Genomic DNA, 72,089 nt, shown 5'->3' with positions numbered 1-72,089 from the left:
AATACCAGGCACTTTCACCCCCTTCCTGCCCAGGCCAAATTTCATCTTTCAGCGCTGTCGCACTTTAATTGACAATTGCAGGGTCATGCACACTGTACCCATATTATTTTTTTACATTTTTTTGGGACAGATAGAGCTTTCTTTTGGTGGTATTTAATCCCCCACTGGGTTTTTTTACTTTTTACCAAAACAAACAAAAATAGACAGAAAATTTAGAAAAAAAGTTTTTCTTAGCTTCTGTATAACATTTTGCAAATAAAATATAAAATATCAATATAAAATAGTTTTCCATTGGTACCAAACCCCAGAAACCCTAAGCAAAACCTACTCAACAACCATGGATACATGCATTGCAAGAATCACTTCAGCCCACTGCAACTTGTAGTACTGGCCACTAATTCAGCCATATTGGGAAAACAATTGGGAATTACATATGAAGACCAGGATCAGATTCTCCCAGCCCATCTCCACAATGCTCTAGAAAACTACAACAGGCTTTTGAAATTATACCTGACCACATGCCCTTAACATGGGGGTGCCCCCCACCCCAAAGCACCTTGTCCCATAGTGATGGAGACAAGGGCCTCTTCCCCAAAACCTTGGTCAATTATTTTGGTTGTCTACGGGCGGGGGGGCTTATCGGAATCTGGAAACCCCCTTTAACCACTTGACGACCGTCTCACGCCGATTTACGTCGGCAAGGTGGCACGGACAGGCAAAATCACGTACATATACGTGATTTGCCTTCCGCGGGTGGGGGTTCCGATCGGACCCCCCCCCCCGGTGCCCGAGGCGGTCGTCTTTTGTCCAGCGGCGATCAGAGGTGAGGGGGAGGCCATCCGTTCGTGGCCCCCCCCTCGCGATCGCCGCCGGCCAATCAGATCACTTCCTTTGCTGCTGTATGCTAAACAGCAGCAAAGGAAATGATGTCATCTCTCCTCGGCTCGGTATTCCGTTGCAGCGCCGAGGAGAGAAGACTTCACTGTGAGTGCACCAACACTACACAACACAGTAGAACATGCCAGGCACACAAAACACCCCGATCCCCCCCCGATCGCCCCCCGATCCCCCCCCAATCACCCCCCCTCCCTGTCACAAACTGACACCAGCAGTTTTTATTTATTTATTTTTTTTTACTGATTACTGCATTGGTGTCAGTTTGTGACAGTTACAGTGTTGGGACAGTGAATATTAGCCCCCTTTAGGTCTAGGATACCCCCCTAACCCCCCCTAATAAAGTTTTAACCCCTTGATCACCCCCCGTCACCAGTGTCGCTAAGCGATCATTTTTCTGATCGCTGTATTAGTGTCACTGGTGACGCTAGTTAGTGAGGTAAATATTTAGGTTCGCCGTCAGTGTTTTATAGCGACAGGGACCCCCATATACTATCTAATAAATGTTTTAACCCCTTGATGGCCCCCTAGTTAACCCTTTCACCACTGATCACCGTATAAGTGCATTTTCTTTATGTCCTCCCAAGTACCCCTACCCAACGAACCCCCAAAAAAGATGTCGTGTCAGCAGCAAGCGCGGATATGGGCGTGACACCTACTATTATTGTCCCTCCTGTCCTGACAATCCTGGTCTTTGCATTGGTGAATGTTTTGAACGCTACCATTCATTAGTTGAGTATTAGCGTAGGGTACAGCATTGCACAGACTAGGCACACTTTCACAGGGTCTCCCAAGATGCCATCGCATTTTGAGAGACCCGAACCTGGAACCGGTTACCGTTATAAAAGTTAGTTACAAAAAAAGTGTAAAAAAAAAAAAAATATATAAAATAAAAAAAAATAGTTGTCATTTTATTGTTCTCTCTCTCTCTATTCTCTCTCTCTTGTTCTGCTCTTTTTTACTGTATTCTATTCTGCAATGTTTTATTGTTATTATGTTTTATCATGTTTGCTTTTCAGGTATGCAATTTTTTATACTTTACCGTTTACTGTGCTTTATTGTTAACCATTTTTTTGTCTTCAGGTACGCCATTCACGACTTTGAATGGTTATACCAGAATGATGCCTGCAGGTTTAGGTATCATCTTGGTATCATTCTTTTCAGCCAGCGGTCGGCTTTCATGTAAAAGCAATCCTAGCGGCTAATTAGCCTCTAGACTGCTTTTACAAGCCGTGGGAGGAAATGCCCCCCCCCCACCGTCTTCCGTGTTTTTCTCTGGCTCTCCTGTCTCAACAGGGAACCTGAGAATGCAGCCGGTGATTCAGCCAGCTGACCATAGAGCTGATCAGAGACCAGAGTGGCTCCAAACATCTCTATGGCCTAAGAAACCGGAAGCTACGAGCATTTTATGACTTAGATTTCGCCAGATGTAAATAGCGCCATTGGGAAATTGGGGAAGCATTTTATCACACCGATCTTGGTGTCATCAGATGCTTTGAGGGCAGAGGAGAGATCTAGGGTCTAATAGACCCCAATTTTTTCAAAAAAAGAGTACCTGTCACTACCTATTGCTATCATAGGGGATATTTACATTCCCCGAGATAACAATAAAAATGATTAAAAAAAAAAAAAAAAAAATGAAAGGAACAGTTTAAAAATAAGATAAAAAAGCAAAAAAATAATAAAGAAAAAAAAAAAAAAAAAAAGCACCCCTGTCGCCCCCTGCTCTCGCGCTAAGGCGAACGCAAGCGGCGGTCTGTCGTCAAACGTAAACAGCAATTGCACCATGCATGTGAGGTATCGCCGCGAAGGTCAGATCGAGGGCAGTAATTTTTGCAGTAGACCTCCTCTGTAAATCTAAAGTGGTAACCTGTAAAGGCTTTTAAAGGCTTTTAAAAATGTATTTATTTTGTTGACACTGCACGTTTGTGCGCAATTTTAAAGCATGTCATGTTTGGTATCCATGTACTCGGTCTAAGATCATCTTTTTTATTTCATCAAACATTTGGGCAATATAGTGTGTTTTAGTGCATTAAAATTTAAAAAAGTGTGTTTTTTCCCCAAAAAATGCGTTTGAAAAATCGCTGCGCAAATACTGTGTGAAAAAAAAAAAATGAAACACCCACCATTTTAATCTGTAGGGCATTTGCTTTAAAAAAATATATAATGTTTGGGGGTTCAAAGTAATTTTTTTGCAAAAAAAAAAAACTTTTTCATGTAAACAAAAAGTGTCAGAAAGGGCTTTGTCTTCAAGTGGTTAGAAGAGTTGGTGATGTGTGACATAAGCTTCTAAATGTTGTGCATAAAATGCCAGGACAGTTCAAAACCCCCCCAAATGACCCCATTTTAGAAAGTAGACACCCCAAGCTATTTGCTGAGAGGCATGTCGAGTCCATGGAATATTTTATATTGCGACACAAGTTGCGGGAAAGAGACAATTTTTTTTTTTTTTTTTTTTTTTGCACAAAGTTGTCACTAAATGATATATTGCTCAAACAAGCCATGGGAATATGTGAAATTACACCCCAAAATACATTCTGCTGCTTCTCCTGAGTACGGGGATACCACATGTGTAAGACTTTTTGGGAGCCTAGCCGCGTACGGGACCCCGAAAACCAAGCACCGCCTTCAGGCTTTCTAAGGGCGTGAATTTTTGATTTCACTCTTCACTGCCTATCACAGTTTCGGAGGCCATGGAAAGCCCAGGTGGCACAAAACCCCCCCAAATTACCCCATTTTGGAAAGTAGACACCCAAAGCTATTTGCTGAGAGGCATAGTGAGTATTTTGCAGACCTATCTTTTTGTCACAAAGTTTTGAAAATTGAAAAAAGAAAAAAAAAAAGTTTTTTCTTGTCTTTCTTCATTTTCAAAAACAAATGAGAGCTGCAAAATACTCACCATGCCTCTCAGCAAATAGCTTGGGGTGTCTACTTTCCAAAATGGGGTCATTTGGGGGGGTTTTGTGCCACCTGGGCATTCCATGGCCTCCGAAACTGTGATAGGCAGTGAAGAGTGAAATCAAAAATTTTCACCCTTAGAAATCCTGAAGGCGGTGCTTGGTTTTCGGGGCCCCGTACGCGGCTAGGCTCCCAAAAAGTCCCACACATGTGGTATCCCCATACTCAGGAGAAGCAGCTAAATGTATTTTGGGGTGCAATTCCACATATGCCCATGGCCTGTGTGAGCAATATATCATTTAGTGACAACTTTGTGCAAAAAAAAAAAAAGTGTCACTTTCCCGCAACTTGTGTCAAAATATAAAATATTCTATGGACTCAATATGCCTCTCAGCAAATAGCTTGGGGTGTCTACTTTCCAAAATGGGGTCATTTGGGGGGGTTTTGTGCCACCTGGGCATTCCATGGCCTCCGAAACTGTGATAGGCAGTGAAGAGTGAAATCAAAAATTTACACCCTTAGAAATCCTGAAGGCGGTGCTTGGTTTTCGGGGCCCCGTACGCGGCTAAGCTCCCAAAAAGTCCCACACATGTGGTATCCCCGTACTCAGTAGAAGCAGCTGAATGTATTTTGGGGTGCAATTCCACATAGGCCCATGACCTGTGTGAGCAATATATCATTTAGTGACAACTTTTTGTAAATATTTTTTTTTTTTTGTCATTATTCAATCACTTGGGACAAAAAAAATAAATATTCAATGGGTTCAACATGCCTCTCAGCAATTTCCTTGGGGTGTCTACTTTCCAAAATGGGGTCATTTGGGGGGGGTTTGTACTGCCCTGCCATTTTAGCACCTCAAGAAATGACATAGGCAGTCATAAACTAAAAGCTGTGTAAATTACAGAAAATGTACCCTAGTTTGTAGACGCTATAACTTTTGCGCAAACCAATAAATATATGCTTATTGACATTTTTTTTACCAAAGACATGTGGCCGAATACATTTTGGCCTAAATGTATGACTAAAATTTAGTTTATTGGATTTTTTTTATAACAAAAATTAGAAAATATCATTTTTTTTCAAAATTTTCGGTCTTTTTCCGTTTATAGCGCAAAAAATAAAAACTGCAGAGGTGATCAAATACCATCAAAAGAAAGCTCTATTTGTGGGAAGAAAAGGACGCAAATTTTGTTTGGGTACAGCATTGCATGACCGCGCAATTAGCAGTTAAAGCGACGCAGTGCCAAATTGGAAAAAGACCTCTGGTCCTTAGGCAGCATAATGGTCCGGGGCTCAAGTGGTTAACAAGGGGGCTCCCAGATTCCGACCCCCCCCATGTGAATGAGTATGTGGTACCCTACCCAATCATCAAAAAAGTGTAAAAGGGATTAAAGACACTACACAAGTTTTTGACAATTCTTTTAATAAAAAATAAAAAACAATGTCCCTCAGTTTAGACCCTTTATCAATTGCGCCGAACGCCGCAACGCCAAATCCCCAAAAAAAAATCTCTGGCGTCGAAGGCTCCCCGCCAACTGCCTGCTTCTCCATCTGACATTTCTTCAATAGCTAAGGGGAGGAGTTACCCAATGACATCAGCGGGTGACCCCATCCCCTTTTAAAGTCATCGACCCAGCATGCCCTGGTTTGTGAGGGGTGGGGGCACAAAGGGGTGGGGTCTCGTGGTGATGTGAAATTCTATTTGTGTTTAGTAACTTGTACCCTATGTCCCCTAATGGCAGAAAGCAGAAAAGCAGAAAAGGAATAAAAAATGATCCAATCTCTCATATCTAAGCACACGTCTTCTAGTTGCTTAGCATGAAACATATACTACAAATAAAAAAAGCAAAAAAAAAAAAATTATTTTAAAGTTCTTATTTTATTTTCTTCTTATCCATTTCGGCTCTCACACCTGTTCACCCCTTATGGACCCGAGCAATTTTCACATTTCTGCTATGAGCCTGTTTATTTGGCAATGATTTTGTCATTACATAACAATGTATTACGTATATTATTTTTTTAAGGACAAACAAGGCTTTCTTTTTGTGAACATTTTCCTGCAACAATGATTTTTGATTTTTTCGCAATCCTTTTTTGAGCAGTGTTAGTTTTAAAATAAATAGTGTTACTGCACATAAAAAGAGTGCATTTTATGCTGTAATTTTTTCCCCGTTTAACCACTTTTAGCCGACCGTCTCACGCCGATATACATTGGCAAAGTGGCACGGGTGCGCAAAATCCTGTATGGATACGTCGGCCCTTTAAGACCTGCCAGAGGGGACACGATGCGTGTGGCCGACGGGTGCAATCGCTGCCGGCCACGCGAGATCACGTGCACGAGCGCCAGCATGGGTAGTTGTGTGTAAACACACAAATCCCTGTGCTGTCAGGGGAGAGGAGACATGTTGTTTGTTCCTAGTAAATAGAAACAACTATATGTCTCCTCTCTTACTCAGTCCTATCCCTATACAGTTAGAACACACTGGGGAAACACAAATTTATCTCCTTGATCGCCCCCTAGTGTTAACCCCTCCGCTACCAGTGACAATTACAGAGTAATCAGTGCATTTTTATAGCACTGATCACTGTATGAATCTCAATGATCCCAAAAATGTGTCAAAAGTGTCGGATCTGTCTGCCGCAATGTCGCAATCCCGATAAAAATTGTAGCTTGCTGCCATTGCTAGTAAAAAAAAAAAAAATAATAATAAAATGCCATGAATCTTTTCCATAGTTTGCAAATGCTATAACTTTTGTGCAAAACAATCAATATACGCTTGCAATTTTTTTTACCAAGAATATGTAGAAGAATATATATTGGCCTAAACTGATGAAGAAATTTGTTTTTTAAAAGCATTTTTGGGGATATTTATTATAGCAAAAAGTAAAAAATATTGTTGTTTTTTTTTTCAAAATTGTCGCTGTTTTTTGTTTATAGCGCAAAAAATAAAAAATGCAGAGGTAATCAAATACCACCAAAAGAAAGCTCAATTTGGGGGAAAAAAGGATGCAAATTTTGTTTGGGTACAGCATCGCATGACCGCGCAATTACCAGTTAAAGTGGCGCAGTGCCAAATTGTAAAAAGTGCACTGGTCAGGAAGAGGGTAAAATCTTCTGGGGCTGAAGTGGTGAAAAACAACACTAAAATTATGATTTTGGTGCAAGGCATTGCAAAGTTATTTACAAATGTGGGTTTTTTCAATTTTGCACTTTTTTTCAGTTTGATACGTATAAATATATTTAAAAGGTGTAAAATTATTAATAAACAAAGCAAACAAAAAACTGAAAAAAAGGAGAATAAGGAGTTAATTAGGGCTGATTAGAGTAAACAAAGGGTTAATAATGAGTTCAGAGGAGCATTTAATAAAAAAGACAAAACAAAACTTTTTATTACTTGTCATGTTTCTTTAACTGACTTCACCTGAAGATTGAAGTACATTCTTTTTATTTGTAGATGAATAAACAGAAAGATACAAAATGAAACAATGTTTCATTGTAGCTTCCTGTATATGCGGCTGAGCAATGTTGTTGATAAACATGCCCCTACTGCTTTTTTTTTTACAGCGCCATCTGCCGGGACCCCCTCTGTATACTCACAATGCAGCTATGATTAATCAGAGCTGAATTGCCGTGTACCGGGACAGGGGGATCCCAGCAGCAGGGCAGAAGGACTGGAGGACAGGCCACTAGGGATGAATAGCAAGTATAGGCGCAATACCTCAGGAATTCACAGGATCAAATCTACACAAAAGGAGTACCAAATCATAAAAAATGACAATCCAAATGACATACACAAAACAGTAGTCTATGTGTTACTATTGAATGGAATGGAGGGGTAAAAACGTCCAAAAGGAGCAAGCGGGGCTGCCATCATGATGAGAAAGAAACCATATTCTCGAGGCTGAAAGACAACAAGTAGAGAGGCACCTCTGGGTGCAGTCATTTTTGTGGGTAAAAATACTTTTAATATAACATAGGTAAACTCACATTTTAGTAGTTAAAAACAAGCATGGTATGTCAGAGATGGCGCTTCCGATCCTGTGCCTAGTAGATAGTCTCTGCCGTGGATGTAAGACAACTCTTCCGGGTATGGTATGCCAGCTGCATACACAGAGGAGCGGCCTCAGAACGAGGCTTGGACCGCACAAGACTGCTGGCTGCAGGGGGATGACGTCATCAGCAATGGACGCGTTTCTTGGGCATGCGCACTTGGATAGTCAGCAAGCCGCGCCCCTTTTTCAACAGACACATTAGCTAGCCATGCTAAGAGATTTAAGTAAGGGAAGGGGGAGGAGACTGGGCGGGGAAGAGGGCTGATGGATGGGAAGCCAGGGAAATGTAAACAGTCCAATACTGTGAGGAAAGTGGGCGGTGCGGAAAGCAGAGAAGAACGAAGGGAAACTGGAAATGTCATTAGTGAGGCTGTGTAACCACAGGAAAGATGACAGAGGGGAGGAAAAAAATAATGAGAAGAGAAAGAGTAAGGAGAAGAAAGGGGGAAGGAATGAAAAAGTGGGAAAGTGAAAAAATAAAAAATAAAAATAAAAATAAAAATGATGACAGAATAAAATAAAAAAACATAATAATAATGGTAAAAATAAAAATAAATATAAAAATAAAAAAATATAAAAATAAAAAAATATAAAAATAAAAAATAAAAATTAATAAATAAAAAATAATAAAAATAAATATAAAAATAAAAAATAAAAAATAAAAAAATCCCCAAAAAGAGGGAAGAAAAGGAAAGGAGGGGGGGGGAAGGGAGGGGGAAAAGAAGGGGGGAGAGAGAGGAAAAAATACATTTCTCAATCTTCTTCAGTTCCCACCCTTCCCCCTTCTCGTCCGCCCATTCAGACTGGCTCCCCACGACCTCTAATGAGTCTTTCTGTGGCTCCTCCCACTTGGTCTCACAATAGGAAGCCCATTAGAGGCCCGTCTTATCCCGATCCCTCTATTCCGGCTAAAAAACAGCCGAATATTAAGAATAAAAGAGACATTCACTTGAATAAAACATCAACTAATTCTAGTCTTATTTCTGCTCTTAATCAATTTTATAATAGATCACTCCCCACAGCACCCATTCCAACCAACCATGCTTCCATTTTGGCAGTTATGGAAATCCCTCCTGTAGGTACAGAGGCTATAGTTTCCTCTGTTTCTAATCCCCCTGGCCCCAGTGAACCCACGGATCCCTCCCTTCTTTCACTCACCTCATCCTCTCCTCCTTTTTTGGTGCTCAGTCCTCCTCTTGCAGCCTCCAGGAAAAGAAAGCTCATCGGAGAGGCTGCAGAGGGGGATGTAGCAAGAGGAAGTGCCAACGCACTGAAAATAGGGAAACTGTGAAGATTTTTAATTTATCTTCTTATGCCTTATCTAGAGCTGACACCTCACTGTTAAGTAGAGGTCTGAATTTTGCACCCCTCAATAAACCCAACCCCTTTCTGTTATTTAAAGACCTTCATAGATACGTTCGGAACCTTACTTTGAAACGCTACTACCATTCTAAAGAGAATAAGAATATACAGGTCAATTCTACTCCACCCATATTATTCTCCTCTCTCCCATTGGATACTTTTTCATTTGATGTAGATCCAGTGGAGGACATGGAAAACGCTTCACTTGATGATGAAATGGTTGATGACCAGTTGCTTTACCTTTTCACCCAACATACTGCCACCTCCCCTCCTATCATTCACACTACCTTCAAGCCAAAATCTATTTTTTACCCTTCACAAGCCAAGGGCCCATACATTGAGAGTTTTTACAGGGTTGTATTCTCAGACTTTTAGAAGCTCTCCCAATCCTCCAACACCACCAACACTCACAATTTGTCACCTGTAGAGATCAAGGCACTGAAATCATTAATGGAAGCAGAGGATCTGGTTATAAAATCGGCGGACAAGGGTGGTGGAATTGTCCTGCAAGACAAGATAGATTATGTCACAGAGGCCAGAAGGCTGCTCTCTGACACCTCCACTTACCTTAAAATCAATAAAGACCCAACCTCTGAGTAAGCCAAAGAGGTCAGCATTTTGGTCTCAGAGGTTTTTCAGAATGATATCATTAATAAATTTGAAAAGTCCTTTCTCCTTAAAGATTTTTACCAAATCCCTTATTTCTATCACCTCTCCAAAGTCCATAAGAGTCTAGATAACCCTCCCGGCAGACCCATAGTGGCAGCAATGGACAGCGTCACTACGGGTCTTAGCTTATATATTGACCATTTCCTTCAGCCCATTGTACAGAGATTACAGTCCTATATTCGAGATGGGACCCATTTGATGGAACTTCTTTCGGCATACAAGTGGGAGCCAACTTACTCTTGGCTCTCACTCGACGTAAACTCTCTGTATACATCGATCCCTCACGCATTTGGCCTAATGGCACTTGAGCATTTTTTAGCAGAAGACCCTCTCATTAATCCTCGTCAGGCGGCATTCATTTTGGAAGCCACTTCATATTGCCTAACACATAACTACTTCCAATTTGATGAAGAATTTTATGTTCAGATACAGGGAACAGCTATGGGGGCGAATTTGGCGCCCTCATATGCTAATTTGGCCATGGGCTATTGGGAGAATCTATATATTCTCCACAACAACCCATATGCACGCCATATAGTGTTTTTCGGTCGTTACATCGATGACATCGTCATCATCTGGGATGATGATGTCGGTGTGATCAACGATTTTGTTAAACATTGTAACGACAATCAATTTGGCCTTTCTTTTACCTTTGTTGCCAGTTCCGACATGCTGCCCTTCCTTGATTTGGATCTTAGTGCTGATGTAGCTACATCTACGATTGTCTCCAGAAACTATGTTAAACCAACTGCGGGGAACTCTTTTCTACACTATAAAAGTTGTCACCTTCCGCAGTGGATCAACAACATTCCAAAGGGACAGTTCTGCCGATAGAGACAGAACTGTACCAGGGAATGTGATTATGTTGCCCAGAGTACCCTGTTAAAAAACAAGTTCAATGACAAAGACTACCCTCCAGCCCTGACTGATCAGGCGTTTCAGCACTATTTAAAAGGCAAACCTCCGAAACCATTCCGGGACCCCGATCATCACACAGTACGGTTCACCACCACTTTCCATTACCAATTCAGAAAAATTTTTAAAATTCTAGTGGATCATTGGAATATCTTATTACAAGACCCACTGCTAAAACCTTACCTTCCAGAAAAACCTAAGGTTACATACCGTAGAGCCCCCAACCTCAAGATGAAAATAGCCCCCAGCAAAACTCGGTTTAGACACTGCTCTCCCAACGAACCTATACTTATCCCAATAATAGGGATGTATGTGCAGTGTCGTAAACCTTTGTGCAAAACCTGTAAGTTTGTCCACCATGGTCAGAAGTCGTTCACCACCAAAGGGGTCACTTACACTTTGAAAGATTTTTACAACTGCTCCTCCGACTTCGTAATCTATGGATTATCTTGCCCCTGTGGCCTACTGTATGTAGGCCGCACCATACGAGCACTTAGGACTAGGTTCGGTGAACATCGGCGATCTATTGAGGGTGGGATTGATCCCCTGAAGGTGGCACACAGTGTACCCAAACATTTTTTCCAAGCCCATCATAAATCCACTATAGGGCTTAAAGTTTGGGTTATTGAACAAATTTCCAACTCCTTACCAGCGGCAGAACGGTTCAAGAAACTATGTGCCCGTGAAACGTTCTGGATTTACCAGTTAGATGTTCTCTCACCCGAGGGGTATGAACGAAGGTATAGAAATTTCCACCATACTGTAACACCTGGCATTTTTTCTTCTCCCAGTCTCTTTTTTGTTGAGAATAAAGTATATGGATTTCCATTAATACAGGTTTCCATTATCTACAGGTTCCGTTATTTACGGTCCTTCTTTTTTCTCTTTAGGCATTCATACTATCTGATATTCACTTATTGATCATATATCGCTATGTTCACATCTCCCACATCATTGTTATGTATATATGTATTTTTTCATTTATTATAATGAATCCTCTAGAATAGTGTCATCCATTATCCACGGTTTCCGTGAATTACGGTCCTTCCTTTCCCAATCCCCACTTTCCTAATGCCTTTAAAGGCACCCACATCATCTGACATTTTTATATACCACCACTCTCATACTGCATTTTTTACACACATGTATTTCTTTTACTATGGTGTGCATCCATAGTTTTTATATAATGTCATGATAAGATGTTTTGATATATTTTTATCTATTTGTCTAAGTTGCACATCTCAATGTATTTTATATGGTGTCTTGTATGTTGCAAATACGCATATATATATATATATATATATATATATTTCTTAGGATTCCTAAGACCCTTCAGGATATATTTTATCAACATATCTTAGTTTTTTAGGTCTAGACATGTAGCATAGATGTTTGCTAGTTTTTACCCTCCTTTCTTCTTCCCCTCCCCCTTCTCCCTTCTCCCCCCTTTTTTCCTCTCTCTCCCCCCTTCTTTTCCCCCTCCCTCCCCCCCCTCCTTTCCTTTTCTTCCCTCTTTTTGGGGATTTTTTATTTTTTATTTTTTATTTTTATATTTATTTTTATTATTTTTTATTTATTATTTTTTATTTTTTATTTTTATTTTTATATTTTTTTATTTTTATATTTATTTTTATTTTTACCATTATTATTATGTTTTTTTATTTTATTCTGTCATCATTTTTATATTTATTTTTATTTTTTATTTTGTCACTTTCCCACTTTTTCATTCCTTCCCCCTTTCTTCTCCTTACTCTTTCTCTTCTCATTTTTTTTTCCTCTACTCTGTCATCTTTCCTGTGGTTACACAGCCTCACTAATGACATTTTCCAATTTCCCTTCGTTCTTCTCTGCTTTCCGCACCGCCCACTTTCCTCACAGTTTTGGGCTGTTTACATTTCCCTGGCTTCCCGTCCATCAGCCCTCTTCCCCGCCCAGTCTCCTCCCCCTTCCCTTACTTAAATCTCTTACCATGGCTAGCTAATGTGTCTGTTGAAAAAGGGGTGTGGCTTGCTGACCATCCAAGTGCGCATGCCCAAGAAAGGCGTCCATTGCTGATGACGTCTTCCCCCTGCAGCCAGCAGTCTTGTGCGGTCCAAGCCTCGTTCTGAGACCGCTCTTCTGTGTATGCAGCCGGCATACCATACCCGGAAGAGTTGTCTTACATCCACGGCAGAGACTATCTACTAGGCACAGGATCGGAAGCGCCATCTCTGACTAACCATGCTTGTTTTTAACTACTAAAATGTGAGTTTACCTATGTTATATTAAAAGTATTTTTACCCACAAAAACGACTGCACCCAGAGGCGCCTCTCTACTTGTTGTCAGGTACTAGGGATGCCCTGTGTACAATGATGACTTTTTTGGGCGTGTCTAGTACACCCAGAGTCTGCAACTGGTTATGAGTCGGATGACTTGCAGTTAAACAGAAGTATGTATTTGACATAGCTTATATCCTGTGAGGGGAGTCAAAAAATGTCTGGATCCTCTGAAAATGATTTGTTCCTTCTCACAGATTCTATTATACCAGCATGCATTTTTTACCTTTCTATATTTATTTTCAAGCTGTATTGCCTCCTAAAAGGAATGAAATATTCCTTTGATTCGGCTGAGCCAGTGCCATTCTTTAATGAATATGGAGAATTTGTTTATCACTACAGAATAACTAACTGGATACTGGGAAAAGATGGTAATGCCGCTTATAAGGAGGTGGGAAACTTTACACCCTGGTCTCCAGAAGGTCAGAAGCTTCATGTCAACCATAAAGCCATAACATGGAAATTAAACAATAAGGTGGGACTGTGTTATAAATTCGAGTATTAATAAAGATAAAGTCAATGGAAGTGGAAAGAATGCAAAAAAGGCAAAGCTGACCAGAGTATCCTTATGCCACGTACACGCAACCGTTTTTTCTAGTCAGAATAAACTTTGGCGGTCTTTCATACAGAGTTCCGCTGAAACGGACTTGCCTACTCATGATCACACCAAAGTCTGATAATTTAGAATGCGATGACGTACGACGGGACTAGAAAAGAGAAGTTCAATAGCCAGTAGCTGTCCTTGCGTCGTTTTTGGTCCATCGGAATAGCATACAGACGAACAGTTTTCCCAATAGGAATTGATTCCGTTGGAAAGATTTAAAACATGTTCTATTTCTAGGTCCGTCAGAATTTTTGAAAAAAAAAGTCTGATGAAGCCCACACACTATCGGAAAATCCAATGAAATTATTCCGTCTGACTTTTTCTGCCGAGAAATCCGACCGTGTGTACACGGCATTACTTTCTTAAGACTTTTCAGAGTTTATAACGTATATAAAAATCTATTTGCCAACAGACTGTAAACTGCAAAGCTTAAAGTGGTTGTAAAGGCAGAAGGTTTTTCATCTTAATGCATTCTATTCATTAGGATAAAAAGCCTTCTGTGTGCAGCAGCCCCCCTCAATACCCATCAGCCCGCCCCCCCCAATATTTTCCTGAGCCCCATCTCGATCCAGCAATATTGCACTAGAGACTATGCTGTCTGGGACTCTCCCTCCTCCCTGGCTGAGATAGCATTGAAGCACCATTGGCTCCCACTACTGTCAGTCAAAGTCATTGAACCAATGAGGAGAATGAGGAGGCGGGGCCGGGCTGCAGCTCCGTGTCTGAATGGACACAGGGAGCTTCGGCTCGGCTTGGGTGCCCCCATAGGAAGCTGCTTGCTGCGGGGGCACTCAACAGAAGGGAGGGACCAGGAGCACTGTCGAAGGACCTAATAAGAAGGAGGATCAGGTCTGCTCTGTGCTAAACCACTGCACAGAGCAGGTAAGTATAACATGTTTATGTTTATGACACCTCACATCTCACCCACTTGAGCCTAAAATATAACTTTTCTTATAAGAATAATTTAAAATTTTGCTTTTGTTTTAAATTTTCAAAAAGTGAATTATAAAAGTGTCTCAATATCAACAGGGAGAGCTCACTTTGTTCACACAGATGGAGTCTCTGATAGAAGTATTTAATCCTACACTGAGCTCACTCTTACTTACATAGGTTGTACCCCAATAAATGTAATGCTTCAACCAAAGAATGACAACATAGAAGTGCTCAAAAAATTCCTCAACCCAAAAATCCACCATGTTTTACCTCTAAAAACGAGGCTTCATCAGCGCTGACTTTAACTGAAATTAAATTACATAACATGTGAATTTCAAAAATGCCACATGGCAAATAGCCACCATTTTCTCAGATCTGTCTTTCTCAGCTCAGTCACTGTGCTGTGAGTGTGCAGTGAATGCGCTCTCTGCACGGAAGCCTTTATTGCCCATGGATATGTGTGGTGTATGGGCATTAAAAATAAAATATAGAGCGTATGCGCGGCAGCTTCCAAGATGGCCGTGAGTCACTGAAGCTCCGCTCCACCACGGCCCTGCTTTAATCACCGGACCGAACAGAGCGAACATTTACACAGCACACCGGGCTCAATTTGTGGTGGAGATCTCCCGGAACCCATGGGACACAACAGCTCAGGCCAGGAGAAGTTTAATTAGCCAGATGACCGCGGCGCCCGGCACGGTCAGCTACGCTAAGATGGCGGCGGCTACACGAGGCGCATACAGTACAGGAGAAGATGACGATTCAATTGCAGATCAGGATGCTCGGTCTCCACTGTCCCCAGGTACCGATTTCCCTCCTCTGCCTCTGGGAACTTCCCCTGCTTCTACAGAATCCCTGCTGGGCAGATTACAGAACGGTCTCCCCTCCACTCCTATGCTAGATCCACACACAGGCCTTTTACTATCAGATGCAGAGGCGCCTAATAACCCTCCTGTCCCCACTGACTTTCCTTCCATGATGGAAGCTTTTTCCCAACTGCTCTCCCAGAGTCTGGCCAGAAATGCTGCTCAAATAATCTCCTCCATCCATGCAGACCTGCAGCAATTAGGGCAGCGAATGGATTTATTGAAAAGAGAGCAGACCAAGCAGTTGCCCGTATAAATCAAAACTCAGACAGAATTCAAGATATGCAAGAACAACTTGAAACTGCCCTAGCCAAAGTCGATGACCTCAAAAATCGTTCAAGACGATACAATTTTCGAATTTGTTGCCTACCTGAAACTGAGAAAGTAAGCTCTGCAGTGAAAACCCTGATGAAGGATCTCATCCCAGATATAGCAGAACATCGCACGGACAGGGCACACAGGGCACTACAACCCCCCCGCTCTGATGAAACCCCACTATTTTGCTATTAAGGAAGAAATTATGAGGAGAGCAGGAGGAATAGACAACCTAAAGTTATTGGGCCACAAAATTCAAATCTTTGCTGACTTATCACCATACACGGTGCAGAAGAGACGTTCTCTGAAACCTTTGCTACATCTGCTTACAGAGAGAGCCATAACATACCAATGGTCATTCCCCCTGAGAACAAACTTTTCTTATAAAATTTCTTAAAAATTATGACTTTTCGTCGCTCGCCAAAGGGGAGCATTTACTTCTTCATTTGGGTTTAATACCGCAAGGCCCGAGTGATACACAGGAAGGAAGAGGCACTCCATCATCAACAAAGCGTCCACCTCCGGCAAGTCCTCTACAACCTACATGGTTCAAGCAGAGCTCCAAACGCTCTAAAGAAAGTTTCCCACCCTGAGGTCCAAGGGAACACAGGGACCCTTTTGTGGTTCTGGGTTTTTTCTTATCCCTTTGGCTTGTAAGCCACTCTGGACATTCTTCTTAGGCTTTACAGTTCATTGCTGTCTTGATGTGGCAGAGATCAATTTGACTTTTAACTGACGAGACTCCCGTACATCACCGGGCTTAATGCCTACCTTAAATTGGAGGAAGCTCCTGTTAGCTTTTTGGGGGTGGGGGGGTTCCAGAGGTACATTTCTCACTAGTGTTATGTCATATGCAACGGTACAACCCTTTCCCAGTTTATATCTTCTGGACACACTTCTAACCCCGCAGGGGCTGACATGAGGGTGAAAGTTGCCTGATGACATCCCAATGTCTTTCTCTGTAAATGCTAACGGTTTACAATATTTCAGCCAGCATAGTTATGCAGACGATGTGTAATGGTCAATGTTTTTTTGGTTAATACCTCTTGTTAGGCTTTGAGGCATCGCTTATATTTGGTATTAACATGGGTCGGGATCCATTGGTGGTTGGGGCACAGGGGGGGGGGGGGGTTTGCCTCCTCGGGGCTCCGTGTGTCTACTTAAGTTAAGGTTTAAGTTTCACGTGGGTTGTTCTGGTGACTTTTTAACACCTATTGACTTAGTTCGCTAGTTAACTTACAATGGTTATGTAACTCAGGTGACGGGGCCGTGGTGGTTTCAATGTGCCCCTTGTAGGTCCCAGGAGGGCATTTATGCCCCTGGAACCATGGCTGGCTCCCCTACTAGTAGGGGGATGGTTTTCACGGGTTAGGAGGCTTTGAATGTCTAGCACATTCTGCCTGGGGAATGGGGGGGGTCTGGGGACCCCCGAGTTTACGTTATAGATACATATCACGCTGTAATTGGTAAAAGCGGAATATTTCTGTGCAAAATAACGAATACACTTTCTTTTCTTCTCTTTTTCACCACTTTCTTCTCCCTCCTGTACTCTATACTAACGAGTGCGCCCAGGCTCCGGATCCACCTCTGGCCTCTCCTCCCAGGTCCCGCGTTGGTACGTGCCATTGTATCCCCACCATGTGACGCAGATTCTCCTTCTCAACTAGGTAAGATACTCCTTTCAACCATAGCACCACACTGTACACCTTATGACTGAGCGGTCTAATACAACTCCCTCTATTTATATTATTTCACATAATACCCAGGGTTTGAACTCACCCATCAAATGTAGGAAGATGTTTCAACATTATAAGTCTATGCATGCCGACATTCTCTTTTTACAAGAGACACATTTCCCCATATCATACCAAACTAAATTTCTACATCATCATTTTCCCCAATTTTTTTTGTCCTCCGCTTCTAACAAAACGAGGGGCGTCGCAATTTGCTTCGCTAAACATATTAATATCTCTCAGCCAGAAATGATCACAGACCCACAGGGACATTTTATTCTAGTTTCGGGAAACATTGATGGGGAATTATATACATTTGTATCGTACTATGCCCCGAACCAGGGACAGAAAACATTTTTTGAATCACTGATGATCAAGCTACGACCTCATTTAAAAGGTACAATTTTCTTTGGCGGAGATACTAATATGGCTTTTGACTTTTCCTTGGGCTTAACCGGCTCTGGTAAACCAAAACCCACATGTCCCTCTAGGCAAAGTGTTCAAATAACAGAAATAATGCATGATGAAGGTCTCATTGACATCTGGAGGGAAACTAACCCTCACGTCAAAGATTACACACATTATTCTGCTCCCCATGGCTCATACGCCAGGATTGACCACATATTTACTCGCTCATATAAGATCCCCTTGATACTGAGATACAAGATTGTAGATTCACCTCTTTCGGATCACTCGATGGTTACTTTGGTAATAAAGAAGCCATCAGGGTGCAATAATCCCCCACGATGGAGATTGCAGGAATCCATACTTAGTGATCCAATTCAGTGCACAATCTTAGAGGACTCCATTAAGGAATATTTTCGAATCAACACAACCTCAGACGTATCGCCAGAAGTGATTTGGGCAGCACACAAACCGGTGATCAAGGGGAAGATAATGCAAATGGCAGCTAAACTTAAGGCGGAACTCAGAGCTGACACAATTAAACAATCTGAAGATTTTAAAGCCCTAGCTAGGGAACATAAAAGGGCACCCACGGCAGAGTCCCTAGCAAATCTGGATAGGGCTCAAGCTCTCCTCAATCTTACTCTGACCACCGCAGCAGAAAAACATCTCAGGTGGACGGGAGCAAAATTTTACAGTCAAAAGGATAGGATAGGCTCTAAATTAGCGGTCAAGATAAGTCCCAAACATCGGGCATTAGCTTTTCCCAAAATTAAGCTTCAATCTTGGGATTTAACTCAAAACCCAAGTAAGATCATGGAAGAATTTCTTAAATTCTTCGGAGATCTTTATAAATCTAAATTATCATCGGGAGGTAGGCTTAGGCAGGAGTTTCTTGACTCCCTAGCACTACCAGCACTGACAAAGTCACATAGGGATTTAATGGAGGACCCCTTCACTCAGGAAGAGGTGCTAGACACTATGAGTTCACTGAAGCTTGGATCCTCCCCTGGCCCAGATGGGTTCTCAAACGGTTATTATAAAAAGTTTGGAGCTACGCTAGTGCCACACTTAACGAAATTCCTGAACTCCCTTAGAGAGGGGGGACCATTGGGATTGGAATTGAATACCGCATACATAACAGTAATTCCCAAGCCAGGGAAGGATCCAAGTGAGATTGGGAACTATCGACCTATTTCCCTAATTAATAATGACATAAAAATTTTAACCAAGATCTTAGCAAATAGAATGTCCAGCTTCATTTCATTATATATTCACAAAGACCAGGTGGGTTTCATTCCTGGCCGACAGGGGCCGGATCAAATTAGACGGACCATTGACATTATCTCTCTTCTGCACTCTCACTGGGATGGGGAACCACAACAAAAAGGTTTTATTTTGTCGATTGACCTACACAAAGCGTTTGATTCCATAGACTGGGCATACCTGTGTGACATTCTGCAACGCTGGGGATTCGGTCGAACTTTTCTAAATATAATCAAGTCCCTGTGCTCAAACCCTTCAGCGCAAGTTCGGTTGATGGGTAGATACTCTGCCTCGTTCCCAATTAAAAGGGGTAACAGACAGGGATGCCCACTCTCACCCCTCTTATTCGCTATTGCGATAGAAACCCTAGCTATAGCCATCAGATCAAACCCGGATATTAAGGGGGTGGAATGTGGGGACCAGGAACACAAATGCGCTTTATAGGCAGATGATCTGCTACTGTACATCACATCCACCCTGATTTCCACCCCAGTGGTTTGCGGGATCCTGAGATCCTTCAGCAAAATTTCAGGACTGACGGTAAATATGAATAAATCCGTTGCTTTAAATATCACTGTGCCGTCAGAGCTTCTTTCACAACTTAAACGAAGCTTTGAGTTTTCCTGGTCTGACGCAACCATCCCCTACCTGGGAATTCATTTGACCCCTGAGATAGGTGGCTTATTTAAAGCTAATTATCCTCCCATGATACTTAAATGTAGACAAGAGATAGGAAAATGGGCTAAATATGGTCTATCCTGGCTGGGAAGAGTAAATGCTACTAAGATGACATTGCTCCCCCGTCTTTTATATTTATTTTGTTCTCTTCCAATCCCTCTGACAAAAGGTTTCCTCCATAAGCTACAGTCTGCGTTAATTCGCTTTGTCTGGGGAAGTAAGGGTTACAGATGCCCGTCTAATGTTCTTCTACGCATGCGCTCGCAGGGTGGTCTGGGTCTGCCTGATCTATGGGGTTATTATCGGGCTGCCCAACTGTCACAGATATCTCTCATCTTCGGAAGGGGCCCAAAACCTGATTGGTTGTCTATGGAAAGGCAGGCCATTCCCCTCAACACCATTGACTTTCTTATGTGTTGCGACCCCAAAAGCAGACCAGCTATCATGGCACCCACCTTATCTCATTCGATTGCACTTTGTAACAAATTATTCACTCAAACGACCCTAATCTCCCCCTTAAACCTCTATCTCACATTTTTCATAACTCTACATTTCAGCCAGGTTTAAACATTAAGGCTTTTAAATGGTGGACAGACAAAGGTCTCTACAGGATAGGACACTTTCTAACAGCAACGGGTCCCATTAATCTGACTTATTGTAAACGCATACTGGAAATGCCTGAATCTGAGAGATTTCGATTCAACCAAATTTCTCATTTCCTACAATCTATTTGGAACAACAAACATGAATCACTCTCAATTACACAATACGAACATTGGTGCTCTAAACTCGATAGCCAAAAAGGGGGGATTTCTGTGATATACACAGCACTTATGTCTAAACCGGACAAATCAACATACGCCAGGACCTGGGAGGAGGACTTGAGTGGATTTTGGACATCAATGGATTGGTTCAGAGGGTGGAACCGCTCATATAAAGGTATTTGCAATATCTCTCTAATAGAGGCTAGCATAAAGGTTATGTCAAGATGGTACTATGTACCTGCCAGGCTGGCACTGTTTTATCCTGGGACTTCTCCAATATGCTTCAGAGGGTGCAAACTGGAAGGCACTATGTTGCACATATGGTGGACTTGCCCACGCATCATAATCTTCTGGAAGAAAATATTACATACAATAGGCAATATCCTGAGCGTATCGATTTCATCTGACTCGCTTATAGGTTTACTCAATCGCACCATTCCAGATATACCTAAAAGCTCCCAAAAGCTCTCCTTCTTCATTTTATTAGGAGCAAAGCTTACCATAGCTAAGGCCTGGAAAAGGCCTATAGTATCCTTCCAGTGTTGTAAGAGAAAAGTTTCATGGATAATGTCCCAGGAGAAGATAGTAGCGAAACTGTTGGATAAAGTTGAGAAATTCAATGTTACTTGGGAACCATGGGCACGATACTGTAATATTCCACTCTTACCGGGAACGGAGCTGGGAGCAGGAGGCACACCTAATCTACAGTAGCACTGTTCTTCTCCACCTTTTCTCGTCTTCATTCTAACATGTTCTCTTTCTTCCACGGAAGAGGCCACTTGGTCTCTTCTGCCTTAACAGGTCCTTTTTTGCTCTTTTCTTTCCTTTTCCTATATCAAGATACCTCACCATTGAGGTACTCTGGAGGACCTGCATACTGGAACTCTGAAAGGTCCCTGTATATCCCCTTAAGGGATGGGTTAATCAATTCCCCCAGTAGATAGTTTACATACATACGAAGTATGCATAACCCAACGAAGGTTACTCCGGAGAGGAATACACTGAAATACTTTGCCTTTGTTTCCTAAAATGTTTATGTTGCACAAAGTTAAGATCGTGTTTTCTTTTTCATGTTTTTCATACCTTATTAGCATAACATGTTATATGACATATTTAGTATCAGGCTCATGAGGGTGACCGTAATGATAATACAGGGAAAAGGATCTTGATGGGTGGGAGTCTCTGATCATCCCAGGTGGGCACAGCAAGATTCCTGACGGGGTGCCCGATGGGAGGGGGGAGATTTCCTCGCACGAGAGACGAGTGTAGGCACCTGTAGCCACTTAATGCAGAGGTACTCAAATATCCTTGCTGGGAACAAATGTGCTTATAAGATGTATGATTATAGGATATTTGGATGTATTTTTTTTCTTTTCTCTTATACTTACTATGTAATGTATACATTTGCATTATTGTCTGTGTAAAAACTTAATAAAATACTTTAAAATTTAAAAATAAAATATAAGCATTACGTGGCAACAGGTTAATCTAATGTTGGTTTTATAAAGTTTTCTTGGCATCATCCATTTACACCAGCATAATTCACATGGGTTTATTCACTTCAGCTCCGGAAGGTTTATCCTTTCATGGCCAGGCCATTTTTTGTGATAAGGCACTGCATTAGTTTAACTGACAATTGCATGCTGGTGCGATGTTGTACCTAAATAAAATGTATGTCCCTTTTTTCCACAAATAGAGCTTTCTTTTGGTGGCATTTAATCACTTCTGTGTTTTTTATTTATTTATAAACAAAAAAAGACAGACAGTTTTGGAAAAAAAATGTTTTTACTTTCTGCTATAAAACATACCCAATAAAAAAAGTAAAAATCAAATTTCTTCATCAATTTAGAATAATTTGTGCGAACATGTGAACCCTATTAAAGTCTTTGGGACACGAACGTTAAAAAATGAAAGATTCCTTCAAATATCGTGCCTAGGGGGTCCCTTTAGTCTACCTGTAAATTGGCACATCTGTCTGATGTGTTTTACAGTGCCACAGTAAAATGACATTTCTAAAGGAAAAAATGTCATTTAAAATTGCTTGCTGCTGTAATGTATTGCCGGCTCCCGGTAATATAGATAAAAATCAATGAAAAAATTGGCATGGGTCCCCCCCAGTACATACCATGCCCTCAACATGGGGAGGGTGCTTTGAGGTCCCCCCAAAGTACCTTGTCCCCATGTTGATGGGGACAAGGGCCTCGTTCCCACAACCCTTACCCGGTGGTTGTGGGGGTCTGTGGGTGGGGGGCTTATCAGAATCTGGAAGTCCCCTTTAACAAGGGGGCCCCCATATCCCACCCCCCCATGTGAATTCACCCAAAAAAGTGTCAAAAAGTAAAAACCACAAAAGACAATTTTTGACAATTCCTTTATTAAAAAAAAAAGTGTCCTGCAATGGTCATCCATCTTCAATCACGCCGCCCGATGGACATGAATAACAGAAAAAAAACGTAATACTCCACCCCCATGGAAGGTGTCAGGACCTGGGCCCAAACCCTGGACCTCTTCTGTGCCTGGCTTTGAGTCTTCACACTGAGCTATCTGGGATGCTGAACAGCTACCTACTGGATGTATTGAACAATCCTACCTGATCCATTGGAACAACCCTGCTTAGTGTCTTGATTGCTGTTGAACCTTGAAATCCTTGCTCCTCCCATGAACTTCCTATATAAGCCTTGCCTCGGCTCTTCCTGTTGCCAGATTATTGTGGTCTGATCCTGCATACTACTGGAGCTACATCTATTGCTGTTGGAAACTACTTTGGCTTTGACCCCGACTGGGAAACTCTCCTCCTGCATAGACTTTGGCTTGTGACCCTGACTATGAAACTCTCCTCCTGCATCGACCTTGGCTTGTGACCCCGACTACGAAACTCTTCTCCTGCATAAACCTTGGCTTGTGACCCCAAAACTGATGAAAGGTCTAGCTATTCAGATTTTCCAAGGAAAATGTAAGGTTTTTTTTCTAATTGTGGCTTTGGACCTCTCCATAGTGTAATTTTCAGGTAAAATTGTAATATAAAATAATATAATAAAATGTACAATCTTGTAATTATTGTTTTTTCATTGTAGATATTGCACCCATATTTTTGATATAGAGAGCTTGTGGATCCTGAAAAAGCAATGGACTTATGCGAAATGTGTTGGTCCGTTAGGCTCAATATTTTGGATATCTATATATTTATTAGGGATGAGCCGATCACCCCCCCCCCGGTTTGGTTCGCATTCAGAACATGCGAACGGACCGAAAGTTCGCACAAACATTCGAACACCGTTAAAGTCTATGGGCCTCGAACATGAGAAATCAAAAGTGCAAATTTTAAAGGCTAATATGCAAGTTATTGTCCTAAAAAGGGTTTGGGGACCCGGGTCCTGCCTCAGGAGACATGTATCAATGTAAAATAAAGTTTTAAAAACGGCCGTTTTTTTTCGGGAGCAGTGATTTTAATGATGGTTAAAGTGAAAAAATAAAAGTGAAATATTCCTTTAAATATCATACCTGAGGGGTGTCTATAGTATGCCTGTAAAGTGTCACGTGTTTCCTGTGTTTAGAACAGTCCCTGCACAAAATTAAATTTCTAAAGGAATGAAAGTCATTTAAAACTGCTTGCGGCTGTAATGTAATGTCAGGTCCAAGGCAATATGGATGAAAATTATTGAGAAAAACGGCATGGGTACCCCCCCAGCCCATTACCAGGCCCTTTGGGTCTTGTATGGATATTAAGGGGAACCCCGCACCCAAATTAAAAAAAGAAAAGCGTGGGGCCCCCGGGGCCTATATATTCTGAACAGCAAAATACAGGCGGCCCCCGGGTTACAAACAAGATAGGGACTGTTGAATCTGTTTGTAATTTGGAACGGGTGCATTTTTTAAGTGTAGCTCCAGCCAAAAAATCTATTTTTAAGCTTTTTGGATAACATAGGGAAGGGTTATCACCCCTGTAACATCTGTTTTGCTGTCTGTGCCCCTGTTCAGAAGATTTCACCTCACTTTCTGTCTCAATGACAATTGGATTTTTAAAATTTTGGGGTTTTTAAGGAAACAAGGATTGGTGATAAAGCATCAGTGGAGACACCTTTTTCCCATATTAACTCTTACAGGAGAGAATTTCCCTTCCTAGAGGTAGATTTCCTCCCACTTCCTGTTGTCTCCCTCTGTTTGTAAGTAGGAGTCGTTTGTAAGTCAGATGTTTGAAAGTAGGGGACCGCCTTTATACACTATATGGCCTGTCCTTTATACTCTGAAGAAATTTGAGCCTTAGGTGTTGGTGGTACCAGAAAACTGTAAGCCCTCACAGTTACTCTTGGTGGGCGCTGGAATGGGCCCTGCTGTGAAATATTATATCAAGAATTGTAATTACATGCCCCTGTTGAACAGGGGCAGAAAAATTGGGCCTTTGGTGGTGGTAGTGCCACAACACTGTAAGCCCTCACAGTTACTCTTAGTGGGCGCTGGAACGGGCCCTGGTGTGAAATATTACAGCAAAAATTGTAATTACATGCCCCTGTTAAACAGGGGCAGAAAAATTGAGCTTTAGGCACTGGTGCTGGTGCCCAGAACCAGAAATGTTCTTAGAAGCTATCAACGTGAACATTGAGGAGGAATAGGATAGTCACTCAGCATAACAGGATAGTCACTCAGCATTAGCATAGGCAGTCTTCAAGGGATCTCACAGTCATAAAAAAATTAATCGGTTACATCAGCATCAGGTGCTTGGTAGCTGGTGATCCAAGACTGTTTCATTTTTATGAAGGTGAGCTGATCAACCGAGTTTGTGGACAGGCACACTCTGTGATCGGTTACAAAGCCTCCAGCAGCACTGAATGTGCGTTCAGATAGAACGCTGGATGCAGGACAGGCCAGTAGCTCAGTTGCATACTGTGTAAGCTCTGGCCAGTGATCCATCCTCAAGACCCAGTAACCCAGTGGATTTTCGGTTGGAAAGGTCTCCAAGTCTCATCTTGCCCCAAGGTATTCCTGCACCATGTGAATCAGACCCTGGCGATGGTTGCTGGAACCGATCAGACCTTGGGGCTGCTGAATAAAAAATTGTCTGAACGCATCGGTCAGACGGCCACCTTCTCCACCGCTCCTTCTGTGACTGACCGAAGCCTCAGCAACACATTGTCCAGGAGGACCAGGAAATTGCAACCTCCCAGGCTCTGGAAACGAATGCACAAATCTTTCTGCAAGGCTTCCCGAAGATGTTTCATCCTCTGCTCCCTCTACGAAGGCTGTATAAGTTCTGCAAACTTACCCTTGTAACAATGACTTAACCCCCTGAGCCATAATTGACCAAAGCCACCCTGCCTTTGGCCAATTATGGATCTTTGCTGACGGTGCTGTGATTGGCCAAAGCAAGCGGGTCATAGTGCATGCTTGGCCAATCATCAACCAGCAATGCACTGCAATTACGCAGTGCATTACGGGGCATGACGCGCCGTTTAAATTTGGCGCGAACGCCCCATAATGTTCAATCTTCATCAAACGATCGAACAGCCGATGTTCAAATCGAACTCGAAGCTCATCCCTAATATTTATAATACAGATCAATTTTCAATAAGGACAATTGTACTTTTAAGTAATAATAAAGAGGTTTTTTTTTTTTCATCTGTATAGTTTGCTCAAACATCTCTGCACATACATTTTTCCCCAGACATGTACTAATTTATCTAATTTATGTTATATTGGTTACACTTATATATGTGCATGTATTGAATGCTTTATCAAACACTTTGTAATAATATTTTTTTTGTTTTGTTAAGTAACCATGCTGATTGCACTACCTATTAACATTATTCCTTTAGGACCCAGTGCTTTCTCCCCTCCCTCCTGGGAGTACTGTCATACATAGGGTACACTCCCGAGAGATAATGAGGCAATTAGCCCTCTTTGTGCCTCAGAAGAGGGTGGAGTTTTGTATCTGTTTCCCAATAAATGTTTTTATTATTTCATTGTAAACTTGCTATGAGTAAGGCTCATGCTGAAACGCGTCAGTTGCTTTTTAATGCTCATATGTAGCCAATACATTTTTGCAACAAGGACTTTGGAGTTGCGGGCTCTTCTCTCTTATATATAATAATAAAGATTTATTGTTTCTTTTTAACCATCATTTCTATTTTGGGTATTGTGTGACAATCAAACATCTCCTACTCCAGGCTCCCTTGTTGGAGACTTAAGGGTTTCTTTTTCCCCTTTGTTTATTACGTTGTAGTAGGGATCAAAGGGTTTGGGATTTTAAAGGTGCAAAGATACAACAACAAAGGTAGAAAAAAATATATACAAATGTATTTAACCACTTCAGCCCCGGAAGATTTGGCTGCTCAATGACCAGGCAATTTTTATGCAATTCAGCACTGACAATTGCGCGGTCTTGCAACGCTGTACCCAAACAAAATTGACGTCCTTCTTTCCCACAGATAAGCTTTCTTTTGGTGGTATTTTTGCTATAATAAATATCCCAATTTAAAAAAAAAAAAAAAAAAAATTTTTCCTTAGTTTAGGCCGACATGTATTCTTCTACATATTTTTGGTAAAAAAAATTGCGATAAGCGTATATTGATTGGTTTACGCAAAAGTAGACGTGCATTTCGCTTCGTTCTGAATCGAAAATCGGACAAATTTTTCATTATTCAGAAATTCGTATGCATCCGAATTTCCAAATTACAAAAGTAACGAATTTAAACGAATCCGAAAAAATTTAACGAATTTGAAAACAATAGAAATCGATTTTCTAAAAAATACAATAAAATAGAATATAAAATAATAAAGCAATAGTGTATGTGTATAAAAGAATAAACCAGAAAAAACATATATTGTATTTTATTCTATTCTTTTTTTTTTTTATTCTGTTCTATTGTTTTTCTATGCTTTTCTTTTCTATTTTCTATTCTATAATAGTCTTTTCTAATCAAATTGAAATTCATTCTATACGAAATTCGAATTTCAGAACATGGCTACTGAAGATCGAATTTCGTATAGAATGAATTTGAATGTGAATAGAAAAGAATAGACTATAAATTCAAATATCATATAGAATTAAATCAAACTTGAATAGAAAAGATTAAAATAGAAAAGAAAATAATAGAAAAGAATAACTAGAAAAACATATATTGTATTTTATTCTATTCTGTTCTATTGTTTTTCTATTCTTTTCTATTATTTTCTGTTTTATTCTAATCTTTTCAGTTCAAATTCAAAATCATTCTATACGAAATTCGAATTTCGGAAAATGGTTATATATATATATATATATATATATATATATATATAAATAACCATTTTCCGAAATTCGAATTTCATATAGAATGAAATCGAATTAAAATAAAATAAATAAATAAAAAGAAAAGAATAGACTAGAAAAAACAAGCAGAATTATATAAATATATATATGTATGTGTATACATTATATTTTTATTCTATTCTAATATTTTCTATTGGAATTCGATGTCATTCTATATGAAATTCGAATTTCGCAAAATGGTTATATATAGTATACTTTTTCAAATTCGGTCAAATTTTTTTGAATGCGGTAGAATTTTTTCCAATTTGAATACGAAACTAAACAAATCCCGAAAACGAATGTAACAAATTTAACTAAACAAATTTAGTTAAATAATGAATCGAAACTAAACTAAACAAATTTTTTCATCCTACACATGTCTATGCAAAAGTTCTAGCATCTACAAAATAGGAGATAGATTTTTATATTATTAATTTTTTTTACTAGTAATGGCGGTAATCAGCAATTTTTATCGGGACCCCGATTTTGCAGCGGACACATCGGACACTTTTGACACATTCTTGGGACCAGTGGCAATTATACAGCGATCAGTGCTATAAAAATGCACTGATTACTGTATAAATGTCACTGGCAGGGAAGGAGTTAACACTAGGGGGCGATCAAGGGGTTAACTGTGTTCCCTAGGTGTGTGTTCTAACTGTGGGGGGATGGGACTGACTGGGAGAGATGACAGATCGTTTTTCATATCAGTATGAACACACGATAAGTCTCCTCTCCCCTGAGAGAACCAGGATCTGTGTTCACACACAGATCCTGGTTCTCGCTCTGTCACGAGCGATCACGGGTGCCTGGCGGTCATCGTGCCCGTCGGGCACTCACATCGGCTCCAGCGGCGTGCCTCCAGCAGAGGGTGCGTCCCTCTAGTGAACAAAAGGCAAAGTGACATAAGGTAACGTTGTTTTGCGCAGGGGAGCAAACCAGCCGCAGTAAAACTGCGGTGGCTGGTCCTGAAGCGGTTAAAAAGCATTAAAAACAATATAAAGACATAAAAGTCTGATATGATCATACAATACATAGACAGGTGCAGACTGATTAGATCTCATAGACCTCTTAGATCTCACGTTGTAATAGGGATGGTGTCAGGTTTTTTTTTTTTAATATAAAACCTTCCTTTAAAAAATGATGTCCCACAATGACAATTATGTTGTCCAGAGATGTAGATCTACATTTACATCATTCACAATGAATTGATCCCCCCCCCCCCCCCCCGCTGCTCCCATTGCAAATGACAGCTCCTCTGTGCAGCTGGAATGTAAGTGCAGTGCCAGGGAACCTGGATGATGTCATTGACCAAATATGGTTATGTCCATATATGGTTAATGATGAGACGTGGGATCCCAGACAGATTTTTACAAGCTTGCTCGGATTTGTCATTTAGTGGTGGTAGTGATTCTGCCACTAAGTGATTGCTTACTGACTTGATCAGTTGGAGATTTGGGCAGGTGGGCAATGTGGCCAAATCTGCCCATTTTGTTCATCCATTTGCTGAACAGCCAACAGGCTGGGTTTGGGTCGAACTCGTATTTAACCCAAAGCTCATCTCTATTTATGAGTAAGCACATTTAGTTCAAAATATGTTAAGGTCCTTTGTTAATGGAATGTTGCTGTTATATGCTGTCTTGAAAATAAGTCTATAATTAACAGTGAGTACCTGGAACCTATTTTTTTTTGTGTTGGTACCAGATTGTTATATACAAACTTCCTTCTCGGATTGTATGGAGAAAATGAATATTCCCTTATAGCAGCAGCTTTTAAGGAAATTTATATAAGGAGAAAATGTGTTTTTATCCCATAAAGGAAATATTATTTAAAATGAAGTAAATGTATCAATTATAATGTGAACATACTGTAAACATGCTCTCATCAAGTTTATTTAGTATTAGAGAAATATTTTAGAATGCACCAAACAAAATGTACTTGTTAATATAGCCATCTACATGCAATATGTTTGAGGCAACCCTGTCAAAAATACTATACAAACAGTTTATAAAAGAATATGTTTAATGGAAGGTTCTGGAATGCAGTGAGTGAAATCTTCTCTCTCTTGAAGATATGGGTGGCGCTGGTGTCTTACTTTAGGATCATTTGGAAACTATGCTGCCCTCCGATCACAGTGGTTCCTCCCTGCTAAGTGATTACTTTGTTCTGTAGTAAGCCAGTGGTAGGAACCATTACACCAAGCAGGGGACAAGGTCTGCAACAAATCCACAGTGTTGGATACCAGTGGTGTCCAAAGCTCTTCAAGAAAGCAAAAAATTATACTAACTGCCCATTGGAAGAGTAAGTATTAATAATTAAACTTTACACTTTAACAGTATTCGTTCTCTTCCTAATACATTAGTAAAATACTACAATTTACAATGATATAGATATAACTATAATGTTAGCTCTATATATTATAGATAATATTTTTATTTCCAAGGGTCATCATACATAAAAAATAATAATAATTATCCTTTATTTTCAAGCAAACCTGTTTTTGTATTCAGGTCAGGCTTGAACAGAATTATGTAGCATTTTGGGAAAAATATACAGCCAAGAAGTACAACACTTGATGCCAATATAGCAAAAATCTCCACAGACACCATGTCTTTCCCTTTAGTGCTCAGATAGGCCGGGATCATGGCAATCCAGACACTGCAGAACACCAGCATGCTGAAGGTGATGTACTTGGCTTCATTAAAACGGTCTGGCAATGTTTTGGCTAAAAAAGCTATAATGAAACTCACAGCTGCCAGAAGCCCCATATATCCCAGGACAGAGTAGAAGCCGATAACTGAACCCTCATCACACTGAATGATGATCTTTCCCTGGTAAGAGTGAGTATCTTTATCTTGGAATGGAGGAGAAATGGATAACCAAGAAACACAGATTATTACTTGAAACAGGGAAAACATGGAAATGATAAAATTGGGCAGCTTGGCTCCCATCCACTTCCTCCAGGGACTCCCAGGTTTGGTGGCTTTAAAAGCAATACACACCATGATACTTTTGGCAAGTAGAGAAGACACAGCAACTGAGAAGATGACACCAAAAGAGGACAGACGTAGCATGCAGGTTACATCTACTGGACGTCCGAGGAACAAGAAGACACAGAGGAAGCTCAACATGATGGAGACCAGGAGAAGATAGCTCAGGTTCCGGTTATTAGCTTTAACAATAGGGGTGTCCTGGTAATGTATAAATATCCCCAATATTAAACCAGTCAGAAGACAACAGAGGATGGAGACAGATGAAAATACTGGAACAATTGTATCATCAGTGTAGGAGAGAAATTCCACCAATTTGGGAACACATCGATCCTTCTTCTCATTTGGCCATTCATCATCAGGACATTTCATGCAGTTTTCACTGTCTGCAGGAAGGAAAATACAAACACAATGATCATCTGTGCCAAAGTTTCTGAGTTAAAAAAAATGATCCTTGCCTTACAGCTAGCAGCTGGATTTTCATCAGTGCATTGTGCGAGAGTAAAATAAAATATACTAATGCCCTTATATTGTAGAAATGTATTTCAAATTTGGCCCTTGACTTCATCCAGACCGGCCACTTTAATTTTGTAAACACGCACAAAAACAAGTGAACAAGTGAAGTGGGAGGGCTAACGTCATGCAGGAACATTGCTACAGCCTCATTGGCTGGAATTTCAGGCCATTGGCTGCCTTTCAGCAATGCAGTGGTGCTGAGACTGAGCCGGGTTGCGCACTATGAAGTGAGGTGATGGGCAGTGCAGATGACAGGTCTCCCCCCCCAGCGGGCCACTCAAACCCCCCATCTTCACTGGCCATTAGCCGTTCTACATTTATCTCAGGGGTACTGAATTAAAATTCACGGGGTTCCGGTTGGAAAAATGTTCTTCCAGCGGAGATCCGAGTGTCATATTGGTGCTATGACTCCACATGATATCCTCCACATCGCAGCCTCCCGTGCACATCACAGCGCCCCCCCCCCCCCACACACACACACACACACACACACACATACATGCGCACACCTTTAGGGCTCACACACATCACACTTTGTGCTTTTTCAGTTCATTCATTTTTATGCACCGCAGCTCAGTTGCAATGCATAGAAACAATATGCATTTTACACCGCATTGCTCAGCACTCAGGGGCGCTGTTGCAGTGTGAACAGGATACATAGAAAACAATTGTTTCTATTGCCCTTGCAGAGACCTGTGTTTTGCTAGTGCAGAAATCACAGACCCCCATTTACATCAGTGTCCTCTGTCCCTCCCTTCACATCACATCTCCCCCCTATTTTATATTACAGGCTGCCTCATCACAACCCCCCCATCACAGACCCTGATCACAGCCCCCGATCACAGACTGACTTGACCCATCACAGACCCCCCCATCACAGACTGACCTGACCCATCACAGGCCCCCAAATCACAGACCCCCACCATCACAGACTGACCCCCCAAATCACAGACCCTCCATTACAGACTGACCCCCCCATTACAGACTGACCCATCACAGACTGACCCCCACCATCACAGACTGACCAGGTGTGGGGCCATGCAAGAGCAGTGAAGTCACAAGGGGCGGGGTCATCCTGGTAAATAACCAGGTGGCCCCGCCCCTTACTTATTTAGGAACTGTCAAATGGTGGAGCAGGCATTCGGGGGTTAGCCGTCCTCATGGTTGGAACTTTTTTTTACTTTTTTGGGTCCGGCAATGCGGTGGCGATGGATCTAGATCAGGGAATGTTGTTTTTTTATTAATCTTTTTACATTTTTGTACTCCCATACTCATCCCCTATTAAAGGGGCCTCCAGATTCCGATAAGACCCCTGCCCGCACACTCCAACAACCACCGGCAAGGATTTTGGGGAAGAGGCCCTTGTCCCCATCAACATGGGGGCAAGGTGCTTTGGGGGTAGAGCCCCCCTACCCCAAAGCACCCCCTCATGTTGAGGACATGTGGTCTGGTATGGTTCAGGAGGTGGAGGGTTTGCTCATCCCCCTTTCCTGGACTGCCAGGCTGCATGCTAAGGGTCTGGTATAGATTTTCGGGAGACTGCATGCCTTTTTTTTTATTTTAGCATGGGGTTCCCCTTAAAAACCATATCAGACCCGAAGGGCCTGATATGGATTGGGAGGCACCCCCACACAGTTTTTTCACTTTTTTCAATTGCCGGCAATGTTTTTTTGTTCCATTCAGCTGTCAGCGAGGAAGCCCGTTGACAGCTGATGACTCATCCGTTGTTAAGGATTCGGCAGCCCACTCCTTAACAACCAGCTATTCACTGTGCCCTGATTGGGCATCAGAGATTAGAATGCACTATGCAGCATGCAGTGCATTGTGGAGCACTCTCCCCACAACTCTAGCTGACATTTCACCTCAGGGTGCTGGTTCCTAGGCATTGTGTGCATGGACGGTTGCAGAAAATAGGTGCCGGTCACTTTTAGGCTGAACAAAAGTGAGTTTTTTGCTCACTATGGCAATACGTAAGGAGAGAGTATTAGGGCACAGGACACCCTAGGACAATAGGCAAATTGACCAGAAGACTCCAAAGACAGAAACAGACAGGTAGACAGCAATACAGAACAAGGACCTTGGGGGTGCATTCAATGTTCTGTACCTACGTAGCAACAGCTGTCTCGTATAGCAACCATAAAAAAACACAGCACCATGTATAGATTCTTTAGATGAGTCTGTCTTGACACTTTTCCAGGCTCTACACAGCCCCCAGCTCATGGAAAAGTAATCTCTGGTACTAAATCTCAGAACTCCATCCCTTTCCTCATGCCTCCAGGCAACAAACAGGCTCTCTCTTGCAGAGCCTAGAGCAGATGGCCAGGCCTTAGGCTTCAGGCCTACCCAATGTAGCTGTTTCTCACACATCCACACCAGACCAAGGTCTGGATGGGAGGACCCTGATCACTTGACCTCCATATACTGTATATATATATATATACACTTTCCCAGCATGTGTCAGTGGCCATGAATCTCCTACTGATTGGCAGAGTGAAGTATGCATATTCATAACCTAGATTTACTGTAGTTCATCATACTAATGCTAAAGGTAACATTGCCACTTACTGACAAAAGGGAGGAACCACAGCAACACCAGGCTTAAGAAAAAACCCAAAGGATCACAAAGACTACAAATCAGGCAGGTTAACTACAACCTAGTGCAGCTAAATTTGCTGGTAGTCCCTGTTTAAGACAAGGGGTCTACATAACTATGCATAGACCATACCTGTGGGATCCCCTCTGAAGCTGGAAACCATGGTAGTAGACGCCTCTAGACATGTGTGGTTTGTTTTGTTCCGAATTGAAATTCGGACACATTGTTTGTTATTGGAATTACGGATGTATCCGAATTTCTGAATTAAAAAAGTAGTGCATTTAAATGAATCCCAAATAATGAAACAAGATTTCGGACCAAATTTGAATTGTTTTTGCATTGAATTTGAATAGTTTTCGAATCAAATTCAAATTACCAAAGAGAATAAAATAGCATACAAAATAAAAGAATATAAAAGAAAATAATATGATAGAATAGAAAAAAAAAAATAATAAAAAGTGAAAGAATAGAATATAATAGAGTAAAACAGAACAGAATCGAAAATAAAAGAATAAAAAGGGATATAATATAAAATAAAAGAATAGAATAGAATAGAAAGGAATAGGATACAATAAAAAAATTAAATAAAAAATATTAAAATAGAAGAAATATAACCATATTCTGAAATTTGAATTTCAAATAGAATACATTTGAGAGAAAAGCATAGAATAGAAAAAAAGAATAGATTAGAATAGAAAAAAGAATAGAAAAAATGGAAACACTAACAATCCTCCAAAAATGAATAGAATGAATTAAAATTTGAATAGAATAGAAAATCATAGAATAGAAAAGAATAGAATAGAAAATAATAGAATAGAAATGTAACAATGTAAAATAAAGGAATTGAATAGAATTTAAAAAAAACAATAGAATAGAATAGAATAGAACCATTTCCCACAATTTGAACCATTTTCCAAAATTAAATTTTTTAATAGAATAAATTTGAATTTGAATAGAATAGAAAAGAATAGAATAAAATAGAAAATAATAAATAGGAAAATAAAATAGGATATAAAAGAGTAGAATAGAATAAAAAGGAATAAAATAGAATAGAATAAATATAACAATAAAACAGGTTTCCAAATTTTGAATTTTGAATAGAATAAATTTGAATTTGAAAAAGAAGAAAAGAATAGAATATAAAATAAAAGAATAGAATATAATAGAAAAAAACAATAGAATTTAATGGAATAGAAATTATACACAGTAACCATCTTCCAAACATCGAATTTCAAATAGAATAAATTTGATTTCCAATGGAATTTTAATGGAATTTGATTTGAACTTGAATGCAATTTTAATGTAATTCACATCAATTAGAATTGTCAAAATTTGGTCAAATTGAGTTCAATTTTAATCAAATTTGGAAAATTCAAATTGATTTGAATTCAATTAAACAAAAGAAATAAAGAAAAGAAAGGGATAGAAGAGAAGATAAAATAATAAAATGGAATAGAATAGAATAAAAAATAAATAAAATAGAAAGAAGATAACATCTTCTGAAATTTGAATTTCAAATAGAATAAATTTGAGAAGAAAGAATAGAATAGACAAAAAAATAGATTAGAATAGAATAGAATAAAATAGAAACAATATAACGTTCCTCCGAAAAACGATCTTTGAAAAGAATAAATTCAAGTTTGAATAGAATAGAAAATAATAGAATAGTTTCCCCCAAAAAACAAATTTTAAATAGAGTGAATTCAAATTTGAATAGAATAGAAAAGAATAGAATAGAAAATAATAGAATAAAAAATAAAAGAATTGAATACAATTGAAAAAAACAATAGAATAGAATAGAACCATTTCCCATAATATGAACCATTTTTGAAATGTCGGATTTCAAATAGAATAAATTTGAATTTGAATAGAAAAGAATAGAATAGTATAAAATAGAAAAGAGTAGATAGGAAAATAAAATAATAGAATAAAAAAGTGGAGAATAGACTCAAAAGGAATAAAATAGAATAGTATAAATATAACAACATAACCATTTTCCAAATTTTGAATTTCAAATAGAATACATTTGAATTCGAATAAGAAGTAAAGAATAGAATGTAAAAAAAATAGAATAGAATAGAAAAAAACATTAGAATATAATGGAATAGAAAGGATATACAGTAACCATCTTCCAAAAATCTAATTTCAAATAGAATAAATTTGATTTCCAATGGAATTTGAATGTAATAAGATTCGAATTTGAATGCAATTTGAATGGATTTTGAATCAATTCGAATTTTCCAAATTTGGTCGAATTGAGTTCAGTTCCATCGAATTCAGAAAAGTCTAACACATTTAACTAAAGACGTTTTTGTAAATAACGAACCAAAACAAAACTATTTTTGTTCTGCATACTGTCTAGACACCTCTACTCCAGTGATGTCCATTAGATTCCGGGTCCTGTGCTGAGCAGCTGCCCTGCTGCAGAAGCAGGGTCATCTTTAAGGCAGGGCAAAAAGGACAGCTGGGCTCTGTCATTGTTATGGGGCGAAAAGCAGCTGCCTCATACTTGCCAACTATCCCAGTTTAAATTCCTTCATCCCTTGAGGTTTTAGTCCCGTGCTGTGTCCTGATATCTCAGTGTGAAGTTCTGTTACTAATGCTGCCCAGCTCTTCCTTATTGTTTTGTACAGATGACTCACCTGCAGACCTGGTGTTTACATGTAAATACCGGCATTCATATGTAAATAGCAGCTGCATTCATATGTAAATAGAGGCAGTATTCATATGTATATCATGCCCCCCTGAGGTCATATCCACCATCACTAGGGATGAGCCGAACACCCCCCGGTTCGCACCAGAACCTACGAACGGACCGAAAATTCGCACGAACGTTAGAACCCAATGACGTCTATGGGACTCGAACGTTCGAAATCAAAAGTGCTCATTTTAAAGGCTAATTTGCATGGTATTGTCCTAAAAAGGATTTGGGGACCCGGGTCCTACCCCAGGGGACATGTATCAATGCAAAAAAAACTTTCAAAAACGTCAGTTTTTTCGGGAGCAGTGATTTTAATGATGGTTAAAGTAAAAAAAAAAAGTGAAATATTCCTTTAAATATCGTACCTGGGGGGTGTCTATAGTATGCCTGTAAAGTGGTGCGTGTTTCCCGTGTTTAGAACAGTCCCTGCACCAAATGTCATTTTTAAAGGAAAAAATCTCATTTAAAACTGCTTGCGGGTTTAATGTAATGTCGGGTCCTGGCAATATGGATGAAAATCAGTGAGACAAACGGCATGGGTACCCCCCAGTCCATTACCAGGCCCTTTGGGTCTTGTATGGATATTAGGGGAACCCCGCACCCAAATTAAAATAAGGAAAGGTGTGGGGCCACCAGGCCCTATATACTCTGAACAGCAGTATACAGGCGGTGCAAACAAGACAGGGACTGTAGGTTTGTTGTTAAGTAGAATCTGTTTGTCATTTTGAACATTTTTAACGTGTTTAGCTCCAGCCAAAAAATCTTTTTTAAGCTTTTTGGAAAACATAGGGAAGGGTTATCACCCCTGTGACATTTGTTTTGCTATCTTTCCTCCTCTTTAGAAGATTTCACCTCACTTTTTGTCCCAATGACAAATGTTTTTTGAAAATTTGGGTTTTTTTGTGGAACAAGGATTGGAAAGCATCAGTGGAAAGGAGAAATGTTTTTCCCATATTAACTCTTACAGGAGAGAATTTCCCTTCCTAGGGGTAGATTTCATCTCACTTCCTGTTGTCTCCTTCCGTTTGCAAGTAGGAGTCGTTTGTAAGTTAGATGTTTGAAAGTAGGGGCCTGCCCTATATACTCAGCATAAATTTGGCCCTTAGGTGTTGTTGTGGCCACAACAACGTAAGCCCTCACAGGGCCCTGCTGTGAAATATTAGATCAAGAATTATAATTACATGTCCCTGTTGAACAGGGGCAGAAAAATTGGGCCTTTGGTGGTGGTGGTGGTGGTGCTGGTGCCACAACACTGTAAGTCCTCACTCGCTCTTGGTGGGTGCAGAAATGGGCCCTGCTGTGAAATATTAGATCAAGAATTGTAATTAAGTGTCCCTGTTGAACAGGGGCAGAAAAATTGGGCCTTTGGTGGTGGTGGTGGTGGTGGTGCTGGTGCCACAACACTGCAACCCCTCACAGACACTCTAGTTGGAACGCAGGAACGAGCCCTGCTGCAAAGTATTGCATCAAAAATTGTAATCACACGCCCCTGTTGAACAGGGGCTGAAAAATTGTGCCTTAGGCATTGGTGGTGGCGCCCAGAACCAAAAATGTTCTTTCAAGCTATCAGCGTGATGATTGAGGAGGAAGAGGATAATTACTCAGGGATAGTCACTCAGCATCAGCATAGGCAGTCTTTGAAGGGATCTGAGATTTAAAAAAAAAATATTCGGTTACATCAGCATCAGGTGCTTGGTAGCTGGTGGTGATCCAAGACTGATTCATTTTTATGAAGGTCAGTCGATCGACCGAGTCGGTGGACAGACGCACCCTGTGATCGGTTACAAAGCCTCCAGCAGCACTGAATGTGCGTTCCAAAAGAACGCTGGATGCAGGACAGGCCAGTAGCGCAATTGCATACTGTGCAAGCTCTGGCCAGTGATCCATCCTCAAGACCCAGTAACCCAGAGGATTTTCAGTGGGAAAGGTGTCCAAGTCTGATCTTGCCCCTAGGTATTCCTGCACCATGTAAAACAGACGCTGGCGATGGTTGCTGGAACCGATCATACCTTGGGGCTGCGGACCAAAAAATTGTCTGAACGCATCGGTCAGACGGCCACCTTCTCCACCGCTCCTTCTTTGACTGACCGAAGCCTCAGCAACACGTTGTCCAGAAACAGGAGTTTGTAACCTCCCAGTCTCTGGGAACGCGTTGCACAGACCTTTCTGCAAGGCCTCCCGAAGATGTTTCATCCTCTGCTCCCTCTGCGATGGCAAGATAAGGTCCGCAACCTTACCCTTGTAACGTGGATCAAGGAGGGTTGCCAGCCAGTATTGGTCCTTCTCCTTGATACCACGAATACGAGGATCCTTACACAGGCTTTGCAGGATCAGGGAGGCCATGCAGCGTAGGTTTGCTGAGGCATTCGGTCCGGAGTCCTCTGGGTCACTAAGGATGACATGATCCGCAGCCACCTCCTCCCAGCCACGTACAAGTCCATGTGTTTCTTGGGACTGATCCCTTAAAGACTGCTGCTGATGCTGAGTGCCAGGCTCCACCTCCATACTGACACAATCTTCCTCCTCCTCCTCCTCCTCCTCGTCCTCTTCCTGTGTGATCGGCGGGCATGCAGAAACACTGTCTGGATAAAGGGGGCCTTGAGAGCTAAGGAAGTCCTCCTCTTCCTGCCTCTGTTCTGCCTCAAGTGCCCTGTCCATTATTCCACGCAGCGTGTGCTCCAACAGGTGGACAAGGGGGACAGTGTCACTGATGCATGCACTGTCACTGCTCACCATCCTCGTGGCCTCCTCAAATGGTGACAGGACAGTGCATGCATCCCTGATCATGGCCCACTGGCGTGGGGAAAAAAAAACAAGCTCCCCTGACCCTGTCCTGGTGCCATAGTCGCACAGGTACTCATTGATGGCCCTCTGCTGCGTGTGCAGCCGCTGCAGCATGGCCAACGTTGAGTTCCACCTGGTGGGCATGTCACAGATTAGGCGGTTCTTGGGCAGGTTAAACTCCTTTTGGAGGTCCGTCAGCCGAGCACTAGCATTATATGACCGGCGGAAATGCACACAGACTTTCCTGGCCTGCCTCAGGACATCCTGTAAACCCGGGTACCTGCCCAAGAACCGCTGCACCACCAAGTTAAGGACGTGAGCCAAACAGGGCACATGGGTCATTTGTCCCTGTCGGAGGGCAGAGAGGAGGTTGGTGCCATTGTCGCAAACCACCATTCCTGCCTTAAGTTGGCATGGCGTCAACCACCTCTGAACCTGCCCCTGCAGAGCTGACAGAACCTCTGCCCCAGTGTGGCTCCTGTCCCCCAAGCACACCAGCTCAAGCACCGCATGGCATCTTTTGGCCTGCATACTTGCGTAGCCCCTTGAATGGCTACGGAGTACCGCTGGTTCCGAGGACAAAGCACAGGAAGAGGCCATGGAGGAGGAAGAAGAGGAGGGGTGGAGGAGAGAGGTGTGTCACAATCATTAGCATTTTGGAGGCGTGGTGGCGGAACAACCTCCAACACTACTGAACCTTGTCCTGCATCCTTCCCAGCTGCCAGCAGAGTCACCCAATGTGCCGTGAAACTTAAGTAACATCCCTGTCCATGCCTGCTGGACCATGAGTCAGCGGTAATATGCACCTTACCGCTGACCGCCCTGTCCAGCAAGGCATGGACATTACCTTCCACATGCCGGTAGAGAGCCTTCCGTGAGAAAAAGTGGCGTTTAGGTACCTGCCACTGAGGAACAGCACATTCCACAAACTCACGGAAGGGGGCAGAGTCTACCAACTGAAAAGGCAGCAGTTGAAGTGCTAGCAATTTTGCCAAGCTAGCATTTAACCGCTGCGCATGTGGATGGCTGGGAGCAAACTTCTTTCGGCGGTGCAGCAGCTGGGGCAGGGAAATTTGCCTGGTGCAATCTGACGTCGGTGTACCAAAAGCAGATTGCCCACAAGTACTTGGCTGTGACACACCTAATTCTACACCTTCATTCCTCTCAGTGCAGGTCTCAGAGAGCACTGAAGGTATAGTGGGGTTGGAGATCTCAGCTGATGAGGAGCAAGGAGAGGTCCTCTTTGTTCTTTGGTGTGGGTCTTTTAGATACGCTTGCCAACGAACTGCATGGCAGGTCAACATATGTCTGGTCAAGCATGTGGTACCCAAGCGGGAGATGTTTTGGCCACGCGAGATACGCTTGAGACATATGTTGCAAATAGCAGCGGTGCAATCTGATGCACTCGTCTCAAAAAAGGCCCACACCAAAGAACTTTTTGAATAACGCGCAGAGACTGCAGCGCCCTGCACATGTGGAGCTTTGGGGTGTGATGCAGTCAATATGCTGCCCTTAGGCTGGCCCCTGGAGGGCATCCTGCCTCGTTGGTGATGTGCCGCCTCCTCCTCCTCTCTCCTATCAGGCACTCACGTTGAGTCAGTGACCTCATCATCCCCTCCCTCCTCATCACTGGAGCAAACCTGGCAGTATGCTGCAGCAGGGGGAGCATGGCTGCCAGATTGCTGTCCTTCTTGGGCACCCCCTCTGTCTGCGCTCATGTTACTGCCTTCATCGAGCTCAGTATCATCATCAGAGCCTTCCAAACACTGGGCATCCTCCTGGAGCATGTGCCCAACACTGTGGTCAAACAGTTCGAGGGACTCCTCAGGAGGACATGTTGGGGCTAGGGAAGGAGTCACTGATGACAATGAGCTGAGGGAAGAGGCCGCTGCTTTGCCAGACAAAGTACCCTGGGTATGGGTGAGAGAGGATGAGGAGGATGAGGACGGCTTGGTCATCCACTCGACCAAGTCTTCCGCATGTTGCGGCTCAACACGGCCAGCTGACGAAGAAAAGGCCAAGCGTGTCCCCTGGCCACGTGCTGATGAGGATGCACCGTCTCCACGACCAGCACTGGACACAGAGCCTGCTTGCCCTCTCTTATTGGCTTGTGACTGTCTGCCTCTCCTTCTTGGCCTTCCTGACATACTAATGGCCTGTAGCTGCAAACTGATACTGCAGCTAGCAAAATCAACTGCCTGCCTGTAGTATGAGAACACCACCAACCTTCTACAGGTAGCTTTAGCTGAACACTGTGAGGTGGACGCACCCCACTAACTTGTAGGTTTAGCTGAACACTGTGAGCAGGACGCACCCCACTAACTTGTAGGTTTAGCTGAACACTGTGAGGTGGACGCACCACACTAACTTGTAGGTTTAGCTGAACACTGTGAGGTGGACGCACCCCACTAACTTGTAGGTTTAGCTGAACACTGTGAGGTGGACGCACCCCACTAACTTGTAGGTTTAGTTGAACACTGTGAGCAGGACGCACCCCACTAACTTGTAGGTTTAGCTGAACACTGTGAGCAGGACGCACCCCACTAACTTGTAGGTTTAGCTGAACACTGTGAGCAGGACGCACCGCACTAACTTGAAGGTTTAGCTGAATACTGAGCAGGACGCACCCCACTAACTTTTGTAGGTTTAGCTAAACACTGTGAGCAGGACGCACTGCACTAACTGTAAATAGTCCAGCTGCCTGACTGTGGTACTAATAGGATCAAAAGAACACCAGTAATTTTCTTCAGGTAGCTGCATATACTGTAACAAGACAAGCCTGCCTGTCAGTAAGAAGATAACAGGAACGGATCTAGCTGAACACTGTGAGCAGGACGCACCGCACTAACTTGAAGGTTTAGCTGAACACTGAGCAGGACGCACCCCACTAACTTTTGTAGGTTTAGCTGAACACTGTGAGCAGGACGCACTGCACTAACTGTAAATAGTCTAGCTGCCTGACTGTGGTACTAATAGGATCAAAAGAACACCAGTAATTTTCTTCAGGTAGCTGTATATACTGTAACAAGACAAGCCTGCCTGTCAGTAAGAAGATAACAGGAACGGATCTAGCTGAACACTGAGCAGGACGCACTGCACTAACTGTAAATAGTCTAGCTGCCTGACTGTGGTACTAATAGGATCAAAGGAACACCAGTAATTTTCTTCAGGTAGCTGTAAATACTGTAACAAGACAAGCCTGCCTGTCAGTAAGAAGATAACAAGAACGGATCTAGCTAAACTGAATACAGTGTATATATATATATATATATATATATGCAACACCTGGGATGCATATATATATACACAATACACTGTAAGTGCAGCTAACTGACTGACTGTTCTGCCTAATCTATCTAACTCAAATCAAATGTCACTGTCTGTCTGTCTCTCTCTCTCAATGAACGCCGGAACACACACTACACAGGGCCGCCGTGTAGGCGGCCTTATATAGTGTGGCGTGTACTAAATCCCCTGAGCCATAATTGGCCAAAGCCTCCTTGGCTTTGGCCAATTATGGCTCTCTGTTCAGGCGGCGCTGTGATTGGCCAAGCATGCGGGTCATAGTGCATGCTTGGCCAATCATCAGCCAGCAATGCACTGCGATGCCGCAGTGAATTATGGGCCATGATGCGCCACACGAATTTGGCGCGAACGGCCCATTTCGTTCGCAATTCGACGAACGATCGAACAGCCGATGTTCAAGTCGAACATGGGTTCGACTCGAACACGAAGCTCATCCCTAACCATCACCTATACTGAATGCTGCCCACTGGGGAGGTAAAGGGGCATGCTTGAAAGTCCTGCCTACAACTGTGGTCATCAAGCCTACCATCAGCCTGTTCTGCAAAGGTAAGCAAATTAGTGTAGGGGGGAAGTTTGGGGTTTGGCAGAGGTAGGCAGAGAAGGAATTACATTTGGTGTGCACAGGTGAGCAAGGAGGGGATGTACGGAGGTAAGGAAGGTGGGTGCAAAGATGAGCAGAGGAGGCAGGTAGAGTTAAAGGGGAGGGGGATTGGAGAGTTTTGGGGTGCAGAGGTTAACAGGAGTTTTAGGATGCAAAGTTGTATTAACAGGGTGGATAAAGATGTAGGTCACGTGGTCACATTCATTTCAATGGGCTGCTCTATGTACTACAAATGTGGAAGAAAGTCCCAAACCCTTTTTCAAAATTGCACAGTGCCAAGGCACATGTCAGCAGATGCGGGAGGGTGTAATTAACAATTAATGGCACTGCTGTGTATCTGCTAAAGGGCAGCGAGATTCTGCATGCGTTCCCAACACACACAAATGTGAACGCAGGCTAAATGTCTCAGTTACATTGGTGGTCAGTGTATATCCTCTCATTACATTGGTGCTTGCTGTAGAATCCTTTCATTCACACTAGTGGCCAGTGTGAATGTCCCCCTTACATTGGTGGTCAGTGTAAATCCCTCCTTAGATTGGTGGTTACTGTGAATGCTTCTATTACATTAGTGGTCAGTGTAAACCCCTATTACTTTGTTACTTTGGTGACAAGTGTTGAAATTCCTCTTTATATTGGTAGTCAGTAAACAAATCAGCATTGCCATTGATCACACCCTCCCCTCCCCCCAGCACTGCCACTGATCCCAGGAGCCCTAGGATCCCTAGGATTTTTCTGTCTATTAATGGATCCTTCACCTCCTCAGTCCATGGTGTGCAGGCAGTGAGGAGATGATGTGCTGTAACCTCTAGCAACCATTCAGTAAGCAGTAGTGATGTGGAGTAACCTCTAGTAACCAGTGAGCAGTGTTGATGTACAGTAATCTCTAGCAACCAATCAACCAGCAGAAACCATGAGCTGTAACCTCTAACAACTAATCAGTGAGCCGTAATGTGTGCTGTAATCTCTAGCCACCAGTCAGTGAGTGGTAATGATACACTGTAACCTCTGGCAACCAATCACAATCGCTGCCTGATCTGATTCAGTAAACAGATTTTGAGTCTAGCTGCTATTTATTGTATGTCTCAGAGCAGGTGGAGAGGGAAACTGCATGGAGGGTGTCAAGAAAATTTTTGCCCAGGGTCCAATCAATATTAAAGATGGCCCTGTGCAGGAGGTCTCCCACTCAGGACAGGCACCATTCAAAGATAGCTTTGCATCTTCTCAATTAATGCAATGTGTTCTCTGACTGAGTGAGGTTGAGCGGTGGGGCAGCAACATCACGATCTCTGTCTCATCCATACAATTTCTGAATGACACCTTTGCTGAGCAGGTGAACTCTGTGTTCAGTAAGTTGTAGGGCAGCTGCTCAGCATGGGACCTAGAAGCTAGTGGAGATTATTGGATTAGTGGTATCTACTACAGTGATTTCCAGCTTCCACAGGGACCAACCAGGTATGATATATACAATATTACATTGGTCCGAACTGACCTGGTCCTAACTACTGTATGTAAAAATATCCATACTTGGAATTCTTTCTGTACTTGCAGGTTCTTTAAAGCGGAATTACACTCAGTTTTGTGTTTATTAAAAGTCAGCAGCTACAAAAAGTGTGGCTGCTGACTTTTAATACAACACACTGTCACCTCTCCCACGATCCAGCAATGCGGCCGCCCCAAGCCTTGGTTCTCTCCCTTGGTTCTCTCCGGCGCCAGCATCACAAGTGTGGGCACCTGGCTGTGACAGCTTGTAGCTTCACAGCCGGGTGCGCACTGCACCTTCTCAATGGCTGGACAATTTTCTGAGACCTGTGACGTGTCCCGGAAGATTGCAGGGAAGGAGGGGGAGAGAAGAATTTCCGCTCGAATCGCCTAGGCGTAAGTGGGAGCTGGGTACCTGTCAAAACTAGGTACCCACTCCACCCCCCCTAAAGAATAATGACATACCAAATGTGGCATGTCAGGGGGTTATGAGTCCTTAAAGCGGAAGTTCCAGTTTTGTGTGGAACTCCGCTTTAACAACTTCAGCCCCAGAAGGCTTTGCCCCCTTAATGACCAGGCCATTTTTTGCGATACGGCACTGCGTCGCTTTAACTGATAATTGCGTGGTTGTGCTACGCTGTACCCAAACAAAATTGGTGTCCTTTTTTCCCACAATTAGAGCTTTCTTTTGGTGGTATTTGATCACCTCTGCCGTTTTTTTTTTTTTTTTGCGCTATAAACAAAGAAAGAGCAACGTTTTTTTTTCTTTTTGCTATAATACATATCCCCCAAAAAATATTAAAAAAAAGACATTTATTTATCAGTTAAAGCGGAGTTCCACCCAAATTTTGAATAATATCTGTATGTATTCTCTTCCTTGCCTAGATGCTGACATGCCGTTTAAAAAAAATTTAAATCGCTGTAATTACCTTTTTATTTTTCTATTCTTCTTTGCACTTCCTGGTTCTCCTCCCGTGGGAGTAGGCGTGTTTCTAGCCTCTCCCAGACTCCTGGGAGCTAGTCTCAGGCTTCCCAGGATGCCACTGAGCATGTGCGGGAACGAGCGGTGAATGCTGGGAGCACAGCATTCACCACATCCAGGAAATAAATGCTTGTGGGCTTCAAATGCCCACAATGAAGATGGAAACTGCCTGCAGTGAATAATATAAGTTATTCTTTCTGACGAAATCTGACACAGGCTGACATATTACACACAATATGTGAGTATGTAATGCTGAGAAGAAAAGTTTGTGAATGAACTCAAAAAAAAAAAAAACGATAGATAGGTGGACCCCCGCTTAAAGGCCAATATATATCCTTCTACGTATTTTTGGTTAAAAAAAATGGCAATAGGCGTGTATTGATTGGTTTGCGCAAAACTTGGGATAGATTTAGGGACTTTTTTTTAATTGTTTTTACTGGTAATGGTGGCAATCTGCCATTTTTAGTGGAACTGCGACATTGCGGTGGACAAATCTGACCCCAAATGACACTTTTTGGGGACCAGTGACTTTATTACATTGATCAGTGCTATTAAAATGCACTGATCAATGTAAAAATGACACTGGCAGGGAAGGGGTTAACAGTAGCTTGCTCCCAGCTGATGGTGGCTTGCATGTGGATTTTGTGAACACAAGTGGAATTTTGAACTAAAGTGGAGAGTTAATAACAAGGAGTTGAAAACAGGAGTTTTCTAATCTGTAAGTAACATCTTAAACTTCCCTTAAGTAATTGTATTGTAACTGGGAAATGAGTTCTAGCAGGGTTGAAGGTTTTGCTCAGTGCACAGTGTGCCACATGTATTCAAAATTGGTGCAACAGCTCCAGGATGGATACCGCTGTGACAGATGTCAGCAGGTTGCCCTTCTAGAAGCTCGCATTAGAGATCTGGAGGAGCAAGTTGCAACACTGGGCAGAAAGGACAACCTTGAAGGGGGTCATCTGCTCGCTGAGCAGTGGTCAGTATGGTTGATGTGGAGGGTGGAGGGGCAAGTCAGGATTATCAGATAGGAAGATGGGTTAATGTAGTTAGAGGGAGTGGAAGGGGCTCGCAGAAAAGGAAGGCCAGTCCTGTGTATGTGCATCAAAACAAATTTGCCAAGTTGGGTGAAGATGTGGAGGTGGCAAACAGAGGTGACAGCCCTAGATGTCACTGCTACCCCTAACAGCCAGGAGAGCAGACCATCTAGTAGAGGTGGTGAGGGGAGTGCACGTAGGCCTAGACAGTTGGTGGTAATAGGGGATTCTATAATCAGAAGGACTGATAATTTGTCGCCAGGATCGCCTCAACCGAATGGTTTGCTGTCTCCCTGGTGCTAGGGTTTGGCATGTGGTGGACCGGGTGGATAAATTACTGGGAGGGCCGGGCATGACCCAGCTGTCTTGGTCCACGTTGGAACCAATGACAGTATACATGGAAAGTGGAGGCTCCTTAAGAATCAATTTAAGAACTAGGCTGAAAGTTGAAGGGAAGGACCTCCAAGGTGATATTCTCTGAAATATTGCCTGTGCCATGCGCAACACAGGAAAGGCAGGGGGTGATTAGAGAGCTGAATGCATGGCTAAAGACCTGGTGTAGGGAGGAGGGATTTGGGTTTCTAGAGCACTGGGCTGACTTTTCATTGGGGTGCAACCTATATGCTAAAGACAGTTTGCACTTGAATGGAAGGGGGTCTGATGTGCTGGGGGAGAGGTTTATGGGAAGGTTGGAGGAGTATTTAAACTAGGATTGAAGGGGGAGGGTGAACTAGAATTACATCAGGAAGACAGGTCAGTTAGGGGTCAGACATTAATGTAGGGTGGAATGGGGATAGATGGGGGGAGGGTTATGGCAGGTGACAAGAAAGTTCCCATGTTGCAAACAACCATTGTAAACTATAGTGCCATTTGTACTACTAAAAATGATATGAAAACACCAGAGCAAAATGTAATAATGCATTAAAGTGTTTGTTCACCAATGCCAGAAGTCTGCCAAGCAAAATAGGTGAGTTGGAAGCTCTGGTGCATGAGGAGAACTATGATGTAATAGGTATTGCTGAAAATTTATTTAAATTACTTTAAATTTAAGGATGCAAAAATTTAAAATGAACAACAGCTTGCAAAAGATAGTAGGACAAACCCCAAAAAATTCTTCACATATATTAATAGTAAAAAGGTCAGATCTGAGCATGTAGGCTCTTTACAAAATAATCTAGAGTGGGTGACTGGGGACAAGGAGAAGGCTAATTTATTAAATAATTTCTTCAGCTCTGTGTATACAAAAGAGCATGGGGGAGCTCATGTCCATAAGGGGGGTGGTACTGACACCCCGAAAGATCCACAATGGCTCAAAAATTATATGATATCCAGAAATATTTAGACAGAATAAAGGTGGATAAAGCACCTGGACCTGATGGCATCCACCCACGGATCCTAAAAGAATTGAGCTCTGTAATTTTAAAGCCATTGTATCTAATTTTTAGGGACTCATTAATGACGGGAATAGTACCACTGGATTGGCGCAGGGCAAACGTGGTGCCTATATTTAAAAAGGGATCAAAGTCTTTACCAAGTAACTATAGACCTGTTAGTTTAACTTCTATAGTCGGGAAGATACTGGAGTGTTTAATAAAAGACCATTAATGTATATAGAGTAATGGATACTTGTGCGCACACCAAACCAAACAAATATAAGATGAATGGATGAAAACACTACCAATAAATAAATTCAAGCTCAGCAAAAGTAGAAAAAGAATAGCTGCCACAAACAGTAGTGTTCACACACCTAAAAACAAATAATATAAAGGTTAAATCTGTGGCGCTTATCTGAATAAGGAAGCCATAGATTGTGCAAAACTAACCTATCAAAACATTTTTCAAGTATAAGGCAGAGGGACAAATGATGCGTAAATGCTTAATAATAGCTCAAAGAAGGATAATAATATGTAACATGAAACTAATAACCATACCAGAAGAAAAAAACTCCAGGTAAAGGTCAGGTTCATATAAATTAATTTTCCACCACTTTTGTGCAGCCAGAGATCACACCTAACCAATGTTGCATCAAAGAGTGAGACTATTATAAAATATGTGACTGGGATCCAGATAACTGATAGCCTAATTAGTGAATATGGTGATTAATCATTAAACAATGTAATATGGCAGTGAGTAAAAAATACATTCAATCTATCACTCTAACATAGAAATGTGTAATCTATATCTCACCACTCTAAATGAATAGATATACCAAAAGGTATTGTGCAGATAGTATTCAGTGCAGCAGCCAAAAATGTATCTAAAAAATTATTAAGTGAAATATAAACATCCAAATTGCAACAAATGTCTCAACTCTAAAATTACATAGTAAATAAATAGTGACCCGATAAAGAGCATTCAATGTGACTCCCAAAGAATCTTAATTAAATATTTAAAGTAAATTGTAACACACCAACAAGTGTAAAAGAAAACAGTGCCCAACGCAGATTTATACACAGAGTGTAATAAACAAATAATGTGACTCCCACAGTGAATAAAAATAAAAATAAAAACCAAGCATCCAAAGGTCCCATAGATATTCAAATATAGCAAAAAAGTCCCATTCACATCTCCTTCGTGACAAATTGCAAAAATCTTCCACAAATCCCCAGGGACGACCAAAAGGTGTGTAAGATAATGATTCCCCCAGCCTCTCACCTCCCGGCTGAGCGATAACAGCCTAAAAGCAGCCTCACAATACTCTGCGCTTCCAGGTGGTTTAAAACTCAGTCAGCTCCCGACAAATTAATGCCAGCCTCCTGATCTCAGGGTTAGCTCAAAAATAAGGGGAAGGACTCCATAGTGAAGTATGTAAATTACCAGCTTTTATTTAAACAATTACCCACTTACAATTAAAAGCTCCAGTTTCAGCAAAAACTTGAAAACCGGCTCACTCACTCACCGATCCCGGCCGTGATCGGAAAGACAAGCAGCCGAATGATTCGCCTCTCTTCTCTCTGACGCGTTGCTTGACTGTCACGTCACTTTATCACTTGATTCCCTTTGATAAAGTGACGTGACAGTCATGCAACGCGTCAGGGAGAAGAGAGGCGAATCATTCGGCTGCTTGTCTTTCCGATCACGGCCGGGATCGGTGAGTGAGTGAGCCGGTTTTCAAGTTTTTGCTGAAACTGGAGCTTTTAATTGTAAGTGGGTAATTTACATACTTCACTATGGAGTCCTTCCCCTTATTTTTGAGCTAACCCTGAGATCAGGAGGCTGGCATTAATTTGTCGGGAGCTGACTGAGTTTTAAACCACCTGGAAGCGCAGAGTATTGTGAGGCTGCTTTTAGGCTGTTATCGCTCAGCCGGGAGGTGAGAGGCTGGGGGAATCATTATCTTACACACCTTTTGGTCATCACTGGGGATTTGTGGAAGATTTTTGCAATTTGTCAGGAAGGAGATGATGTGAATGGGACTTTTTTGCTATATTTGAATATCTATGGGACCTTTGGATGCTTGGTTTTTATTTTTATTTTTATTCACTGTGGGAGTCACATTATTTGTTTATTATACTCTGTGTATAAATCTGCATTGGACACTGTTTTCTTTTACACTTGTTGGTGTGTTACAATTTACTTTAAATATTTAATTTTTTGTTTACAAAAGCCTTTATTTGGAAGTTTAGGTAATAGACATTCGGTATAGTTGACATTAATGTAATACATCGGTACAAAAAAAAAAAAGATATAGAAAAGACAAAACAAAAGTTATATAACCTTATGTTACAAAGGTGATAGTGGTGATAAGAGTAGGTTTATACACACATAATATAAGGCAGATCACTATATCAACATTAGGTGATAGGTAGATATGATAATGGGATATTAATTTATTTAGGTTGGGTTCCAAAAGGCCCATTTCCTTTGGTGAACATGGATAGTGTCGTTAAGGGTGTGATAAATCCACTCAGAAAGCTTGAGGAGCTCCATTCTATTTATTACTTGTTGCCATGATAGGTTGGTAGATTTCCAGTTATATGCTGTCATCCAGTGTATTGAACTACACATGGAGTGAAATAGTCTCATACATGGGGGAGGAATGCCCGGTATATTAGCGTACAGCAAGCAAATCTGAGGAGAGGGGGTAATTTTTTGTTTAGAGGTTAGTTCTATTAAACTGATTGCTTTGTGCCATATATGATTAATATGTTTGCAGCTCCAAAAAATGTGTAAGAGGGTACCAGGTTCTGGACATCCTCTAAAGCAATCAGGAGAAATGGATGGGTAGAAAGTATGGAGCTTCGAAGGTGTGAGGTACCACCTAGAGAATATCTTAATTGGGGTCTCTCTGAAGGTGATAGCTCTGTTACTTTTATGGAGATTTTCTGACATGGAACACCACTCTTCAACACTGATCAAAACATTCATATCCACTTCCCATTGAAGCATTTGTGTGTTACACCAACATTATTAATATAACTATACATCCTGGATATGAGGCCTCTATCTCTAGAGGATAAAATACATATATTTTCAAATGTTGTGTATGTCGGATGAGTGTTGAGTGCAAAATATTTAGCGTAGAAGGCTCTAATTTGTTGATAACGCTGAAGTTCATTTGTATGTAAATTGTGTGTGGCTTGTAGAGCTGAGAATGGGATAAATTCCCACTTTTGTTGAAGAGATCTCAGCGTAATTAAATTTTTGTCAATCCAAATGGAAAAATCTTGTCTGTCATTATAAGCATAAGTAAATCTATGATCTCCTATAAAGGAGGCTAGAGGTGGTGTGTCTGATGAGAGTTTGTATATATCTTTATATTTAGACCATAATTGATAAAATTGAGCTATAATGATATTGTGTTTCATAAGTTTGCTATAAGTGGTAGTGTTGGACCAAAGAATTCCCTGTAAATGAAGCGGGAGAATTGAGATGGATTCAAACACTTTCCATGGGGTATTAATTGAGGGAGTGAACCATTGAGTAAGTTGTGTGAATCTTGATGCCAGATAGTAAAGCCATATATTTGGGAGGCCTAGGCCACCTGTAGTTTGTGGTCTGTGCATAAGGGCATAACTGCATCTCGGTGTTTTTTCTCCGCCCATATAAATTTGTTTATTTCTCTTTGAAGAGAGGTCAGTTTGGATTTAGGAACGTTGATGGGTAAGGCGCGAAAAAAGTATAGGAGTTTGGGGAGAATTGTCATTTTGACAGCACATATTCTACCTAAAAAGGAGATATGAAAAGAGGACCATGACTTTAACCACTTACCAACCTGCCCATAGCGGAATGACGGCTGCAGGGCGGTTGGATAACTCTGGGAGGACGTACTATGACGTCCTCCCAGAATTCCCCTCTCGCACGCCCCCTGGGGCGCGCACCCGAACACATCCGTGACCGCATCACGGATCCCGGTAAATGGCCACTGATCGCGGCCGTTTACCATGTGAACAGACCGGCGTCATCTGATGACGCCGGTTCCTCTCCTCCCCTCCTGTGTACCGATCGGTACACAGTGAGCGGGGAGGGGGATGGATGGATGTCTGCAGCGCTGTGGGCTGGATGTGTAGTGCCCACAGCGCTGCACAGAGACATCCATCCATCCATGCTCAGCCATCCCTCACTACTATGCAATGCTGTGCAATACTCTGCAATACCCCCACAATACTCTGCAATACCCCCACAATACTCTGCAATGCTGTGCAATACTCTGCAATACCCCCACAATACTCTGCAATACTCTGCAATGCCCCCACAATACTCTGCAATGCTGTGCAATACACTGCAATACCCCCACAATACTCTGCAATGCTGTGCAATACTCTGCAATGCCCCCACAATACTCTGCAATGCTGTGCGATACTCTGCAATGCCCCCACAATACTCTGCAATGCTGTGCAATACTCTGCAATGCCCCCACAATACTCTGCAATGCCCCCGCCATACTCTGCAATGCCCCCCGCCATACTCTGCCATGCCCCCGCCATACCCCGCCATACTCCGCCATACCCCGCCATACTCCGCCATACCCCGCCATACTCCGCAATACCCTGCCATACCCCGCCATACTCCGCAATACTCCGCCATACTCTGCCATACCCCGCAATACCCCGCCATACTCCGCAATACCCTGCCATACCCCGCCATACTCCGCAATACCCCGCCATACTCCGCAATACCCCGCCATACCCTGCCATGCTGAGCCATGCTCAGCTGTACTCGGCCTCTGTATGTGGCCAGGTTGTGGAAGTCTCACACATGGGGTATCACCGTACTCAGGAGGAGCAGGAGAATCTATTTTGGGGTGTCATTTTTGGCATGTACATGTTATGTGGTAGAAATATTGTATAAATGGACAACTTTGTGTTAAAAAAAAAAAAAGCGTTTTAACCACTTCCCGCCCGCCGGCTGTCATACAACGTCCTTGACTTTGTGCGGAGATATCTGAATGATGGTTGCAGCTACAGGCATCATTCAGATATCAGCTTTTTCAGCCGGCGATTCCCTACACCATGAGAACGATCATAGCAGCTGTTCCACTGCTTGATCGTTCTTACGGGAGGCAAGAGGGGACGTCCCCCCTTCCCGCCGCCTTGCGGTGCTTCTACCGACTCACCGCTACGATCAAAGCCAGGATCTTTTTTTTTTTTTTTAATTTCAGGCTTCCCAGCCTAGAGGTGAGATGTGGGGTCTTATTGACCCCATATCTCACTGTAAAAAGCATCAAACTAAAATAAATAAAGTAAAATGAACAATAAAAAAAAAAAAAAAAAATTTTTAAAGCGCCCCTGTCCCTGTGTGCTCGCATGCAGAAGCGAACGCATACGTAAGTCCCGCCCACATATGACAACGATGTTCAAACCACACATGTGAGGTATCGCTGTGATCGGTAGAGCGAGAGCAATAATTTTGGCCCTAGACCTCCTCTGTAACTCAAAACATGTAACCAGTAAAAAATTTTAAAGCGTCGCCTATGGGGATTTTTGAGTAGCAAAGTTTGGCGCCATTCCACAAGCGCGCGCAATTTTGAAGGGTGACATGTTGGGTATCTATTTACTCGGCGTAACTTCATCTTTCACATTATGCAAAAACAATGGGCTAACTTTACTGTTTTGGTTTTTGTAAAGCACAAAACAGTTTTTTTTCCAAAAAAAAACACGTTAAAAAAATTGCTGCGCAAATACCGTGCGAGATAAAAAGTTGCAACGACCGCCATTGTATTCTCTAGGGTCTTTGCTAAAAAAACATATATAATGTTTTGAGGTTCTAAGTAATTTTCTAGCTAATAAATGATGATTTTTACATGTAGGAGAGAAATGTCAGAATTGGCCTGGGTGCTCCAGAACGCCTGAAGGTGCTCCCCTGCATGTTGGGCCTCTGTATGTGGCCACGTTGTGTAAAAGTCTCACACATGTGGTATCACCATACTCAGGAGTAATAGCAGAATGTGTTTTGGGGTGTAATTTGTGGTATGCATATGCGGTCTGTGAGAAATACCCTGCTAATATGACAATTTTGTGGAAAAAAAAAAAAGTAAAAAAAAAACCTTGATTTTGCAAAGAATTGTGGGAAAAAATGACAACTTCAAAAAACTCACCATGCATCTTTCTAAATACCTTGGAATGTCTTCTTTCCAAAAAGGGGTCATTTGGGGGGTATTTGTACTTTTCTGGCATGTTAGGGTCTCAAGAAATTAGATAGGCCGTCAGTAATTCAGGTGTGATCAATTTTCAGATATTCGCACCATAGCTTTTGGACTCTATAACTTTCAAAAAGACCAAATAATATCCACCAATTTGGGTTATTTTTACCAAAGATATGTAGCGGTATAAATTTTGGCCAAAATATATGAAGAAAAATTACTAATTTGCAAAATATTATAACAGAAATGAAGAAAAATTTATTTTTTTACAGATTTTTCGGTCTTTTTTCTTTTACGGCGCAAAAAATAAAGAACCCAGCAGTGATTAAATACCACCAAAAGAAAGCTCAAAAATTTCATAAAGATACAGTGTTGCATGACTGAGTAATTGTCATTCAAAATGTGAGAGCACCAAAAGCTGAAAATTGGTCTGGTTAGGAAGGGGGTTTAAGTGCCCAGTTGTCAAGTGGTTAAAAGAGATGTGATATGTGAGAATAATGGGATATAGTTAGATTTATATAGAAGGTTGTGAGTGGAGGTTATTGTAACGCCTAGGTATTTGAATGATTTAGGACACCATACAAATGGGAAATTTTTGGATAGTAATGCTGGCCATACACTATACAGAAAATCGGCCGAACCCATTTTCGAAAAACGAACGTTCGACCGTGACCGCAAACGATCGTGCCATCATATAATGACCGATAAATTGTTCAGTGGATATGAATAAATAATTTTTTGTTCGTTTTTTTACATATACCTAGCGCAGACAGTTCGGACGGGAAACACATTAACCTTGCAATTTATCGTACGTTCGGCAGAAATTTTCCAAACTTCCCGTTCGTTTTTTTACCACAAAAACGTCACAAACGATTATCGATTTGTGCCCATTAACTTGCCGAAAAACGAACGAAGTGTCTATACGAACGATTTTTCGGCCGATTTTTCGTATAGTGTATGGCCAGCATAAGGTTTGGGTATTCTGGGAGTAGTTAATTGGAATAGCGGAACATTTATTGGTGTTGATTTTGAGGCCTGAAATATTTTGGAAAGACTTTAGTGTTCTTAAAAGGGATGGGATAGAGGTGAGGGGGTTTGTGAGGAATAGAAGAGCATCATCTGCATATAGGCTGAGTTTAAATTCTTTGTCCCCTTTTGTGTATCCTTTTATGTCAATACTATTCCTAATCTTTTGGGCTAAGGGTTCAATTGCTAGAGCAAACAGTAATGGTGATAGCGGGCAGCCCTGTCTAGTGCCTCTACTAAGAGGAAAAAAGTCAGAGTTGTGTCCAGGGATTTTAATTCTAGTTTGAGGGTTGTGATAAAGAGCATTAAAACTCTGTAGAAATTTATCTGAGATTCCGTATTTGGGCAGTAGATGGTTTAGATATGACCAGCTAACGCTGTCAAACGCTTTATGAATGTCCAAACTGAGTAGGCATAATTGGTGGGAGGTTATGTTGGCATCTTGAATGATATTAGTGACTAGTCTGACATTATCGACTATCTGTCGGCCTGGAATAAAACCAGTTTGGTCTATATGTATTAAATTTGTGATTACTGCAGCTAGTCTATCTGATAGTAACCTACCAAAAATTTTTAGGTCGTTATTAAGGACCGATATGGGTCGATAGTTTTGAGGGAGGGAGTGATCTTTTAATGGTTTGGGGATAAGGGAAAGGTTAGCTAGAAGCATTTCATCTGGGAAGTGATTACCGTTGAGAATGTGATTGAAAAGTTTGTTTAGGTAAGGGGTTAAGAGAGAAGCATATTTTTTATAGTATGATGAAGAGAAGCCATCTGGGCCAGGAGCTGTAGATGTTTTGAGAGATTTAATAATTTTGATTATTTCTGCGTTTGTACATGGAGCATTGAGGGAGTCTATTTGGGTGACATTCAGAGTGGGTAGTTGAATATCGTCTAACCATGATCTGGAGGGTTGGTCAGGAGGGATTTGAGGACTGCAAAGTAGGTCCTTATAAAAGGAAGAGAAAATCTTAAGAACACCTTGAGGATGAGTGATCATATTACCAGCTTGATCTCTAAGTTTATATGTATGAGGGGGTTTATGATCATGGTTAAGTTTTTTGGCGAACATAGCTCTGGGGGAGTTGCCGTGTAGTAAAAATTTAGCTTTTGAAAATCTCGAGGATTTTTCGGCATTCGCTGATAATATAAGATCTAGGGCTTTACGTTTGTCTTGAATTTGTTTAGTGATTTCTTGGGTGGGGTTATGTTGTAGCTTATTGTATAGTAGATTTAAATTTTTAGTAAGATTTTTAATGTTTGAGTTTTTCTCTATTTCTTTTAGCAGCTATGCTAATTAAATGTCCACGTATGACTGCTTTATGTGCTGTCCAAAGAATAGTGGGGGAGACATCGTCAATAGCATTTTCAGTGAAATAGTTTTCAATGTGTGTTGAGATGGTTTGAGTAATTGAGGGGTCAGTTAGAAGTGAGTCATTTAGTCGCCAATTGTAAGGGGAAGGGGAGAGTCCTATGTGAGATGTTTCAAAGTAGGTAATGTCGTGATCAGACCAAGGACAAGGATTGATATGGGCATCGGAGGAGTTAGCCAGCATAATGGGGGTGCAAAAAATATAGTCTAGTCTGGCGTAGACATCATGGGGATATGAATAATGTGTATAGGCTCTAATTCCTATGTTGTGAGATCTCCATGAGTCTATAAGTTGAAAGTTGTTTAAGTAACGGTTCATGGATTTAGAGAATGCTTTTGATGAGGGGGAAGTTTTACTTCTATCAAGGGATGCGTGTGCGGTTAAGTTAAAGTCTCCCCCTAAAATAATATGAGGAGAACTGTATTGGTCAAGCAGGGGCGTTGCTAGGTGGCAAAAAGACCAGGCCGGACCCGGGGGGGGGTGTTGTACACGTGATGCAGGCTTTTTTTTTTGGCTGGGCCGTGACTTACCTGACCTACATACACTGACGGTAGTGAACACTGACCTTTACATTCACTGACCTACCTACACTGACCGTAGTGACCTACCTACACTGACATTTACCTACACTGACATTTACCTACACTGACCTACCTACACTGACATTTACCTACACTGACCTACCTACACTGACCGTAGTGACCTACCTGCACTGACCTACCTACACTGACATTTACCTACACTGACCTACCTACACTGACCGTAGTGACCTACCTGCACTGACCTACCTACACTGACATTTACATTCACTGACCTACCTACACTGACCGTAGTGACCTACCTGCACTGACCTACCTACACTGACATTTACCTACACTGACATTTACATTCACTGACCTACCTACACTGACCGTAGTGACCTACCTGCACTGACCTACCTACACTGACATTTACCTACACTGACATTTACATTCACTGAAATTTACATTCACTGAAATTTACATTCACTGACCTACCTACACTGACCGTAGTGACCTACCTACACTGACCTACCTACACTGACCGTAGTGACCTACCTACACTGACCTACCTACACTGACATTTACCTACACTGACCGTAGTGACCTACCTACACTGACATTTACATACACTGACATTTACCTACACTGACATTTACCTACACTGACATTTACCTACACTGACCTACCTACACTGACCTACCTACACTGACCTACCTACATTGACATTTACATACACTGACCTACCTACACTGACATTTACATACACTGACCTACCTACACTGACATTTACCTACACTGACATTTACATACACTGACCTACCTACACTGACATTTACATACACTGACCTACCTACACTGACATTTACCTACACTGACATTTACCTACACTGACCGTAGTGACCTACCTACACTGACATTTACCTACACTGACCGTAGTGACCTACCTACACTGACATTTACATACACTGACATTTACCTACACTGACATTTACATACACTGACATTTACATACACTGACCTACCTACACTGACATTTACCTACACTGACATTTACCTACACTGACCGTAGTGACCTACCTACACTGACATTTACCTACACTGACCGTAGTGACCTACCTACACTGACATTTACATACACTGACATTTACCTACACTGACACTTACCTACACTGACATTTACCTACACTGACATTTACATACACTGACATTTACATACACTGACCTACCTACACTGACATTTACCTACACTGACATTTACATACACTGAGCTACCTACACTGACCATAGTGACCTACCTGCACTGACATTTACCTACACTGACATTTACATACACTGACATTTACATACACTGACCTACCTACACTGACACTTACATACACTGACCTACCTACACTGACCGTAGTGACCTACCTACACTGACCTACCTACACTGACATTTACCTACACTGACCAGCCTGACCCACATACACTGTCTGACCTGACCTACCTCAGCTCAGCCGTGGTGTGCGGTGTCACAGCAGCCAGGCAGTCAGAGGACGAGGAGGAGCCGAGGAGGAGAGGAGAGCGGGCCGCCAGAGCGCTCAGCGGGGATCTTACAGTGGCGCGGCGGCCGCATTGAAATTCCCGCCTTCTGGAGCCTGCAGCACCTATGATGGACGTCACACGTCCCGCGGTCCGAGCATTGGACCAGGGGGACGTCCATCATAGGCGTTGCAGGCTCCAGAAGGCGGGACCTGCTACGGCACTCGGCCAAACTCGGCCAAATTCGCCGGCGCTCGGGATCAGATAGGTCCTGGCGCTCGCCGCTCGGGGCTTGTAATGAAGAGCTGCATGCCTGAGGCTCGGGGCTTTTCGGGGGCACATTCGGGGCTTCAGCCACGGCTAAGCCACCCCCTCCCGACGCCCCTGTGGTCAAGCTTATCAAAGAAATTCGTGAAAAAGATAGATTGAGATTCGTTTGGGGCGTAAATTGAAGCTATTGTTATTGCTTTATTGTTAATAAGTCCCTTGATGATAATATATCTGCTATCTACGTCCTTATAAATATTTTGTATATCTAGAATAATGGTGTTGCGTATAAAGATGGCAACACCACGGGTTTTGTTATGAAAGGTAGTATAATAAAATTGGTTATATGACTTATCAAAATAATTGGGATGGTTAGAAGAAGCAAAATGGGTCTCCTGCATGAGAATAACATCTGCTCCCAGCCTTTTATAATGTTGAAAAGCTTTTTTCCGTTTATGAGGTGAGTTGAAACCCTGAACATTATGTGATATAACTCTAAAGACCATTAGATGTGGGTAAGGTAATACGTTTGTAAATAGAATCCATCATGTATGTGGGGTAAGCTATGGGTAAGGTTATTTGTTGTGTGTGGTTAGTATAATTAGTAGTAACATTTTCAGAGATGAGGGAGAAGTTATATGAAAAGAATATAAGGAGCCTTGTGAGTACCATGAGAGTAACATACCATAGTGATGGCAATTAAACCAGAATCCAAACCATAGTGGTTGAGAGATGTCGTGAAAACTTCCATTTTTAAAATATGTTATAACAATTGCCCTAAGGGCGACAAACATGTGTAAAACAGTGATGTAAAGTAGTACCAAAGGGACAAGAAACATCTTGTCACTAACAAGTAAATTAAATTCAAGAGGACAAAACAGTCCTAGTCCTGCAAGCGCGGTCGGGTGCGACAACCCCAGAGATGGGAGTGTCGCAGTCAACGGCACCGACAGGATGGGGGACAATCCAGCGGTGGCAGATGTCACAGGCCTTGGTTAAGGATAACTTAAGGTTTCAAAAAAAAAAAAACCCATATAAAGTAACCAGGGGGAGAATTGAGAGGTTTGTGGGAAAGGGGGGGGGGGTTGGAAAGGGGGGGGTTGGAAGGGGGGGGGGTAGGAAGGGAAGGGGAGGGTGGAGCAAGTTAGTAGGGTATAGAATGGAAAGGGAATATTGCTACTTCCGGTTACATTAATATGACAAAAGAACAACTATTGAGTTGTAACTCTAATGGAGGGAGTCTATTATAAAAAAAAAAAAAAAAAATTAAAGTACATTGTGAGAATCCAAGTTGTAGGATACTCTACAACTTCTGTTAGTAAAAAGGACAAAATCTCCTTTCTTCCTTTCTTCTTCCTTCTTCTTCTTCTTCAACACCGAGTAGAGAAACAATGTCCTAAACTTCTATCCTGGGAGAAGGACGATTGCGGGTGTTAAATGGACGTACAGAGCCAGTCAAAAGGATCTTGCTGTGAGGATCAAGTACTCAATCATCCAAGATAAAAATAAAGATCAGTAACAAAAAAAAAAAGGGGGGGGGGGAGGGACAACAAAAACCTTTCTCCCTGTCCTTCTTTCAAAGGAAAACATGTTCTGATTTCACAGCGAGTTAGGAAAAAAAGATTACTGTATGTGGTCATGAGGCGTTATCTTGGAATGGGGGGGGAGGAACAACAAAAACCTTTCTCCCTGTCCTTCATTCAAAGGAAAACATGTTCTGATTTCACAGCGAGTTAGGAAAAAAAGATTACTGTATGTGGTCATGAGGCGTTATCTTGGAATGGTTGACGCCATCTTCTTTGGTTGTTTGTGTTTCGCCTGGAGGATGGGGTGGACCAGATTGGGGAAGATCTAGGGGTTGAGGGAAAGCGGTTGGGTGGTTCCGGTTCAAGCAGGCCCAGTTTCACGTTTCACAAGCAGTTCTTTGCCTTCAATTATATTGTAAATGGTATATGTGGATCCATTGTAAGGGATAGTGAGTTTAAATGGAAAGCCCCATCTATATTTTATTCTCGCTGCTTGTAAGATGTTGGTAACTTCTTTCATCCTGTGTCTTCTATCTAGTGTAGCAGGGGAGATGTCTGGATAGATCTGCAGCTTTTTGCCTTCCAGGGAGATATTAGAGGAGTTCCTCGCTGCGCGCATGATGTCCTCTTTGACCAAAAAATCTTTCATGCACATGAAATATCCCTGGGTGGTTTATCAGGGGTAGGTTTAGGACGTAGAGCCCTGTGGATTCTGTCACAGGTGAATGCAGATGGTGGCTTATCTGGCAAGAGATTATGAAAAATCTTGGAAACTGTGGGCATAAGGTCTGTAACTGACTCTGGGACACCACGCAATCTGATATTATGGCGTCTGTTTCGGTTGTCGAGATCTTCAACCTGGGCTTGCATGAAAGCAAAGCTGTCAGCAAGTGTTTCATAATCTTTCCTTAAGTCATTATGGGCTAGTGAAAGTTCATCATGTTTAGTTTCCAAAATGTCTGTGCGAGTGCCAATGCTGGCTATCTCTTGTGATAGGGCTGTGGTGGACTTATGAACTTCACTTTCAATTTTGTCCACTAATTTCTCAAAAATGAAGGTTAGGCTATTGTCTGCTTTAGAGAGGGGAGGTGGGTACTCACTGATCCCAGCGTTAGATGTGAGGTCGGATGGAATGGATGTAGATTTTCTTGAGGCCGCCTGTGTACTGGCGCCGGCGCCATCTTGGGACATCCTTCTGCTCCTTCTGTCTGCAGCGTCTAGCAGAAAGTTTGTTAAATGGTGCTGAGAGCGTTTAAAGTGACCGGATTCCCTTCCAGGCATGGACCGGGTAGTTCTTTAGGCGATGAGGCCACTTTTGCCGGGATGTGAGCGGTATAGCCCTGGTGATTGAGCCTGTGATGTCCGGGACCGACGGAGCTGAGGTTACTCACGTCCTTCCCGCATCGCGCTGCGCATGCGCCCCTCCTACTTTATATATTTAATTAAGATTCTTTGGGAGTCACATTGAATGCTCTTTATCAGGTCACTATTTATTTACTATGTAATTTTAGAGTTGAGACATTTGTTGCAATTTGGATGTTTATATTTCACTTAATAATTTTTTATATACATTTTTGGCTGCTGCACTGAATACTATCTGCACAATACCTTTTGGTATATCTATTCATTTAGAGTGGTGAGATATAGATTACACATTTCTTTGTTAGAGTCATAGATTGAATGTATTTTTTACTCACTGCCATATTACATTGTTTAATGATTAATCACCATATTCACTAATTAGGCTATCAATTATCTGGATCCCAGTCACATATTTTATAATAGTCTCACTCTTTGATGCAACATTGGTTAGGTGTGATCTCTGGCTGCACAAAAGTGGTGGAAAATTAATTTATATGAACCTGACCTTTACCTGGAGTTTTTTTCTTCTGGTATGGTTATTAGTTTCATGTTACATATTATTATTCTTCTTTGAGCTATTATTAAGCATTTACGCATCATTTGTCCCTCTGCCTTATACTTGAAAAATGTTTTGATAGGTTAGTTTTGCACAATCTATGGCTTCCTTAGCATTGTGCTTATTCAGATAAGCGCCGCAGATTTTTCCTTTATATTATTTAATAAAAGACCACATAGACGAGTTCTTGCTGGAAAAAAAAACATTTTAAGCAACAGACAGCATGGATTCATGAAAGACAGAAGTTGTCAGACAGACCTGATTTCTTTTTATGAAGAGGTAAGTAAAACCTTGGACAGAGGATTGGCTGTGGACATGGCATACTTGGATTTTGCAAAAGCGTTTGATACAGTTCCGCACACACGGCTCATTTGTTAAGTAAAATCAACAGGCTTGGAAATATCAGTTTGTAAATGGATAGAAAACTGGCTAAAAGACAGAATTCAGAGAGTAGTGGTTAATGATTCTTACTCTGAATGGTCTAGGGTTATCAGTGGTGTACCTCAAGGTTCAGTGCTGGGACCCTTACTCTTTAATATCTTTATAAATGATATTGGGTCTGGGATCAAAAGTAACATTTCTGTCTTTGCAGATGATACCAAACTATGCAGTGGAATAACATCCTTACAGGACGTCTCCAATTTACAAGCTGACCTCAATGCTCTGTCTAATTTGGCGTCTATGTGGCAGATGAGGTTTAATGTTGAGAAATGTAAAGTTATGCACTTTGGGGCTAAGAATATGCATGCATCATTCATACTAGGGGGAGTACAACTGGGGGAGTACAACTGGGGGTGTATACACCGCTCCTACAGTGCCCCTGCCCATTGAAATCAATGGGCAGCGCCTCCAAAGTGCCGGCGAAGCGGGTGCATTTAAACCTTTTTCGGCCATTAGCGGGGGTTAAAAGCGCCCCACTAGTGGCCAAAAAGGCAACAAAAACGACGGTAAAGCACCTCTAAAAATAGTGGCGCTTTACCACCAACGCCCCCAATGCTCCAGTGTGAAAGTAGCTTTAGAGTCTGCAAAAGACTTGAGACTGGGGCGGAGGTTCACCTTTCAACAGGACAACGACCCTAAACATACAGCCAAAGCTACAATGGAATAGTTTAGATCAAAGCATATTCATGTGTTAGAATGGCCCAGTCACAGTCCAGACCTAAATCCAATTGAGAACCTGTGGCAAGACTTGAAAATTGCCTTTCACAGATGCTCTCCGTCCAATCTGACAGAGCTTGAGCTATTTTGCAAAAAATAATGGGCAAAAATGTCACTCTCTAGATATGCAAAGATGGTAGAGACATCCTCAAAAAGACTTGCAGCTGTAATTGCAGCGAAAGGTGGTTCTACAAAGTATTGACTCGGGGGGGGGGGGCTGAATATAAATGCACACCGCACTTTTTCACATGTTTATTTGTAAAAAAAATTGAAAACTATTTATCATTTTCCTTCTACTTCACAATTATGTGCTAATTTGTGTTGGTCTATCACATAAAATCCCAATAAAATAAATTTACGTTTTTGGTTGTAACATGACAAAATGTGGAAAATGTCAAGGAGTGTGAATACTGTAGCACAGTATTGTATGTATGAGCACTGTACACTTTAACTATAATGACAACTTCTACATAGTCCAAAAGCAGCTTACTAACAAGTACAAATTTTACCATAAATGTTGGAGATCTCTCCTTCTGGACATGGGACACACTCATAGCAACATTCATGAATTGAAGAAGCAAACATTTTTCTGCTGCCAGGTAAACAGGGATCTGAGCATCGAGATACCGGAACCTAAAAATCAGATATTATTATTATATTGTAGAGGTCCATCAGGTGCAATGAAGCTACATTATACAAACTAAGAACAACAGCATATATAAATCCAACACTTAATATACCTGATATGTGCCTGCTGTACCATGTGCTTGTATGATAAAGTGCCCGGTTCTCTTTGTCTTTGTATTGCTTCCTTTATGTGAAATCCCTGGGGTTCCTGCTAGTCCCTCTGCTTTCCTATTAAAAACTGACCACACTAAGGAGGAGAACACACAGTGGTCAGTTCTCTAGCTGTGCTGGGAACTCCTCCAATGACCAGACTTGTCCTAGCATGCCTCCCCTTGCACAGCCACTCACTGGGAAGACCAGTGCACTGATGTTTCTCCACCCTCACCTCCCTATGCAGCTTGAAACAGAGGGTACTGTATGTGATTATTAATCAAAAACAGGGGAAAATGTATTTATAATAATTTTTATTTTTATACATAAATGTTTTACCATTCATTTCTATTGCAACTACAAAGGGAGAGATTAGAGTCAGTTAGAAAATTGTACTTTAATTCTTATTGCTAGCTCTTGGGCCATCAACTCCTTTTTGTTTTGTTTTCTTTATAATAAGGTTTTTTTTTGTTCTTAATTATCTTTCGTGGGTGCTTCAAAGTCACTTTTAGCTGCTGTGCTATCTATAGTGAACCTTTTTTTTCATGTTTTGGTGTAAAGCTTCCCTAAAAATAAATGGGCAGTTGTTTCATGAAGTTAGTATTTTGGGGATCATTTTGAGGGTATATTTGAACTCTTGTTATGGGGGTACTATTATGGGGGTTTTCTTTAAATTTGAGGTATATTGGTTTATTTTGTAGTTTGTTAGGGCCTTGTTCAATATTTTTATTCATTCAAAGTAAGACGCTGTTCTCAGAGTACAAGAAGTATAACATAACAATTTAGAGTACAGGACAATCACATATCAAGACGTTGTCAATTACAATAGTCAGATGGCATGGGAAGGCATGCTAGCTGGTATACTAAATTGTGAGCCAAAATTAAGACAGTAGTGCAGGGTTAATGACTAATAGTATACATTAAATAGTAATGCCTGCTAGGCAGTGAGAGTCCACACTAACAAGATGTCTGAGGAACCACGTAAGTTGTTGTACAGTTAAAAGGACTTTAACCTTAATGCATTCTCTGCTTTAAGGTAAAAAACCTTTTACATGCAGCTCACCCCACAACCTCCCTTAAATACTCACCTGAGCCCGATCTCGGTCCAGCACTGTCTGCAGCAGCTCCTCTCCTGGGTTTCCAGCAGGAGAGGAGCAGCAGGAACCATTGGCTCCTGCTGCTGTCCATCTAAACCTGTAAGCAGAGAGCAGGGGGTGGGGCCGAGCTAGGTGGTGTGTCTGAATAGATGCAATCCGTCAAGATGGGGAGTCAATCCACATGAGTGACACTCAGCAGGAAGAACCAGAAGCTCCGGCAGAGGACCTGACAAGATGAGGATCGGGGCTGCTCTATGCAAACCCATTGCACAATGCAAGTAAGTATAATATGTTTGTTATTTTATTGAAAAAAAAATTGAAGGTTTACAATTGCTTTAACAGGTGAAGCGTAGAGAAGAAATTGGAGGGAAAAGGTGAGTTACGGAGGGTCCACAGAGGATACAGGCTATTAGCCGGGCAAGAAAGAGGGCTAAGGGCTTGTTTTATTTTTTATTTTGTGTTAATAGGTATTTTTTGAAGTCTGGGGTTTTTTAAGTGCAGCATTCCCTGCTTACTGCCCATCTGTTCTTGGATCTACCTTTTGAAAGAAAAAAGTGTAAGAACAATGTACACCTAAACCACCTCATGTTATATCACTCAAATTCACAGGGCCCTCTCCCTTATTTCCATAGATTAAAAAAGGTTACGAATACACCAGTTAGGCCTTATTCCTGAATACCATACAACTAAATGACTGCTGGTCACTTTAACTATTTAACTACTGTATTGTCTGCAGTATCTTTATTGTTGTTGTAAAATTCCAGGCTATGGTCTTTGTCTCTGGTAATTTTAGGCCTGGCCATGCTACTTAAAATTTTCCGGTTGTTGGTCAATTTTACCCTGTTGTGACATCTGCTGTCTCTTAATTCTTGTAGTATCTTAGCTTTACATAGGCTACCCTCCCTTCTGTCCATCATGAATGCTGCTGTCAGACTCATCCACCTTACCAATCGCTCTGTGTCTGCTACTCCTCTCTGTCAATACCTCCACTGGCCTTGGCTCACTCAATGAATTAAATTCAAAATACTAACAACTGACTGAGACTGAGGCAGAAGTACAGTTAAATCACATTTGCTCAATAACAATAAAAAAAGGTAAACAGAGTAAACATTGTCAAAACATAGCCAGAGTTCAGGAACTGGAACGGATAGTCAGGCAAGCCAAAACATCAGAAAGCCAGAGATGAGCGTAGTAGAACAGCAAGCAGGATTTGGAGCCAGAAGGAATGTCAGCTAAGCAAGTCTTTAACAGGAACACAGGAGAGCGTCTCTAGAGATGTGACCAAGGCGAAGGCAGAGATCATCTGGGCTGGATGGCTTAAGTAGGCAGGACTGACGAGCAGGATATCATCAACAGGTGACTCACTGTGGAGAGACAGGAGCTGGCAATTAGCCGACAGCTGAGTGGCCAGCTTAGAGAAGGAAGGGCTGAGCCCAGCCCTGACAGTACCCCCTCCTCAATGACCCTTCCCCCTTGGAGGACAACCAGGCTTGAGGGGAAAACATCTATGGAAATCACAGAGGACAAGGGCATGTACATCCAAGGATGAGACCCCAGAGCATTCCTCCAGCCCGTAGCCTTTCCGATGCACCAGGTACTGTATGCGCCTACTGAACCTACGGGAGTCAACAATGAACTGTACTTCATACTCCTCATGGTTCTCAACCTGTACACGTTAAGATGAGGCACTGAGGTGGTAAAGCGGTTGCAGACCAAAGATTTTAATAAAGAGACATGAAATACATTTGAGATATGCATATTAGAAGGAAGGTCTAATGCGTAAGACACTGGGTTACCCCTGCAAAGAATACGGAAAGGCCCAATAAACTGAGGTGCGAACTTCAGACAGGGAACACAAAGTTGGAGGTTGCGAGATAACAGCCAGACCCTGTCCCCAACCTGGTAGGAAGGTGCAGGCAGGTGTCTGTGGTCATCATGGAGTCTGTACCTATCATTAGCATGTCGCAAAGCCTCCTGGATTTGTGCCCAAGTGGAACGAAGACCACGGAGCTGCTCCTCTAAAGCATCAATACTCCACGGAAAAAATGAGTCAGGCACAATTTGCCATAAACGGGGACAATCAGAAAGCAGAATTCAAGGCACTATTGGGAGCAAACTCCGTCCACGATAAGAGGTGTGACCAGTTGTTATAATGGTCAGAAATTTAGCAATGTAGGAATTGCTCCAAGGACTGAATTAGTTCATTCTGCGGCCCCATTAGACTGTGGATTATACACAGAGTAGAAAGCAAGCTGAATTCCCAACTATGCACAAAAGGCTCTCCAGTACCGAGACACAAACTGACCACCCCTGTCCGAGACAATCACCTTGGGTAACCCATGTAAGCGAAAGATCTCCCGAGCAAAAATGGAAGCCAGTTCCTTAGAAGTGGACAACTTCTTAAGTGGAATACAACGGGACATTTTCGAGATGTGGTCAACCACCATAAGCATAACTGTAAAAACATTCAGGAGCAACCACAATTGAAAGCGCTGATCGGGACAGTCTTGAAAGGACAAACAGTCAAATAATAAAAACGTTCAATGAGATAAAAACTTGTGTAGATTTAATAATAACATGTGATTGGGTGAAAAATTATCTAGACATCTCCTTGCATAGATGGAACTACTGCAAAGCGTGCTCCTCACTGTGACAGTACCTTAAGCAACAGTCAGTGGTGGACTGGCTTGGTGGGGCAGTGCTGCAATGGCAAAACCATCATGTGTTCCTGGATGTCACTAGGAAGAGGGAAGCCAGCATGTGCAGAGCCGGATGGACAGTGTGGAGCCTCAATGGGATCCCCAATGATGTGTGGTGGAATCACGCGGCAACCAGGAAGCAAAGGGGGGACCGAGAGGCAGCAAGAGCAACCACCGACTGGAGCAAGTGGACCACAAGGATGCACAGCGCTCTCAGAGGTAGGACGTTGAGACAGAAAGGTGCCAACTCCAGTCTCAGAAGCATCAACCTCAAGGATAAAAGGTAACATAGGATCAGGATGTGCCAACACAGGAGCAGAAACAAAGGCAGCCTTGAGACTCTCTAAAATCCTTAATGGACTCCGGAGACCAACTCTATGGGTTACCGTCCTTTCTGGTCATATCAGTCAGGGGCTTGGCCAGAGAAGAGAAGTTACAAATAAACTTCCGATAATAGTTGGCAAAGCCACGAAAACGCTGCAGAGGATGTAAATCCATGGGTTGGGGCCACTGTAGGACTGCTCAAAGTTTCTTTGGGTCCATTAAAAAACCAGCAGTGGAAATGACATAACCCAGGAATTTAACCTGTTCACAATGGAATTCGCACTTGTCCAATTTACAATAGAGATTGTTCTGTCTTAGTTTCTGAAGCACATGACAGCCATCTGTGTGGTGGCTCTCCAGGGACCTGGAAAATATGAGGATATCGTTGAGATAAACCACCACACATAACTGCAACAAATCTCAGAGGAGTCCCCTATAATCAATACAAGGTCTCAGTTTACCATTCTTCTTCTTCACAAAGAAGAAACCAGCACCAGCAGGAGATGAGGATTTGCTGATGAAACCTCAAGAGAGTACGTCTGCAACATACTCCTCCATGGCCTTATCCTCCAAGACCGACAAAGGGTTAACCCAGCCACGAGGGGGTATGGCACCAGGTTGAAGGTCAATTGTGCAATCATATGAACAGTGTGGAGGCAACCTTCCGGCTTGACCTTTATCAAAGACATCGCTAAAATTGCAGTACTTCTCCAGCAGAGAGGAGAGTGAAGAGGTGCACAGCACCTTGGCTACCTTTTGGAAGCATGTCTTACTGTATTGTGGCGACCAGGAGAGAACTTCAGCACAGAGGGGTTGTGCCTCTGTAACCAAGGGTAACCAATAACCATCGGAAACTTAGGAGAGGAAATAACTTGGAATTGGATTATCTCATGGTGAAGAGCCCCTACGGCCATGGACAATGGAACAGTCTCATGAGTCACATGGGTAGGCTGTAGAGGTCTCCCGTCAAAAGCCTCAATGGCAAGTGGAGTGTCACGCAGCTGCAGCAGAATCGAGTGCTTCAATACAAAGGCAGCATCAATGAACAGGCCTGCAGCCTCAGAGTCGATCAGAGCCTGTATCTCAGTGGACAACTCAGCCCAAGAAAAGGTAACCAAAACCAGGGGCTTATCCTTCTGGATAACTCAAGGTTCGGGCGTTCCCTGGACGGGTAGGACAAGACTTGAAAAGGTGACCTGCCTGGCCACAATAAAGGCACAATCTCTCCCTCCTTCTAAGGCTACTCTCATCCGCAGAGAGACGCGTGAAGCCCAAGTGCATGCATGGGTTCATCTTCACAGACCGACTTGGTACCAGGAGGCATGGGAGATGAGGGAGGCAAGGGTGGGACTGCAAAGTTCGGAGACAAATGTACAGGAGGTTTCCGCAAGCGCTCCTTAAAAAGAAGTCCTTATCTGAGTCTGTCGTCAATGAGGATGGCAAACGTGATCAACTTCTCCAGCTCAGTGGGTATATCTTGGGCTGCTATCTCATCCTTGATGGTATCTGAGAGACCATGAAAAAAAGCACCCACGAGGGCCTCATTGTTCCAAGCAACCTCTGCTGCCAGAGAACGCAATTCAATGGTGTAGTCGGCAACAGTTCTCGTACTCTGTTTGATGGACATGAGGCACTTGGCAGCAGAAGTGGAGTGTGTGGGAACATCAAATACCTTTTTAAAAGAAGCCACAAACTCAGGGTAACTCAAGACAACAGGTTTTTGCGTCTCCCATAGAGGGTTTGCCCAGGCCAAGGCTCTCTCAGAAAGCAAAGATATCAGGAAACCTACTTTGCTTCTGTCCGTGGGAAATGCCTGGGGCAGCATCTCAAAGTATATCTCAATCTTGTTGAGATTTCCTCTGCATTGGAGTGGATCGCCCCCAAATCCCTGGGGAAGCATAGCGGAACCAGACATACCTCTTATAGAGGTAATACACGAGGCAGGTGCCTGCACAGAGACTGGAGCAGCAGCAGGGATGACCTGCAAGACAGGTTGTACTGGAGCAGCCACAGTGGGAGATTCCAGGTGAGCCGTGCGACTCAGGAGCATTTGTAACACCATAGCAAACTGATCTATGCGGTGATCCTGCTCATCCAATCTGGAAAAAATATTACCAACAAGTGGATTGACTACATCTTCTGAATTCATGGCCTTCGTCTACTGTCAGAAACCATGAATCAAACTGAGACAGAAGTACAGTTAAATCACACTTGCTTAATAATAATAAAAAAAGGTAAACAGAGTAAACGTAGACAAAACATAGCCAGAGTTTAGGAACCGGAAACTGATAGACAGACAAGCCAAAATGTTAGGGAGCCAGAGATGAGCATAGTAGAACAGCAAGCAGGATCTGAAGCCAGAAGGATTGTCAGCCAAGCAAGTCTTTAACAGGAATACAGGAGAGCATCTCTAGAGATGTGACCAAGGCGAAGGCAGAGATCATCTGGGCTGGACGGCTTAAGTAGGCAGGACTGACGAGCAGGATATCATCAACAAGTGACTCACTGTGGGGAGACAGGAGCTGGCAATCTGTCTGATTATCTCCTACTCTGTTTTTTTTTGTCTTTTTCGACAATCCCTGAAAACCCTCCTGTGACAGCCCACTCCCTTCAGGTCTGTCTCAACCCTGCTATTGCTCCTAAGTACCCATCACTCTCGGCTCACGGTGGACACATGCCCAAGTAATAGGAGAGGAGAAGCTCCTTTAACAGGTTTATATGATGTGTTGAAATGTTTGAATGTACCTGTGCCTCATGTGATTGGATGTAACGTTTACCCCACCCTGTGTCTCTTTGCCAACAAGGAGGGGGGTTGTCTCCAGAGATATATACTTGCATTTGTTCTATACTAAAAGTCTTATGCTTTTATTCAAATAAAAGAAAAGTGTAGCGCTAACAGTTATAAACTAAATCAATAATCTTGTGTACAGTTTAACATAATGTATATGGTACATAAATGGGTATAATAATTTTTAGGGAGCAGTACACATTGAGTCCATAGTACAAAGAAAAGTGCTAATGATACACTTATCATAAAATCCAAAGAAGTTAGAAAGTCCTTAAAGAAAATTTGGCACCAAAAATTGTGAAGAAACTTTAAGTAAGTGTTGATAGAAGATCCACCACCTCTTAAATTGGGGGCTTACCAGAAAGATTGGACACAGATGGGTATACACCCACTGGGTCAATCTAGCTTGTAACTGTGGGGATCCATGATGGTATCTGTGCTGCGTAAGCGTTAATCCAGGTGGCCCAGGTGCTTGCGAATATTGTATATAATATAGGGGATAGATCCACTCTTGCATCCAAAGTATATATAAAAAAAATGTAAAGATACATAGTGTGATACTGTATAGAA

Source organism: Aquarana catesbeiana, linkage group LG01 (genome assembly GCF_042186555.1).
Source record: "Aquarana catesbeiana isolate 2022-GZ linkage group LG01, ASM4218655v1, whole genome shotgun sequence".
Classification (NCBI taxonomy): Eukaryota; Metazoa; Chordata; class Amphibia; order Anura; family Ranidae; genus Aquarana; species Aquarana catesbeiana.
The sequence above is the reverse complement of the archived record's forward strand: the minus strand, read 5'-3'. Positions refer to the sequence as shown.